This window comes from Capsicum annuum, chromosome 9 (assembly GCF_002878395.1).
Source record: "Capsicum annuum cultivar UCD-10X-F1 chromosome 9, UCD10Xv1.1, whole genome shotgun sequence".
Classification (NCBI taxonomy): domain Eukaryota; kingdom Viridiplantae; phylum Streptophyta; class Magnoliopsida; order Solanales; family Solanaceae; genus Capsicum; species Capsicum annuum.
The window spans coordinates 35,570,133-35,642,221 of NC_061119.1; the positions used below are offsets into that span (position 1 = coordinate 35,570,133).

General features: G+C 35.6%; 1 protein-coding gene across 1 annotated transcript; it reads left to right on the forward strand.

Annotated features, from left to right (window-relative positions):
* The first annotated feature begins 6,608 nt into the window (after positions 1-6,608).
* LOC124887053 lies at positions 6,609-54,952 on the forward strand. Its single transcript, XM_047396222.1, has 7 exons — positions 6,609-6,713; positions 7,937-8,081; positions 41,906-41,993; positions 53,132-53,207; positions 53,267-53,348; positions 53,442-53,492; positions 54,510-54,952. Exons 1-7 carry the CDS (start codon positions 6,609-6,611, stop codon positions 54,950-54,952), a joined length of 990 nt encoding a protein of 329 aa, XP_047252178.1.
* The last annotated feature ends 17,137 nt before the right edge of the window (positions 54,953-72,089 follow it).

The following is a 72,089-nucleotide window of genomic DNA, read 5'->3' on the forward strand; positions in this document are numbered from 1 at the left end:
CCAGCCAAGCCCAAGAAACTCCTTATATCTGATGGATATAAGGATTTGGGCTAGTTTCTCACTACTTTGGTATTTTGGTGATCAACTCTAATTCCATCACCAGAAATGATATAGCCAAGGAATGCTACTGACCTTAGCCAAAATTTGCACTTACTAAATTTGGTGAATAACTGGTGGTTTCTAAGAGTCTACAATACTATTCGGAGATGGTCTGCGTGATTATATTAGTTGTGGGATTAATCAAGGATATCATCTATAAAGACTATGATGAACATGTCCAAGTACTGCTTGAACACACGGTTCATCAAGTTTATTAAAGTTGCTGGGGCATTGGTAAGACCAAAGGACATGACTAAGAATTCAAAGTGACCATATTGAGTTCTGAATGTTGTTTTTGGGATGTCACATTCCCCGACTCTGAGTTGATTATAGTCTAATCTGATGTCTATCTTGGAGAAATAACTGGCACCTTGAAGTTTCTCAAATGAGTCATCGATTCTGGGAAGTGGATACTTGTTCTTGATTATGACTTTCTTTAGGTAATGGTAGTCAATGAAGATTCAGAGAGAACCATCTTTCTTACGCATGAATAACACTGGCGCGCCTCATGGAGACACACTTGGTCTGATTAATCCCTTATCTAGGAGATCCTTTAACTGCTCCTTAAGTTCTCTGAGTTTTGTAGGTGCCATTCTGTATGGAGGGATAGATATGGGCTGAGTATCTAAGAGAAGATCGATTCTAAAATCAATTTCCCATTCAGGAGGAACTCTGAGAAGATCTTTAGGAAACACATCTGGGAATTCACATGCTACTAACACTGATTCAAGTGTAGGGTTTTATGAACTAGAGTCCTAGACTCGAATGAGATTGTAGACACATCCCTTAGATATCATTTTTCTAGCCCGAAGGTAAGAAATAAGTTGACGCCTAACTACTAAAGTACTACCCCTCTACTCTAGGATGGGTTTATTCAAAAATTGAAACTGGACAATTTTTTTCTATAGTCAACTGAGGCATAGCAGGAATGAAGCTAATCCATGTCGATAATGACGTCAAAATCAATTATCTCTAATTCGACGAAGTTTACTGAAGTGACTTTCTGAGATATCAAAACTGGACAGTTCCTATAAACTCACATGGATATGATGGATTTACCTATTGGGGTAGAGACTAAAAAGGCTCTACAAGAATTTTGAGACTGACTCCAAAATCAACTGCTATATATCGAGTAATGAAGGACAAAGAAGCTCCTAGATCTAGCAAAGCGTAAACATACAAATAAAAAACTTGTAATGTACCAGTGACCACATCAGGAGAACTTTTCTGATCCAGTCGAGACTGAAGAGCATAGAGTCTGTTTGGGCATTACCCACTGGTGGCACTGAAAGAGGCACCCTGCTAATTTTAGCGAATAGACTGAGCTGGAGGACGGGTATTCTCACTCTGCAAACCCACCTGAGCACACCGACTAACTCTGTGCCCTGGATTTCTACGTCTAAAACACACATTGCTGCCTGCTTTGCATATACCCTGGTGGTTTCTACTGCACTTCTAGCAAAGGGGATTGGTTCAGGCACTGCTAACACTGCCCTGGGGCTTAAGACCTGATGCCCTATCTCTATTGCCCTCTCTGAATTTTAGCTCCAGAGTAGTGGCTGAGAAAGGAGCTGGAACTAAGGATTTTAGGGGTAACTAAGAACGATTCCCACCCTCTGTCTTAGGCTAAGCAAAATTAAAACTACCTATTTTTTATCTTTTGTTCTCCCTCTTCTTCTTTTTATTCTTGGCCTCCTCTATCTGCTGGGCATGGACCATGACCCTGTCTATGTCCATCTCTTTTATCAGCATTGCATTCCTAAACTCTTTGGCCATACTGCTAGACACCCCTAATACAAACTTATATAACTTAGATCTACTATCTGCTACAACATACGGGGCATATCTGGCTAACTGAGTAAACTTGAGAAAATACTTCTATACTTTCATATTGCCCTACTTCAAATTAATAAACTCCAAAACCTTTGCTTCCCTCAACTCTAGTTTAAAGAACCTATTTAGAAAAGCAACTGCGATCTTCTCCTATTCTATAGGCCATGCATCTGTGGCCCTCTCTGCTTTTCACTATTTAAACCATGAGTGAGCCACATCCTATAACTGATATGTGGCCAATTCAGCAATTTTAACAGTAGTTACCCCCATGATATCGATAACTTTCTACACCTGATTAAGAAATTCCTAAGGGTCCTTATCTGACTTAGACCCAATAAATGATGGAGGGTTCATTCGGGTGAAGTCTTAAATCCTGGAAGCAATAATATTAGCAACTAGGTTGTCCAAAACCACAGTTGGACATTTATTCTGAGCTACCACAAAAAGAGCTAGGGTGGTGAAGGCTGCTCTGAACTCCGTGTGGGAGATAGCTCGCCCAAAGGATCTAAATGGATGGGCTGAGGGGCTGACTAGTCTTCTATTCCTCATTCCTGAGTCCTCTTTAGAGTCATATTCTATAAATGGAGCAGAAACTAGGATTAGAAAGAGAGTGTAAATAGAGATCAGGTACCCATGACTGGTACCTGCTGCAATAACTATGTAATAAATACTATAATGATTGTGGATAAAGGCAGAAACATGTTCCATAAGGTTCAAATCTATAAATAAATCTTAATGCGGTATCAAAATACCAAAATTGAATGTAAGTACTAAAAAAATGAACAACTGTTTGAAAATACTTTAGTCTGAAAAGCCTCTAAACTGTCTAAACTGTGAAGTTGATGGGACAAGTCCCCAACTAACTCTGACTACTGAACATAATACTAAAATACTAAAAAATCAAAAGCATGTACTCAAGCTATGAGGACTCACCACTTTTCTGAAAGCTAAAGATTTGAACTGCTAAGGGTGCTCAGGAGCCCATACGTTTAAACCTATGATATAAGACATCATAGCACAAAAGAAAAGCATGTGTCAGTACTTTGAATGTATTGGTATGCTTAGTGAAGTAGGTTGAAATGCATGGGTTCATATGCATGAATAATACAAACTGAACAACATGAGTATGACTAAATAAGAGTACATGCATAAATACATAGATTGTAACTGAGATTATGGTATTACTAAGTATTGAATCTGAATAGTAATAAATGATATATGAGTTTACTGATACTATATTACTGATTATCTGAATAACTGTATCTGACAGTCCTAAATTCTATTGAACTATACTAAGTTTTTTACTGAGCTGAGTGAGTTTATTTGATAGTCATGAATCTATAGAACTAAAATGAGTTCTAATTTGAGACTGTGATATGAAACTGAGACTGTGGGAGGTAATCATCTAACCGACATGCCCCTCTCTAATATGATTAAGGTCTAACCTATAACCCCAGTTGGAAGGGTGTCAATACCATGCCACTGGTAAGGATAAGCTGTGAGTTAGCCCTCTCTAAAAAAAGCTTTTTCATCAACCCTTGCTGGCAGGATAACTCGAATAAGATATAAAAACCTTCATAATATCTAACAGGAAGATATCTCAACCTACGATGGCTATGTAGTTCTATAATGCAAGAATTGCTACTAAGGGTCAAACCCTCTATTAGCAGGAATGTCCTTATACCTGGGTTCACTCGATGTTGAATCCTACTCCCAACTGAATAGACGCTGAACTGATTTCTAGTCTATAATAGGCTGGACTGCACTATTACTAATATTATTATTTAACTGAACTGAACTAGATTCACTGAGTTTCATTGAATGATATAATACTAATGAATTCTGTTAGCTGATTGATTTTACTGAGGTCTGGGCTGAGCAATGAACTACACCGGACTAGTACTGAGTCTACTGAGTTTTTCTTAAGTTCTGTGACTGACTAAGAGTACTACTGATCATGACCTAACTGGTACTATTCTATGACTAACCATGGCTCTAGGTAAACAACTAAATTGGCGGGTATAAATACCCCCAGGACTCGATAGCATAAATTAAGAGACATGGCACAAGTTTGAAACATGTAATCTAAGTACTTGATCAACATTCATTCATTGGGGCTTTTTAATAAACACTTGCATGGCATGAACAGGAATATATGATAAATGATAAAATTTCACCATTCAACTTACATGCTTAATTTATCAATCTCTTGAAAAGCATAAAATAGGCACATAATATTAATCAACATGTAAGCACACAATTTCCAATATCAAATTCACAATTTGAAGGCTTTGGCATGATCTCACAGGGTAACACATATAAATCAATTAACCCCACATGATATTTATCATGAAACATGGATTTGAAACTCAATTAATCATTATCAACATGAATATTATCAAACCCAATATGGAATTCATGAAATTCATATACTTGACATTTAAAAATAGTTTCTTGAACTCCAAGGGTAGATGGGACTCTTGGATGAACACTTCACATACCTTGATTACTACTTTTGAGAAGATCAAAGTGAGTTCTTGAGACTTGAATTCTTAAACTTGATGAGGCTAGGACTTGCTTTTGGGAGAGTTTTATGAGTAAAGAATGAGATTTTTCCCTATAGGCTGATTTATTTCGTGTTAAGGCTATATAAGCGTGGGGAAAATAACCCATTTTCCCCCACAACCCATATTAAAATAGTGTTGAATAGGGATGCCCTCACATTGTGAGCCCTGGTTAGGTAAAATAACCATCGCAATGCAACCCCTACTTGGGTCAAGTATCCATCGCGGCACAACCCTTACTTGGTTTTACTGGCCCTTGCAATGAGGGGCTACCGTGACCCTTCACTATTTTTAGGCATCTAAACTCGCCCTTATGCTAGTCCAAAAAATTTGAAACTCGCCTGAGATCACCTACAAGTGACCCTGATGATGAATCAATTTAAAAATTGACAAACCAAGGCTGAGAAGGCCGGAAATAAAATCCTCCAAATTTGGAAGGCTAAAATGATTATAAATCTTGATACTTAGCTAAAATTTTCTAAGTCTGGGACCCCTTAACAAGCTTAAAGGACAGATTTAAGCTAAAACTTTTGTGAGGTCTTACATCTTGCTCCCATGAGGAGGTTTATTTCTTTTCTTAGAGCTTGGAGGTTAATCTCTAAAGGTTATCTTTATTATTTTGTATATGTTAAGGATTCTAACTCGAAGGGTCTATCTTTTCAGTTAGTCCCGGTGGTAAATAAGTTTCATAAGGTCTTTCTAGATGATCTTCCTGGTGTTCCTCCTAATAGAGAAATAGAGTTTGAATTGACTTGGTTCCGAACACTCATCCAATATCTATTCCTCTTTATAGAATGGATCTTCCTAGGTTAAGGTAACTCAAGGAGCAACTTAAGGATCTTATAGATAAGGGATTTATTTATCTAGTTTATTATCGTGGAATGCCCTGGTGTTGTTCCTGTTTAAGAAGGATGGTTCCCTTTGGATGTCCATTGACTATAGGAAGTTGAATAAGGTGATGGTCAAGAACAAGTATCCTCTCTCCAGGATAGATGATATTTTTGATCTGTTGCAAGGTGCCAAGTTCTTTTCTAAGATAGATCTTTGATCAGGGTATCATCAACTAAAGATTAAGGAGGTGGATACCCGTAAGATGGCTTTTATACTTGGTATGGGCACTTTGAATTCTTTGTTATGTCATTCAGATTGACTAATTCTCTGATTGCATTAATGGACTTTGTGAATAGGGTTTTTAGAAAGTTCTTGGATCTCTTTGTCATTGTATTTATTGATGACATTCTATTTTATTCCAAAAGTGATGTGGATCATTCTAATCACCTTTGTGTGGTATTGTAGACCTTGAAGAAATAACAGTTGTATACCAAGTTCTCTAAGTCTGAGTTTTAGTTAAACATTGTGACTTTTCTTGGTCATGTTATTTTTAGCGAAGGGATTATGGTGGACCTGCAAAAGCTCATTGTAGTTAAGAGGTGGCCTTAACCTATGACTCCAACTGATATTTATAGTTTCTTGGGATTTCTTGGGTATTATAGGTGGTTTGTGGAAGGCTTTTCGTGGATAGCTGCTCCTTTGACTAAGTTGACTCAAAAAAGGTTAAGTTTTCATTGTCGGATGCATGTGGGGGAGTTTTGGCAAATTAAAAGATAAGCTAAATTTGTCCCTAATTTAGACCTTATTGGAAGGAAATGATGGGTTTATGTTCTATTATGATGCATCTCAAGTAGGCCTTGGTTGTCTGTTGATGCAGCATGGGAATGTGGTTGCCTATATTTCTAGGCAGTTGAAGGTACATCAGAGGAACTATCCTACTTATGATTTAGAATTGTTGGTGGTTGTGTTTGCTTTGAAAATATGGCAGCATTATTTTATGGTGTACACGTGGACTTCTTTTCTATTCATAAGAGTCTACAGTATGTGTTCACTCAGAATTAGCTTAATCTCAGGAAGAGGAGATAGCTAAAGCTTTTTAAGAACTATGATACGAGTCTTCACTATCACCCAAGTAAGTCTAACGTGGTAGCTGATGTTCTTAATATGTTATCCATAGGGAGTTTGGTTCATGTGGCGGAAGGAAAAAGGGAATTAGTGAGAGATATTCACTGCTTTGCTAATAATAGAGTTCGCCTCTTGGACTCTAAGAAAAGAGGTATAATGGTACAAGAAGTGGTTTGCTCATCTCTTAGTGTGGATATCAAGGAGAAGCAAGCACTGGATCCTATCTTGATAAAAATCAAGGGTGATATTGGTGAGCAAAAAGTAATGGTGTTTGAGATTAGTGGTGATGGTACTTTATGGTATAATGAGAGGTTGTGTGTTCCTGATGTTGACAATTTGTAGTAAAGAAGTTTTGCTAAGGAGCATGAGTCGTGCTATGTCATTCATCCTAGTTCCACAAAGATATATCATGATCTCAATGAGATGTAGTTGTGGAATGGTCTGAAGAGGGATGTGATTGATTTTGTGGCCAAGTGCTTGGTGTTTCAACAAGTGAAAGTTGAAAACATGCGAGCTGGTGGGTCATATCAAGAGATTATTTGGCCCGAATGGAAATGGGAGGTAATCAATATAAATTTTGTTACCAATCTTCCCCGATCTCAGAATCAATATGATTTGATTTGGGTCATCAAGGGTAGGATGACAAAATCTGCTCACTTTTTGCCAGTGAGGACTACCTTTTTGGTAGAGGATTATGCAAAGTTATATCTTTAGGATATTATGAAGCTGCATGGGGTACTTATTTAGATTATTTTTTATCGTGGCACACAGTTTACATCTCATTTCTGGTAGTCTTTTTAGAAAGGGTTGGGTAATAAGGTCAGTTTAAGTACTACTTTTCATTTACAGATAGATGGACAAGTAGAGAGAACTATTAAGACATTTGAGGATATTCTTTGGGCTTGTTTGATCAATTATGGTGGCAATTTGATTGAGCATCTACCTTTAGTAGAGTTTTCTTTCAACAATAGCTATTATTCAAGTATTAGTATGGCTCTTTTTAAGGCATTGTATGGCAGGATGGATAGATCTCCTATTAGTTTGTTTGAGCTTTAGTAGGCATATATGTTTAGTCCTAACTTGGTTTACCAGGATATGGAATAGGTAAATGTGATTTGGGATAGGCATAAGGCTGCCAAAGTCGCCAAAAGACCTATGCAGATGTTAGGCATAGAGACTTGGAGTTTGAGGTTAGGGATAAGGTTTTCCTCAAGGTATCTCCCATAAAGGGAGTAGTGTAGTTTAGGAATATGGGAAAGCTCAGTCCCCGATATGTTGGTCCTTTTGAGATTCTACGGAGGCTTGGTAATGTTGCTTACGAGTTATAGTTACCTTCTAGCTTAATTTTGGTTTATTCGGTATTTTATGTCTCCATGTTGAGGAAGTGTCTCGGTGATCTCTCTTCGATTGTTCCTTTAGAAGGGTTGGGTATCTCAGACTCTCTGTCTTATGAAAAGGTCCTAGATGAGATCTTGAATATGCAGGTTTGTCGGTTGCAGATAAAGTATTTGGCTTTGGTTAAGGTTTTATGGAAGAACCTTAAGGTAGAAGAAGCTACAGAGGAAGCGGAGGAGGAGATAAAGTCCAAGTATCTACATCAATTTTCTAATCTTGGGATTCGTGTGGAAGGTATGTGTCTTTAACACATCTTTATTTTCTGATCTTGTTAAAGGAAAGAATAATGTCTTTGTCTCTGTGCTTTTAAACTTTGTTTTCGATTGGAAATATATTTGATAATGCAAATGACTAGTGCATGTGGCCATCCCTACCTTGTCCGTCATTTGGGGACGAATGTTTCTAGTGGGGGAGAATAAAACACCCTAGTTTTTGGAACTTAGATAATTTCCTGGAATATAGGTTTCTAGAACCAATATGACTCATGGATACGATATGTATGTTGGGGTGCAGAGGGTATGGTCTAATCGTATGCTTAATAGTATTGTTTGGTAGGATGGATTTTGGACACTGGAATAGGTACGACTTGGTGGTATGAGTTATATAGTTGGATTTGGATTGTTTAGTTCCTTCACTTAACCTTAACCTTAAGTGGCATCTAAGTATGAGTGGCTCACCAGGAGCCATAAGCCAGGTTATGAGTCATACCCAGGACTCGTATGGTGGATAGTGTTCAAACCTTCTATGTTCTATCATTCCAGGGATACCAATGAAGTGTACGGATCATATTCTATCAATAGAACTTGGGTAGGATGATTCATACATTAGATAGTATTGGGTCCAAGGGTTAAGGATTAGGATATGAATGGTAGGTACAACTACTATCCAAGGGTACGACTCGTGAGGGTCAATTGTACCCCAGTGATGAGATTTTGTGTAACTTAAGTCGGGATATTCTGGATATTTCCCCACATATCTGAATAAGGTCCCCGACTTCTAACTCCTTTGGGAGGCTATTCACTATATTATTCTATTCATTAATACTTATAAACTCTTCCTAAATACTCTGTAATCCTCTCAAAAGCTTTTGTCCAAGAAAGAAAGGGTTTCAACTAGAGGACTAATTTGGGGATCTTGTTGGTGATTTATCTCCATCTACTTTGATAATTAAGGCATGTTCTCTTCCCTCATTTTTAGTTCCAACTAAAGGCATAGTTTTATACAATGTTCTTATGAGTTCATTATTGTATGATTTTGGGTTTTGAAATTTGATTTGGGGGTTTTGGTTATAAATGCTTGGTTATGGTTTTCCCATGTTTTAATTATGCTTTTGTATTAATTAATGGTGTTTTTTGATAATTGGCTGCATGGAAATGGTTCTTTAGTAATGGACTTTGGTTTTGGAAATACTATGCCCCTAACGTGTTTGACAGAATGCCTTTAACAATGTTTTCATTATAATATCATTTTTTTCATTAAAACTTATGCATGGTTTTAAACTTGGTAATGGAAGCCTTAATTGTATGAGTAGTTTAAATGGTTTAAAATGGATTGGAAAGTCCTTGGTGGCCATGGTTTTGGTTAACTGGAAATCATGAAGGGTACATGGAATCCCTTAAACCTGCGTATGGTTGGCAAATGGACAATCTTGCAAGATTTTATTAGTATGAAGATACCATTATTAATGGCCTTAGGTAATAAATGGTTAATGGATTCGTTGGATGCTTGTTAATGGTTTTAATTGGGAAATAACGGTTGGGTGTGTAGAAAAGCCTTGGAAGGTATAGGTCTTGGGGGGACCAAAACTGAAAACTCATATTTGTCGATATGATGTTGGTCTTGGTGACTGTGTGCATGATGTCACACTATATTTTGGGGGATGTACTAGTCATCCTAGCTTTTTCCCTGGTCGTGTGGCTTCACGCACTAGAGCCCTTTTAGTAGGGAAAGCTGAACCCATATATCCCGTGGGTCATTTAGGATGGCAAAGCTACACAACCTAGGTAAAGGTTTTAACGACATGCTAATCCCAGTCCCCTTTACCAGCATGGTTATAGATATATATGTACGGTTATGTTTATATGGATGGTTTTACTTGGTTATATAAATGGAATTATTTTATCCTTATCCTGAGTTCATGCTAGCAATCACTTGCTAACCCATCTTCGAGCGGTTGTATACCCATGTTATGTAGGAACTGGCATTCTACTCCTCTTACAGAGTGATTAACTCAGGGATAACTGATAATTAAAGTGGTGAGCTTCCATTTTATTGAAACATTTCATGTTATGGATATTTCTAGAGACTTTGATTTTATCTTGGAAATTGGTTTTTGTTATGGTCTGGGGCATGCCCCAACTATATATTTTTACTCTTTTTGTTAGAGGCTTTGTGGTACTGCTATGGGTAGGAATGGGTGGGATCGGTATTGGTGTCAGCCTAGGAATTGAAATAAGCTGGTGGGTTGACATCATTGGACTTAAGTTCTCACTGTTCCATCGTATTTTATTCTAGGATTAATCATATTATGTTTTGGAACTTATTTGGTTTTATCCTGGTTTATGACCCTTGTTATGGTATCGGTTTGGAATGGTGGTTTGGTATAGTTGGTACGATTTGGTGTGATGGGATGACTTGATAGGGTTGGTCTAGGAATAGACCTATCCCAAAGTCAGTACTTGTGCATTTATACTACCATGCTATTTGATCGGTACTCAGCCAACTCAAGGTATTCTAATACTGGTTGGGTTGGGTAACAGGGAGTGGTCCCCAATCCTGGATAGACTTGGGATGCTCATTACCACAAGGCCCCTAGATGGGTCGGGTCAATTATAAGCCTTGAAGGAACAACAGTTGTATGCCACATTCTCCAAGTGTGAGTTTTTATTGAGCGTTGTAACTTTTCTTGGTCATATTATTTCTAGAAAAGGGATAACTGTGAACCCTCAAAAGGTGATGGTGGTTAAAAAGTGGCCTAGACCCATGCCTCCAACCGACATTAAGATCTTATTGGGTTTGGCTGGGTATCATCGGTAGTTTATGGAAAGCTTTTTTATGATAGCTGCTCCTTTAACTAAGTTGAGTTAGAAAAAGGCAAAGTTGTCTTGGTCGGATGCTTGTGAGGGGAGTTTTGTGAAGTTGAAAGATAATCCAATTTCGGCTCCAATTTTGACATTGCTAGAAGGTAATGAGGGGTTTGTGGATTACTGTGATGCATCTAGGGTGGGGCTTAGTTGTGTCTTGATAAAGCATGGGAAAGTGATTGTGTATGCTTCTAGGCAGTGGAAGGTGCATGATGGAATTACCTATCTCAAGATTTGGAGCTGTTGGCAGTGGTTTTTTGTTTGAAAATATGGCGACATTATTTGTATGAAGTGCATGTAGATATCTTTTCTGATCATAAGAGTCTAGAATATGTGTTCACTCATAAGGAGATAAGTCTCAAAAAGAAGAGATGGTTGGAGTTTCTCAAGGACTATGATATAAGTCTTCACTATCACCTAGTTAAAGCTAACGTGGTAGCTGATGGTCATGTGTTGATTAGTACTTTGTGCATACACAATGCCTTCCAAGCGTTTGATGAGGTATTCATGTGAATTAAATAGTGAGATTATATCATGTTAGCATGTATACTAGTGCATGCCATTCAAGTATTTGATAAAATGCCTCTACAGATGCATTATAAACAAGTGTGCATTCCTATTCTATGCAAGATCATGTGATGCTTTACTTTTCATGCTATCGAGTCCTAGGGGTATTTAATACCCAACAATTTAGTTGTTTACGTAGAGCCAGTGTCAGTTATTGAATAATCTCATATATGTCAAGATCAGTAGTACTCTCAATCAGTTACAAAACTCAGGAAAAACTCAGTAGACTCAGTATCAGTCCAGTCTAGTTCAGTATTCAGTTCAGACCTCAGTAAATTTAGTTAGTTCAAAGAATTCAATAGTATTTCGTCAGTCAACAGAACTCAATGAACTCAGTTCAATTCCATTAGAAAGTATAATCAGTAACCGTTCAGTCAAGCCTAGTATGAACTAGGAATCAATTTAGTGTCTATTCAGTTGGGAGTAGGATTCAGCACCGAGAAAACTCAGGGATGGGGGTATTCCTGCCAGCAGAAGGTTTGACCCTTAGTAGCAATCCCTGTGTTACAAAACTACGTAGCCAGCTTTAGTTGAGATATCTTCTTGCCAAACTAGGGTTTATACATCTCATACAAATTTTCCTGGAAGTGAGGATTGATGAAAGAGCTTTCTGTCAGAGAGGGTTAACTCACAGTTATCTTTACCCATGGAACGGTACTGACACCCTTCCAAGTGGGGTTATAGGTTGGACCTTAATCTATTCACAAAGCGGTATGTCCGTTAAGTGATTACCTCCCACAGTCTCAGTTTGTGTTCCAGTCTCAGTATAGAACTCAGTTCAGTTCTATAGAATTAGGACTATCAAATACAGTCACTAATTTCAGTACAAAACCCAGCACAGTTCCACAGAATCAGGACTGTCAAATACAGTCATTCAGCTATCAGTTATATAGTATCAGTAAACTTAGATATCAGTAAATGAGTAATCCAGAACTCAGCATCTAGTGTTATTATGATCTCAGTTACAGTTTACGTATTCATGCATGTATTCTTATTCAGTTATAATCTTGTTATTTAGTCAGTAGTGTTCATGGATATGAACCCATGCACTTCAGTCTACCTCACTAGCATACCAGTACAATCAAAGTACTAACTCATACCTTTCTTTTACACTATGATGTCTTATATCATAGGTTCAGAAGCATGGGCTCCAGATAAAACGTCGCAACCCGATCCATCAGCAGAAAACTAGTGGTGAGTTCTCATTATTCGAGGACAGACTTATTTTTTTCAGTATTTCAGTACTCAAGTTATTTCAGTAGTCAAATTTAGTTGGGACTTCTCCTGTTAGCTCATTGTTCAGACACTAGATACTTTTCAGACAGATGCATCAGTATTCAATATTTACTTTTAGTTTGAACCTTATGGCAAGTTTCTGCCTAATTTCCGCATAATTATAGTATTATTATTCAATTATTGTAGCAAGTACTGGTCATGGGTTAGATTGTGGTCCCTCGGGATTATGAATCCCGTGTAGCATTCGAGGTACAGAATGAGGGCGTTACAAACTTGGTATCAGAGCCTAAGGTTCAATAGAGTCCTAGGAAGTCTGAAAGCCGCATCTAGTAGAGTCTTATGCATGAGTGTGTAGAGCGCCACACTTATGAACAGAAGGCTAAGAGATGTTTTAGGAAAATTTTTGCTTCTTTCAATAATCATGCCATGTGAGTGAACAAGATCTCAAGTTAAACTCTCAGTCTAATCCGTTCTTTCCTTTTCGTTTACAGAACATGCCTTCCAAAAAGTCTAATAAAAGGAGAACCAAAAATCAGTTAGCACCTCAGCCCATTCAAGCAGATGCCCTGGACGAACATATCTCCCACTGACATCACCCAAGCACACACACACGTGTACGTGGTCTTATCAAGTCGTAAAGTGGCTTTAAGAAAGCCCAAGTATCGATCTCTCAGGGACTTGCGTTCGCCGCCTATCTAATTTTAGTTTAACTAATTGAGGAGAGTAACAAATAAAGTTGTAATTTCTTAAATTAAAACTAATCTAAAATAATGCATAAAAATAAAATACTTGGGACAATCAATGGAAGAAAGCCCAGGGTTGAGGCATTTCGAACAATCATACAAATCTCTATTCCTATCGCAGTTTAGTTGGTTATCGGATTGATGATTCGCAAGGGCTATGCCACGATCTTGGTCTCCCGACCTCAAATATTCTATCTATTGAATATTGTAACTACAACTCCCACAGAGATACAATAATTATTCTAGATTCAATAAGTTATCTTCTTGCAATTGAACCAAACAAGGCTTCTAGGTATATCCCTATCCTAGAGGCTAATTCAAATTCCTTATTTCATAAAAGAATAAAAACCTTGTTCCCTAATTTCTTCATTCTATCTTATGATTCTCCTCCCGGATTCACATAAAAATATAGATTTATTCTAATGGTAGCTAATCATTAAAATAGTAGGCTCAAAAAATTAAGAACAACCCAAATGATAATCCAAAATTAAACTACAATAAAGAATATTAAAAAGTATTCATGTTCTTGGCCTCAACCCCGGAAAGAGGTTTTTAGTCTTTAATGGAAATATTCATCATCAAATCCCTTGGAATGATGATAAAAACCATAAAAAAAAACTAAATTAAAGAACGAAAAAAACCTAAAAATAAGTTGTGGTATCCTCCAATGATGTTCCAAGTTGATCTAGGGTTTCCAAGAGATCCCAACATAATCAAAACGGATTTTGAGACGTTATATTTATAGTATACAAGTCATAAACCGACTTGTATTTGGTTTCCATGCTATTTTACTTCAGCTGGGCAGAATTATACCCATTTTGGGCATCAGCGCGATGCGGAGACATGCAAATTCACAATTATCAAAAAATCTGCCAAATTTCAGTAGCTATTCCAGATTTCAACGCATTGCGGGGCCTTTGGAAACTCCAAATTAAGCTATACGCGCCATATTTCCAAAACCTTGGGCCTATTATGAATCAAGTGATGTTTTGAAATACTCTATTTTCCACCTGTACATTCCATACTCTCCCAATAATTTTCCGGGGTCCAACTTGCATCTTGTGCTTTTGTTGAGCATTCCGAGCCTTATTGAGTTATTTCCACTTGATTTGAAGCTTGTATATCCTTAATATATCAGCATAATACATGTACCAAGCATCCTAAATCGTTAAAAACATCAATTAAGAGATCAAAACAACACAACATCCTCACCGATGAACTAGAAACACGAGCTAAGCATAGGCTAAATTCATATTGAGCTTTAACTCATTGTTTTCACTCTTTTCATGATCCAATTAACCCTTGAACATTATAAATAAGTTGTTTCACATATAAAAACATACTAAAAACCTTAGTAACTCATTAAAATACATTAGAACTCAAAACAAATAGACTAGAAAAACACCTAGCTCAATCTAGTCACACTAGTTTTCTCGGTTGAACTCTAAATGGTCGAATTGAATCAAAACTTGTGGGGAAACACCATTAAACATTGTAAACACATACTTGGACACATAATTGATCATTTATATCATTATTAACATATATAGCATAATAATCATCCTCAAAACAAGGCTAAATAAGCTAGAATAGTAGCGCTAGAATTCACCCAACATCACCACCCCAAACTTAAAGCCTTGTTCGTCCTCGAACAATTATTAACTATAAACACCATGAGCTGAACAGAATCCACACTTATACTACATGCAAGACACTCAAGCTAGAACTACAATGACTACATGGAATGCAAGTTTCTACACTAAGCATGTTATGCACAATTGAAAGCTCAAGAATCCTACTTCCAAAACATCCTATCCTCAAGAATGGACTCCACAAGTACAAAACTCATGCACATAATTCAGTTAAAAACATCTTACAAATCACCCATATTCATCAAACATGTGCCCCTCACAATAAGAGAGTTACCCACAATCACTCAAAATAATGCAATTCATAATGTAATGGGTACAACAATCAAATTACGCTCACTCTCACAAAGAATTCACAAGTTACACATAATGAACCATAGGCTTGACCTTAGTGTAGTGTTCCACTAATAATCGAATGTAAAGCTTAGGATCAATTAGGATTTTTTTGGATTGTAATGTAGGCTAAGGGACAGGTAGGAACTATTTTGGTCAAGAATAGTGACTGACCTCTCTAAGCGCTTTAATACACTACATTATACATTTAAAACCAATCTCCAACAACCAAATTATACCACTTTTGTCTACCCATCTCTATTATTTTTGCCCCATCTCTTTTAAGTATTTTCATAAACACTTGGTGGACACATAGTTTACTACCACATGAATCAATTTTTCTCTTTCTTCACAATCATGGCAATATTTTCAGCATAAATTATATCACAACCATCCACCACACATCAATTATACACCAATAACTATTACCTTAGGGCATCAATTTCACCTTTTTATTCTTTAATTTCTCAAACTCCTTTCTTAAATTCATTTTCTTTTTCAATTAAAGCACTTAGAAGCTTTTTGGATCAAATTATGGTCTATCCAAGAAGGGATTAGGCTACTTATGAGGTTACCAAAGAAAAAGCTAAAGTCTCAATGGGGTTTAACTAGGATAATGCACAAGGGTACGTAAAAAAAAGGTATAAAACATTGTTATCAAAGAAATGCCTATATCATCTCCTAAACCCACATTCTTTATTTTGCTTTACACATATACCGGGCAAGTTCTAGACATCACATGCAACAAGGAATACACAAAAATCTCACACACACATGGCACATGCTCAACTCAATATGATCATCATAGACAACCGACCAAACAGTAGCATGAATTCAAAATTAAGCCAACAAATAGTAGAGTCATAAAACATGAGCCTAAGATTCTCAAAAATAGTAATTCATTCAATTAACATGCTTTTTTCAACAAACCCTCTTGCATTATGCAATCAAAAATAGAACCAACAAGAATATCTCACTTATTTCTAACCTAATTTTTTTTTTAAATTAAGTCAAAATTTGGGAATTTCCCCACCCAACACTTAAAAATCTACTTTTTCCCCAAAGTGAATTTACAAGTAAGAAATAAAAATACTCCTTGAGGCTCCTAGGCCTAGCTAGTAGCATCTTCATAAAGAGGGGATTCCTGGAACCCCACGCTCCATCTTTGCCATGCTTCAAGGTCAAGTTTATGGTACTCAGACTTTCCATTAACCTATGACAAAACCAAAAATAAAAAACTACATAAAATAAACAATAAAAATTGAAAATAAAACCTACTTAACTTGGGTTGCCTCCGAAGAAGTGCCAAATTTAGTGTCGTGGCACGACCCAATCAACTTTTTCCTCCACCTTGAGGATATGAATTTCACCCCCAATATCGCATTCATCTTTTTGCCTTGATCATATGGAGGTGGTACAGAGATCAATGAATCGAGTAATGGATGATGCATGATGAACCACTCGACCTTGAGCTGAGGTGTGTTTTTATATTTCTTATCCGGTGTAAAATCAAGAATATACGATTCTTGTTCCTCATCTTCACACTCTTCTACTATTTTAAATGATTCCACAGACAAGACATCATCTAAACATAATGTAGAAAAATGCTTGGAGTACGGCCCAATAAATCCTACTTCAAAATTTATACTATCCTCAATACTCTTACTCTTATTCACCTTCTCAATTTCAGTCTCAAAAGAAAGATGATAGTCGAGTGGCTGCGATTCTTATGGTAGTGGTAGTATATCCTTAACTCCATAGTTATCTCCATAAACATAACAAAATCAGGAGTAAAAGCACACATATCTGCAGAGTGATATAGACTATAACAAACCACACACCAACATGTGGGTTGCTCCAAAGTTTGGAAACAAACAGGTCCCCTTCAAATGCTTGGATCAAAATTTGGACAAAAAGCCTCATGGTGAGGTCCTCCACAAAAATGACAAGAATCATCATCCCTCAAAAACCATTATCTAAGAATGACATCTCAAGAAGAGTGTGAGAAAAATAGAAATAAAGAAAAAAAAAAGAAACAAAAAAACAAAAAAATATTAACAATTCAATATAGAAAAACTAAAATTAAGATAGTTGCCTAATTACAAGTCCCTGGAAATGGCGCTAAAAACTTGACAGTACACAAGCGTACACGAAAGTGTACCATGTCTTATCAAGTAATATAGTGGCTTCAAGGAAGACCAATTATCGATCTCTCAGGGACCCATCTGTCACGCAAGGTGATCCAAGTTCGATCCCCGGCAATGGCGCCAAAAACTTGACAGCAACCAAGCATACACGCAAGTGTACGTGGTCTTATCAAGTAGTAAATTGGCTTTCACAAAGCCCAAGTATCGATCTCTCAGGGACTTGCGTTCACCGTCTATCTAATTCTAGTTTAACTAATTGAGGAGAGTAACAAATAAAGATTTAATTTTGTAAATTAAAAATAATATAAACTAATGAGTAAAAATAAAATACTTGGGACCATCAATGGAAGAAAGCCCAGGGTTGAGGAATTTCTCACAATCATACAAATCTTTATTCCTATTGCAGTTTAGTTGGTTATCGGATTGATGATTCGCAAGGGTTATGCCACGATCTTGGTCTCCCGACCTCAAATCTTCTATCTATGGAATGTTGCAACTACAAATCCCACAGAGATATAATAATTCTTCTAGATTCAATAAGTTATATTCTTGCAATTGAACCAAACAAGGCTTCTAGGTATATCCCTATCCTAGATGCTAATTCGAATCCCTTTTTTAATAAAAGAATAAGAACCTTGTTCCCTAATTTCTTCTTTCAATCTTATGATTCTCTTCCCTGATTCACATAAAAATATAGATTTATTCTAATGGTAGCTAATCATTAAAATAGTAGGATCAATAAATTAAAAATAAGCCAAATAATAATCCAAAATTAAACTACAATAAAGAATATTAAAAAGTATTCATGTTCTTGGCCTCAACCCGGGAAAGAGGGTTTTAGTCTTTACTGGAAATATTCATCATCCAATCCCTTGGAATGATGATACAAACCATTAAAAAAACTAAATTAAAGTATGAAAAAACCTAAAAATATGATCTAGTATCCTCCAATGATGTTCCAAGTTGATCTAGGGTTTCCAACAGGTCCCAAGATGATCAAAACGGAGTTTGAGAAGTTATATTTATAGTATCCAAGTCCTAAATTGACTTGTATTTGGTTTCCATGATATTTTACTTCAGCTGGGCAGAATTATCCCAATTTTGGGCATCGGCGCGATGCGGAGACATGCAAATTAACAATTGTCAAAAACTCTGTCAAATTCCACTAGCTGTTTGCGATTTCAATCCGTCGCGGGGCCTTCAAAAACTCCAAATTAAGCTACACGTGCCATATTTCCAAAGCCTTGGGCGTCTTATGAATCCAGTGATGTTTTGAACTCCTCTATTGGCCACCTGTATAGTCTACACTCGCCTAATACTTTTCTGGGGTGCAACTTGCATCCAATTTGCGTCTTGGGCTTTTGTTGAGCATTCCGAGCCTTATTGAGTTATTTCCACTTGATTTGAAGCTTCTATATCTTTAATATATCATCATAATCCATGCACCAAGCATCCTAAATCATTAAACACATTAATTAAGATCTCAAAATAACACAACATCCTCACCGATGAATTAGAAACACGAGCTAAGAATAGGCTAAATTCATATTGAGCTTTAACTCATTGTTTTCACTCTTTTCTTGATCCAATTGACCCTTGAACATTAAAACTAAGTTGTTTGACATATAAAAATATACTACCAACCTTATTAACTCATTAAAATACTTTAGAACTCAACAAAAATAGACTAGAAAAACACGTAGCTCAAGTTAGTCACACTAGTTTTCTCGGTTGAACTCTAAATGGTCGAATTGAATCAAAACTTATGAGTAAACACCATTAAACATTATAAACACATACTTGGACACATAATTTCTCATTTATATCATTATTAACATATATAGCATAATAATCATCCTAAAAATAAGGCTAAAAAAGCTAGAATAGTAGCGCTAGAATGCATAAATTCACCCAACATCACCCACGCTGAATTCAGAGCAGCTTTTACCACCATAGCTCATTCTATGGCAGCCCCTTATAAATTACCAGCTATCATTCTATCCAACTCATGGCCAATACTGATGTAGTCAGGATTCGAGACTTCACCCGAATAAACCCTCCATCTTTTATCGGGTCAAAGTCAGATGAGGACCCATAGGAATTTTTTGATTAGGTACAAAAGGTTGCAAAAATTATAGGAGTGACAGCTAGTGAGAGTGCTGAGCTATCTACATATTATTTAGAGGATGTGGCTCACTCATGGTTTAAATAGTAGAGAGCAGAGAGGGTCGTAGATGCAGGGCCTATAGAATGGGAGGAGTTTGCTATTACTTTTTTGGATAGGTTCTTCCCGCTAGAGTTAAGGGAAGCAAAAGTTTTAGAATTTATAAATTTGAAGAAGGGAAACATGACGGTACAAGAGTATTCTCTCAATTTTACTCAATTAGCCAAATACATTCCTCATGTGGTAGCAGATAGCAAATCTAAGATGACTAAGTTTGTGTGTAGTATGTCAAATAGTGTTGTCAATGAGTGTAAGACCGCAATATTGATTAATGAGATGGACATATCCAGGCTCATGGTCTATGCTTAGCAGATAGAGGAGGCTAAAACTAAAAAGAAGGGGAGGGAGAATGAGAGAGCTAGAATAGGTAGCTTCAACTTTACCCAGCCTAAGTTAGAGAGTGGTAATCATTCTCAATTTTTCTTGAAATATTTAGTTCCAGCTCCATCCTCAACCAGTTCTCCAATGCCAAAATTCAAAGACAACAATAGAGATAGGGCGTCAAGTCCTAAACCCCAGGGTAGTGTTGTAGTGCCGAAATAAAATATCTCTGCCAGAAGTATGGAAGAAATCATTAGGATGTCTACATAGCTGACAATGATATGTGTTTTGGATATGGCAAGCCAGGCCACAGAGTTAGACAGTGTCCTCAGGTGGGTTCAAAGAGTCAGCATAACTGCCCATTAGCTCAGTCCAATTATCTGAATTAGCAGGGTGTCGCTTCCATTACCACCAGTGGGCAATACAAAAATAGACTCTATGCACTTTATTTTCGATAGGATTAGGAAAGTTCTCCTGATGTGGTCACTTCTACGTTACAAGTTTTCCATTTGTATGTTAATACTTTGATATATCTAGGAGCTTCTTTGTCTTTTGTAACTTCTTATATAGCTGTTAACTTTGGGGTCAGTCCTGAAATTCTAGCAGAGCCTTTCTCAGTATCTACCCCATTAGGTAAATTACCATAGCCCAGTGGGTATACAGGAACTGTCCGATTATGGTGTCTTAGAAAGTCACTTCAGCAAACTTAGTCGAATTAGAGATCACCGATTTTGATGTCATTATCGACATGGATTGGATTTATTCCTGCTATGCCTCAGTTGACTATAGAAATAGAATTGTCCAATTTTAGTTTCCAAATGAGCCCATCCTAGAGTGGAGGGGTAGTGTAATGATCCTCCTGGTCGTTTTTTAAATTTTCTCATATTCCCTATTTTAGTTCTCCTTATAGTTTGTAACTAGATTTATGACTTATGAAGATGGATAGTATCGATCTTGAGGTGTTTCAAAGTGAGTTATCTCATTAGTTGGGTATTTTTAAAAATAAATTTAATTAGAGACTTAATGGTTCAAAGTTTTAATTTATTAACTTATGTGGTTAATACATCAAGTAAATTAAGTTGTTAGGGTTTACCATATATAATAACAAGAGCATCAGGAAATTTAGAGAAAGAGGGGCACAATACTTTCTACACTTTTTCACATTCACCACTTCAGAATAGAGTATCTACGCCTCTGATTTTGATCATTTGGAGATTTTACAAAAAGGAAAGACCCTTGGAAATTATTTTACTTTCAGATTCTTCAATTGAGATAGGTTATGATTTAATTAGAATTTAGACTTGACTTAATTGTCTGTATGCTTCTAAATTAGATACTTGTTGATTGGTATTCAGACATGCTTGAAATTATTGATGTTTGGATTGTTAATGCATGTATAAATGATTATTGAAAATTTAATTAATGGAATTATCTTGTGACTTTAAGTGTATTTGTAAACTTGGTGCATTGTGTTGTATGTTGTGAGGTTGTGTGAATTGATATTTATAATACTTGTTTATGTTGGATCGGGTACCACGCTGGTATGGATATGTGTGTGTTGGATTAAGTACCACGTTGGTATAGATATATATATGTTAGATCAGGTACTATGCTGATATGGATATGTATATGTTGGATTGGGTAGCATTCTGGTATGGATATGTATATGTCAGATCAGGTACCACACCGATATGGATATATATATGTTGGATCAGATACCAATTCAGTACAGATATGTATATGTTGGATCGGGTACCCTACCAGTACTGATATATATATTAGATCGAGTACCATGCTGGTACGGATATGTATATGTTGGATTGGGTACCACGCTAGCACGAATATATATATATATATATATTGAATTGAGTACCACGCCAGTACGGATATTTATATGTTGGATTAGGTACCACGCTGGTATGGTACATAAACATAGATTGTTCCCTACAGGTCATGACTATTTTGGCAAAAATAAGTCCTATAGCATGTGCGTACATATTTATGTTGATTCTGTGGATGTTTTACAATATGGTTGATACTCTTGATGGCTATGTGACTTGTTTGTAAGCCTTATTTGACCTATTGTTTCTACATTATTAATTTATTGAATATTTGTTCGGTGATGATGCTTGTCTACCTGTTATTTTATTTGTGTTGTGTACATACTATTAAATTGAGTTGGCCTATGATACCTACCAGTACATAGTGGTTTGTACTGATACTACCCTATGCTCTTCTTTTATTAAGTGTAGAAAGTCTTCTAGAGGTTCAGACATGACCTTATCTCTAGAGTTTGATAGAAGATCTTGATCCATGGGTGAGCACTCTGTCTCCAGGCTGTGATGGGTCATGTTATTTGTTCTTTTCCATCTTTTGGGAAATGAAATATTCTTTATTTACTTTATTTTTGGATATTTCTTTAGACATGATCTTTGGTAGTAGTTCTTGTACGATGACTTTTGGGTCTTGGGGGTTTTAGTAAGTAGTTTGTTTGACTTCTAGATTAATAATTATTAGTCCTGGATTATTGTTATTATGTTAATTTATAATAATATTGATGAAATGTTCGGATAATGGTTCGATTTAGATAGTTCTCATAAAGAAAGATTAGTGTGGGTGCCACTCATAGGCTTTTGGGTCGTCAGAAAGTTGGTATCAAAGCCCTATGTTCATCGATCTCATCGTACAAGAACATGTCTAGTAGAGTCTTGTAGAATGGTGCAGAGATGTCCGTACTTTTCTTCGATAGTCTATAGGACACTAGGAAAATTCAAATTCTTCTTTCTTACATGTTATTACTTGAATTCAATTGGTATCTAGTGATTCCAATTGGTATCTATTAATAAGATCAATGTTAAGTAGAGTTCCATAGATTGGTGTGTAGGGCCCCACACCCAATCTTTATAAGGCTATGAGGCATGTAGAAGTCATTTTCCTTTCTTTCCCTCTTTGTGCCATCCTAATCTTGGACTACTATATTGAATCCAATTAGTATCTTGATAATTTCGATTGGTATATTAATAATTTTTAATAAAACTCTAGGAGATTTCAATTGGTATCTATTAATAAGGTCTAAAAGTTATTGTTAATCAGTAGAGACTTGTGAAAGTTGTAAACTTATTAATTGCTTGTGTTTGATATTTTGCTAAACTTGTGTTACTAGATTTTGTCATTGTTGTGAATTGTTTTGTTAAGTGAAGAAAATTGACTAAGTTTATTTTGTTGATAAATATGATGGAATGATTTGATTTCTTGTTATTATGAAACTAGAAATTCTATGGTGCTTATTTATTTTTGGTACTATTATACTGATGAGATTGATGGTATGAGAATTGAGAGGATGATATGAGAATATGATGTAAAGGAAAGACGATGAAAAAGTGACATGACTAAGACACAGAGGTGATATGTGTTTTCTGTAATGAGAGGTTCTTGTAATGATGTTGTGGATAGATCCGTATGTAGTTTGATTATTTGATATTATTTAGGGTTCCTTGTGTGGTCCGGTCATTAGGATCGTATTTAAAAATTTTGTGCCGTTCTATCATTAAAATTATAATGGGTTCCTTGCGAGGACTAGCTAAGTGACATTATCTTTGATTCCTTATGTGAACGAATTCTTAATGCTTCACAAAATAGTGTGTTTTAAATAAAAGCGACAAAAGCTAGTAGAGGTTATTGATACCTATAGAATTTGATTGATGACTTGTCTGGAATGTGATATTGGTGATGAGACTGTCAATGACCTACAATCGATTTATTTTGTTTGGCGTTGCTTATGTGCTAGTGGTATGGGGACCACTCTTGAGGTGATTAAGAGTTAAGTAAATCCCATAATAAAAATATTGTTAGGTAGAAAAAAAAATGACTCTGTATATCCTAAATTGGTGTTAGTGATATAAGAGAGGATTGGCTTGACCATGAAGTGTTTGTCATTGAAAAATATTGAGTTAGTAATTGTTAGGACATAAGTTGTAGTTGTGGATTTATGCATTAGGAAAAATTTTGAGAAGACAAATTATTATTCACTTGACCTTATGTCTGAATTATACATTTATATATCCTACTAAGTTGGCTGATATATGACACTTTTAGAGGATAGTAATTTCCATGATAGTGGTAATACAAAATCAATGGCTCACTTACATTCTTAAAATATTTAAGGATGATCCTGAATGGGATAATAAATAAATTATTAAATGGCATGATTGATCTTTCCTTAAGTGATACTTGGTGGATATTTCTTGTTGAGTGGTTAAGGTATGATGATTAGATTGATATTAACAATGCTGTGGAGGATAGTATGTTGTAGGCTCTAATTCTATGGGACCCATAAAATGGCATGATTATACCTCCTTTTGAATCCTATTACTTTCCCTCTCTTATTTAGATTAGTCATAGCATGGTTATAATGTAAACCTATGTTTGGGATGTTTTTAAGTATTTGAAGCATGATTTGTATATTTAGTCTTATTGGGCTAGTGTGGTAGTCTTGAAATCATAAGTTGGATAGAGTTGACTTAAGTACCTTGTTTCTAGTCGAAGTTGCTATATTTGGCTTGAATATGGATTACTTGGCATCTAGAAGATAAACTAAATACCTTTTTGGGGCATAGTGTGCCTAATTATGAAAATTGAGGATTAGAAGTGGGATCGTCTGGCCCACTTAGTCCTAAGCTTGTGTTAAGTCTGGTGGACTTAGTTGCGAATGTTAGACATAGGTGTGGCTATTAAACCATAAAATAAGATTAATTCATAATTTGGTAACTCGTATTGATTTTATTGGATTATAGGTTGTGAGTTATAGTTATGATAATTTCTGTGGAAGTGATATTGGGCATTTAGAGATGATATTCCTCCTAAATACGTTATGTGGCCTATAAAAATCTCATCTCCTCTTATATATGCAAATTGGCCTAGAGAGGTGACATTCCTCGTAATTATGATGTATGACCTATCGATATAAGATATCTTATAGACAATTACATGTCTATCTATATTATGCCTCTAATGTGTGAGATACCTACTATATGTGAGATGATTAGAGATATGCTATGACTTATAAATATGATTATTGATATGAGTTTTGGGTATGTATAAGGGTTTAAGGTCGTGATTATGATGTTGTGACTATTTCAGATAAATTAATAGGCCAAAGACTATGTATGATAATGATTGAATATCCGAGGAATGTTTATTAGTGTAAAGGATATCGTTACAGTTTATGAATACATATATGTTTTATACACATCTCTCTGGTATGGGACGAAGGAAGATGTGGTATATTACTTACGACTTTATTGATTGGATACGGGTGATGGTATGCATAGATCTGGTACATTCATAAGTATTATATCAGTAATTGATGTGTTGTAGCTAAAATATGATCTTACAATTGTTATGCCTAATTAACGGTTAAGTTATGTGGTAACTAGTTATCTATTAGGGGACTATAGCACTTGATGACTAGGAATCTAATGTATTAGTTAATGAATCTTACTTAGTTGAAGCATGGTAGCTAGCAATGGTTAATGTGTGACTTATAGTGAGGTCGGATCTAGCATAGGTGAAGATTAATGGATATTGATGACTAAGTTTGTGATGTCGATTAGTCAGTAAACGAGGGGTTATGTGTGAATGCGATGAGATAATAAGAGATGTTGGTAATATGAGGTGAGATGTTAATAGTTTTGAATAGTTGCTAAATGGTTAACTAATGAACAGTTAAGCAAGGATTAGTTGGTAAATGATGGTTAGATAATAAATGTTGTCGGTTATTAAAAGATGGTTAGGTGACAAGTAGTAATGCGTTATTTAGTAATGATTAATAGATATAAGATGATTAGTTTATAATAATAAATGGTGGATAAATAACGCTTTTGGTCTGGTGATGAAACTTGACTAGATATTAGATATTGTCTATTAAATAAATAGTGGTTAGTTTCTATCCCGTCAATAAGGATTATGTGAAGGATAATATTTAAGCTAATAACTAGAGGTGATGTGATTACTAGCGAACTAGTGATTCTATTATAGTAAGTGTTGGTTAGCTAATAACGTGTAGTTGGAAAGTATTGAATAAATAGATATTCTAAGGTGATATGACTATTTTTTTATGAGTATTATAGTGTATGTTATTCGGTAATGACAATTATGGTGATATGTTAATACCCAATAAGGCCAGCAGTAAGGTTAGAAAATACTATTGTGATGATATTGATACCCAACAAAGCCAGAGGATACTATTGATAACGTATTGATATATGGTAAGGTCAGAAGCTGATTACGATAATGATGGTCCTGATGAGGACAGTTATGATGAGTTGTGATATTGATTGTGTACTTTGCATTCATTTCTGCATGTGCATTACCTATCACGAGTATGCACCTATATTTATTAGCCAGTATAGGATAGTTTCATATATATATATATGGGTGAAGAATATTCCTTATGTTGTTGTATACTAATTGAACCTTCTGAGTTTAGGGCGGTGGAGGTACGCATAGGATCGACTAGGTATTAAGTTATCCATAAGTTGAGGACTAAAGAGATTATGTCTGTGAGGTCCAGTGGAAGAATCATCTTGAGGAGGCCACTTAGGAGACCAAAGCAGACATGCATAGTAAGTATCTCTGTCTTTTTGTCGATTCAGTAATTCCTTATTTTCCCTTCTTATCTCTTGTTGCCATTCGGGGATGAACGGTTGTTTAATTTGTATCTGATGTAACGACCCTCCCGGTCGTTTTTGAAATTTTCTCATATTCCCTATTTTAGTTCTCATCGTAGTTTGTATACTGATTTATGACTTATCAAAATAGTTTTATCGATTCTTGAGGTGTTTCGAAGTAAGTTATGTCATTGGTTGGGTAGTTTAAATAATGAATATAATTAGAGACTTAATGGGTCAAAGTTTTAATTTATTAACTTATGTGGTTAATACAAGAAGGAAATTAAGTTGTTAGGGTTTACCATATATAATATCAATAGCATCAGGAAATTTAGAGAAAGAGGGGCACAACAGTTTCTACACTGTTTCACATTCACCGCTTCAGAATAAAGTATCTACACCTTAGATTTTGATCATTTGGAGATTTTACGAAAAGGCAAAACCCTTGAAAATTAGCATGCGTTTGGATTCTTTGATTGAGGTGGTTTATGGTTTAATTGGAGTTTAGACTCGACTTAATTGTGTGTATGCTTCTAAATTAGATACTTGTTTATTGGTATTCGGACATGCTTGAAATTGCTGATGTTTGGATTGTTAATGCATGTATAAATGATTATTGAAAATTTACTTAATGGAATTGTCATGTGACTTTAAATGTACTTATAAACTTTGTGCATTGTGTTGTATGCTGTGAGGTTGTATGAATTGATATTGATAATACTTGTTTATGTTGGATCGATTACAACACCGGTACGGACATGTACGTGTTGGATCGGGTACCACACCGGTATGGATATGTATATGTTGGATCGGGTACCACAATTATATGTTGGATTGGGTACCACACCGATACGGATAGGTATATGTTGGATCAGGTACTACGCCATTACGAATATGTATATGTTGGATTTGGTACCAATCCAGTATGGATATGTATATGCTGGATCAGGTACCACGTCGGTACAGATATGTTTATGTTGGATCGGGTACCACGCCGGTACGGATATGTATATATTGGATCGGGTACTACACTGGTACGGATATATATAGTTGGATCAGGTACCACACCGGTAGGGATATGTATATGTTGGATTGTGTACCACGCTGGTACAACTATGTATATGTTGGATCGGGTACCACGCCGGTACGGATATGTATATGTTTGATCGAGTGCCATGCCGGTAAGGATATGTATATGTTGGATCGGGTACCACGTCGGTATGGTACATAAACATAGATTGTAAACATAGATTGTTCCCTGCAAGTCATGACTATTTGGTAAAAAATAAGTCCCATAGCATGTGTGTACATATTTGTGTTGATTCTGTGGATGTTTTACAGTATGGTTGATACTCTTGATGCTTATGTGACTTGCTCATGAGCACTATTTAACCTGCTGTTGTTTTATTGTTGATTTATTGAATATTTGTTCTATGACGATGCTTGTCTACTTGTTATTTTATTTATGTTGTGTACGTATAATTAAATTAAGTTGGCCTATGATACCTACTAGTACATAGGGGTTTGTACTGATACTACCCTATGCTCTTCTTTTGTTAAGTGTAGAAAGAGTTCTAGAGGTTCAGACATGACGTCACCTCTAGAGTTTAATAGCAGATCCTGATCCAAGGGTAAGCACTCCGTCTCCTGGTTTCCATGGGTCATCTTTCGAGCAATGAAATATTCTTTATTTACTTTTTTTTTGGATATTTCTTTAGACATGATCTTTGTTAGCAGTTCTTGTATGATGACTTTCGGGTCTTGGGGGTTAGTAAGTAGTTTTTTTGACTTCTTCATTAATAATGATTAGTCTTGAATTATTGTTATTATGCTAATTTATAATGATATCATCGTAATATTGATGAAATGTTTGGATAATGGTTTGATTTAGATGGTTCTCCCACAGGAAGATTAGTGTGGGTGCCACTCATGGCCTTTTAGGTCGTGACAAGTAGTACTTCAGTACTTAAGAGTTAGCTTAGTTCCTACCTTAAGGCAAGGAAAATGATATCTAAGGGATGTGTCTACCATCTCATTCAAGTCCAAGAATCTAACTCAGAAACCTCTAATATTGAATCAGTGTTAACAACATATGAATTCCCAGATGTATTTCCCAAAGATCTTCTCGAAGTCCCTCCCAAGAGGGAAATCGACTTTCGAATAGAACTTCTTCTAGACACTCAACCCATATCTATTTTGCCATACAGAATGGCACCTGTAGAACTCAGAGAATTAAAAGACCAGTTGAAAGATATCCTAGACAAAGGATTCATCAGACCCAGTGTGTCCCCGTGGGGTACACCAGTTCTATTCGTGCATAAGAAAGATAGTTCCCTCTGAATGTATCTAGACTACCATCAACTAAATAAAGTCATGGTCAAGAACAAGTATCCACTTCCCAGAATCGATGACTTGTTTGACCAACTTTAGGGTGCCAGTTACTTTTCTAAGATAGACCTCAGATCAAGTTATCATTAGCTCAGAGTCAGAGAATGTGACATTTCAAAAATAGCTTTCAGAATATGGTATGGTTATTTCGAATTCTTAGTCATGTCATTTGGTCTTACCAATGCCCCAGCAGCTTTCATGGACTTGATGAACCGTGTGTTCAAGTAGTACTTGGACATGTTCGTCATATTCTTCATAGATGATATCCTTGTTTATTACCATAGTGAGCATGATCATGCATACCATCTCAGAATAGTGTTGCAGACTCTCGGAAACCATCAGCTATTCGCCAAATTCAGTAAGTGCAAATTTTGGCAAAGGTTAGTAGCTTTCCTCGACCATATTATTTCTGATAATGGCATTAGATTTGATCCCTAAAAGACCAAAGCAGTGAGAAACTGGCCCAGACCCATCTCTCTATCAGATACCAGGAGTTTCTTGGGCTTGGCTGGCTATTACCGATGATTTACTGAGGTATTTTTGTCTATTACATCCCCTATGTCCATTTTGACTCACAAGAAGGTCAAATTTCAGTGGTTAGATTCTTATGAGAAGAGTTTTCTGGAGTTTAAGACTCGACTCACTACAGCCCCAGTTTTGACTCTACCAGATGGTTCATACAGATTTGTGGTATATTGTAATGGTTCTAGGGTTGGTTTGAGGTGTGTTTTGATGCAGAGAGGTAAGGTCATAGCCTATGCCTTTAGATAGCTCAAACCCCATGAAAAGAATTATCCTACATATGATCTTGAGTTAGCAGTAGTAGTATTTACCTTAAATATTTAGAGGCACTATGTGTATAGTGTGCACGTTGATGTGTTCACTAACCATAAGAGCCTACAACATGTGTTCTCTCAGAAAAAGCTAAACCTCCATCAGAGAAGGTGGTTGGAGTTTTTGAAATATTATGACATGAGCATCCTGTATCATTCGAGTATAGCCAATGTAGTGGTTGATGCTCTTTGTAGGATGTCTATGGGTAGTGTTGCTCATGTGGAAAATTGTAAGAAGAAGTTAGCTCAAGAAGTTCATCCGCTTGCCTTACTAGGTGTCATCTTGGTCGATTTAGTAGAAGGTAGTGTATAGGCGCAGAATAGTTCAAAATCATCTTTGGTTTCTGAGGTGAAGGAAAAGAAGAATAGTGATCCCAGTCTAGTTAAGTTGAAAGAATCTATCAGAGATTAGAAGATAGAGGTTTTATCCTAAGGGGGAGATGGAGTATTGTGTTTTTAGGGTCAGCTATGTGTGACAGGTGTAGATGACCTGAGACAATGAATTCTTGCAGAAGCGTATGGTGCGCGTTACTCAATTCATCCAGGGGCCACTAAGTGCTCTACATGTCAGCAGGTTAAGATTGAGCATGAGAAACCCAGTGAGGCTATACAAGAGTTCAGTATTTATACTTGGAAGTGGAAAGAGGTAAACATGGATTTTATGATGGGTTTGCCTCGTACTCGTCATTGCATGATTTATTTTAGGTCATTGTTGATAGAATGATCAAATCAGCTCATTTACTACCAGTCCATACCTCTTATTCGGCTGAGGACTATGCTAAAATCTATGTCAGAGAGTTGGTCAGATTACACGGAGTTCTATTATTTATAATCTCAGATGAATATTCTTCTCAACCTCCTAGTAGAAATTCTAGTGAACTGACACGGACTCGACGTGGCGCGTTGGATATCGCATCGATGCCAACAACGCAGCCCTTCGGTCTGCGCGTTGCTAGTCCTATTTTTAGGAATTAAAACCCGCATCCTGAAGGGTAAATGGCTTTTTTTCCATCTTATATCAGCCCCTAAAACATGTAATTAAGTCATCTAAAAGGCAAAATTTACTCATTCTCTGTAGAATTTTTCAAGAGCAAACCCTAGTTCATCACATTCAAGAATACAACATCTAAGGAAATCCATCAATCTTTCAGAATTCAAGCTTCAAGGTATGTCATGTGTTCATCCAAGGATTCCTTCTACTCTTAGAATCCAAGAATCTCTTTTAAACTTTAAGTAAATTGATTTCATGATTTTCATGATTTGGATTCAAGTGTATTCTTGGTTATAATGTTGATTGTGTTTCTGTTCCATGATTATACGCAAGATTTACGTACAAATAATTATTATGTATGTAGCATCATGTGAATTCGTGTTAAAGCCTTGAAATTGTGATGCTCATGTGTGGATAAGTACTAAGTGCATATAAAATGACTTCCAAGCATTTGATGAGTGGTTCATGTGAATTAAATAGTGAGATTATATCATGTCAGAATGCATACTAGTGCATGCCATTCAAGTGTTTGATAAAATGCGTCTATAGATGCATTTTGAACAAGTGTGCATTTCTATGCCATGCAAGGTCATGTAATGCTTTACTTTCCATGCTATCGAGTCCTGGGGGTATTTAATACCCAACAATTTAGCTGTTTATTAGAGCCAGTGTCAGTAACAGAATAAACTCAGTTATGTCACAATCAGTAGTACTCTCAGTCAGTTATAGAACTCAGGAAAAACTCAGTAGACTAAGTATCAGTCCAGTCCAGTTCAGTATTCAGTTCAGACCTCAGTAAATTCAGTCAGTTAAAAGAATTCAATAGTATTTTATCTGTCAACAAAACTTAGTAAACTCAGTTTATTTTAGTTAGACTGTATAATTAGTAATAGTTCAGTCAAGCCTAGTATGAACTAGGAATCAATTCAGTGTCTATTAAGTTGGGAGTAGGATTCAGCACCGAGCGAACCAAGGGATTGGGGCATCCTTACAAACAGAGGGTTTGACCCTTAGTAGCAATCCCTACATTACATAACTACATAGTCAACGTAGGTTGAGATATCTTCCTGCCAGACTTAGGTTGATACATCTCATATGAGTTTGTATGTTAGCGAGGGTTGATGAAAGAGCTTTCTGTCAGAGAGGCTTAACTCATAGTTATCTTTTCCCATGGCATGGTACTGATATCCTTCCTACTGGGGTTATAGGTTGGAACCCAATCTATTCAGAAAGGTATATGTCAATTAGATAATTACCTCCCACAGTCTTATTTTGAGTTCCAGTCTCAATATAGAACTCAGTTCAGTTCTATAGAATCAAGATTGTCAGATACAGTCACTCAGTTTCGAACAGAACTCAGTACAGTTCCACAAAATCAGGAATGTCAGATATAGTCATTCAGCTATCAGTGATACAGTATCAGTAAACTCAGATATCAGTAAATTAATAATTCAAAACTCAGTATCTAGTGTTATCATGATCTCAGTTACAGTTACGTATTCACGCATGTATTTTCATTCAGTTATACTCATGTTATTCAGTCAGTAGTGTTCATGGATATGAACCCATGCACTTTAGTCTATCTCACTAGCATACCAGTACATTCAAAGTACTGACGCATACCTTTCTTTTGTGCTATGATGTCTTATATCATAGGTTTAGATGCACGAACTCCTCATCATACTTAGCAGCCCGATCTATCAGTAGAAAAATAGTGGTGAGTCGTCATTGTTTGAGGATAGACTTATTTTTTTAGTATTTCAATACTCAATTTATTTCAGTAGTCGAAGTTAGTTGGGGACTTGGCCTATCTATTCCTTATTCAAAAAGTAGAGGCTTTTATGACTAGAGTATTTTAGACAGATGTATCAGTATTCAATTTTTAGTATTCAATATTTACTTTTAGTTTGAACTTTATGGAAAGTTTGTTCCTAATTTGCACATAATTATAGTATTATTATTCTATTATTGCAGTAGGTACCAGTCATGGGTTAGCTTGTGGTCGCTCGGTATTATGAGCACCGTGTGGCATCCGGGGTACAGAATAGGGGCTTTACAAACTTGGTATCATAGCCTAAAGTTCAATAGAGTCCTAGGAAGTCAGAATACCGCATCAAGTAGATTCTTGTGCATGGGTGTTTGGCGCGCCACACTTATGGACAGGAGCCTATGAGATGTTTTAGGAAAAGTTTCCCTTATTTCAGTAATCATATCGCGCAAGTGACCTGAGCTCAAGTTAAACTCTAAGTCTAATCCGTTCTCTCCTTTTTATTTCCAGAACATGCCTTCCAAAAAGTCTAACGAAAGAAGAACCAAAAATCAGCCAGCACCTCAGCCCGTTCAGGCAAGCCCCTTGACGAACATTTCTCCTACCTGAATTCAGAGTAGCTTTCACCCCCTAGCTGATTCTATGGTAGCCCAAAATGAATGCCCAGCTGTCATTTCAGCCAGCCCAGTGGCTAATACTACTGCATCCAGGATTTGGGACTTTACCTGAATGAACCCTGCATCTTTTACCACGTTAATGTCAAATAAAGACCCACCGAAATTTCTAGATCAGGTGCAGAAGGTTACAAACATTATAGGGGTGACAGCTAGTGAGAGTACTGAGCTAGCTACATATCAGTTGTAGTATGTGGCTCACTTATAGTTTAAATAGTGAAAAGTAGAGAGGTTCGTAAATGCAGGGCCCATAGAATGGGAGAAGTTTGCTATTGCTTTTCTTGATAGGTTCTTCCTGCTAAAGTTGAGGGAAGTAAAAGTTTTAGAATTTATAAATTTAAAGTAGGGAAACATGACGGTACAAGAGTATTGTCTCAAGTTTACTCAATTAACCTGATACGCTCCTCATGTCATAGCAGATAACAGATCTAAGATGAGTAAGTTTGTATATGGTGTGTCTAATAGTGTGGTTAAGGTGTGTAGGATCGTAATGTTGATTAAGGAGATGGACATATCCAGGATCATTATCTATGCTCAGTAGATAGAGGAGGCTAAGAATAAAGAGAAGGAGAGGGAGAACAAGAAAGCTAGAACAGGTAGCTTTAACTTCACCCAGCCTAACTTAGAGAGTGGTAATCATTCTCAGTTCTGCACTAAATCTTCAGTTCTAGCTTCGTCCACAGTTAGAGCTCCAGTTCTAAAATTTAGAGACGTCAATAGAGATAGGGTGTCAGGCCCTAAACTCCAGGGTTGTGTTAGTAGTGCCCAAATAAATCCTCTCTGCCAGAAGTATGGCAGAAATAATTAGGATATCTGCAGAGCTGGTAGTGATGTATGTTTTGGATGTGGTAAGCCAGGCTATAGAGTCAGACAGTGTCCTCAGGTGGGTTTGAGAGCCACCATAACCGTCCCTCAGTTAAGTCTGGTTGCCCAAATCAGCAGGGTGCCACTTCCAATGCCACCAGTGGGCAATGCCCAAATAGACTCTATGTACTTCAATCCCAACAGGATCAGGAAAGTTCTTTTGATATGGTCACTGGTACATTACAAGTTTTCCATTTGCATGTTTATGCTTAGCTAGATCCAGGAGATTCTTTGTCCTTTGTAACTCCTTATATAGCTGTTGACTTCGAAGTCAATCCTAAAATTCTAGCAGAGCCTTTCTCAGTATCTACCCTAGTGGTTAAATCTATCATAGCCAATGGGTATACAGGAACTATCTGATTATGGTGTCTTAGAAAGCCACTTCAGCAGACTTAGTCGAATTAGAGATGACCGATTTTGATGTCATTCTCGGCATAGATTGGCTTCATTCCTACTATGTCTTAGTTGACTATAGAAATAGAATTTTCCATTTTTAATTTCCGAATGACCCCATCCTAGAGTGGAGGGGTAGTACTTTAGCACTTAGGAGTTAGCTTTTTTCCTACCTTAGGGCAAGGAAAATGATATCTAAGGTATGTGTCTACCATCTCGTTCAAGTCCAAGACTCTAACTCAGAAACCTTTAATCTTGAATCAGTGTCAGTAGCATATGAATTCCCATATATGTTTCCTGAAGATCTTCCCGAAGTCCCTCCCAAAAGGGAAATCAATTTTGAAAAAGACTTTCTTCTAGACACTCAGGCCATACCTATTAAGCCATACAGAATAGCACCTTTAGAACTCAAAGAATGAAAAGAATAGTTGAAGGATCTCCTGGATAAGGAATACATCACACCCAGTATGTCCTAGTGGGGTGCATTAGTTCTATTCATGCGTAACAAAAATGGTTCTCTCAAAATGTTTATAGACTACCGTCAGCTAAATAAAGTCACGATCAAGAACAAGTATCCACTTTCCAGAATCACTGACTTGTTTGACCAACTTCAGGGTGCCAGTTACTTTTCTAAGATAGACCTCAGATCAGGCTATTATCAGCTTAGAGTCATAGAATATTAGATTGCAAAAATAGCTTTTAGAACTCGGTATGGTCACTTCGACTTCTTATTTATGTCATTTGGTCTTACCAATGCCCAAAAACTTTCATGGACTTAATGAACCATGTGTTCAAGTAGTACTTGGACATATTCATCATAGTATTCATAGATGATATATTTGTTTACTCCCGCAGTAAGCATGATCATGGAGACCATTTCAGAATAGTATTATAGACTCTCAGAAACCATCAGCTATTCACCAAATTCAGTAAGTGTAAATTTTGGCTAAGGTCAGTTGTTTCTTTGGCTTGGCTAGCTATTACCGATGGTTTGTTGAGGGATTTTTGTCTATTGCATCCCCTATGCCCATATTGACTTAGAAGAAGGTCAAATTTCAGTGGTCAAATTCTTGTGAGAAGAGTTTTCAAGAGTTAAAGACTCGACTTACTACAACCCCAGTTTTGACTCTACCAGATGATTCAGATGGATTATGGTATATTGTGATGCTTCTAGGGTTGGTTTGTTGTGTGTTTTGATGTAGAGAGGTAAGTTCATAGCCTACGCCTCTAGACAACTCAAATCCCACGAAAAGAACTATCTTACTCATGATCTTGAGTTAGCAGCAGTATTATTTGCCTTAAAGATTTGGAGGCACTATTTTTATGGTGTGCATGTTGATGTGTTCACTGACCATAAGAGCCTACAGCTTGTGTTCTCTCAGAAATTCCTAAACCTCTATCAAATAAAGCGGTTGGAGTTGTTAAAAAATTATGACATGAGCGTCCTGCATCATCTGGGTAAAGCCAATGTAGTGGTTGATACTCTTAGTAGGATGTATATAGGTAGTGTTGCTCTTGTCGAAAATGGTAAGAAGAAGTTAGCTTAAGAAGTTTATTAGCTTACCCGACTAGGTGTCTAATTTTTCAATTCAGCAAAAGGTAGTGTATGGTTGCAGAGTAGTTCAGAATTATCTTAGGTTTCCGACGTGAAAGAAAAGAAGGACAGGGATCCCAGCCTAGTTATGTTGAAATAATCAGCCAGAGATTATAAGATAGAGGTTTTCTCCCAAGGGGGAGATGGTGTATTGCGTTGTCAGGGTCGGCTATATGTTCCAGGTGTAGATGACCTGAGACAACAGATTCTTACAGAAATGCATGGTGCATATACTCTATTCATCCAATATCCACTAAGATGTATCGTGATTTGTAGGAGATCTATTGGTTGAGGGGGATGAAGAGAGATATTAGAGAGTTTTTAGCTACGTTCTCTGCATGTCAGAAGGTTAAGTTGAGCATCAGAAACCAGTAGGTCTATATAGGAGTTCAGTAATCCCACTTAGAAGTGGGAAAAGGTGAACATGGATTTTGTGATGGGTTTGCCTCATACACGGCGTCAGCACGATTCAGTTTGGGTTATTGTAGACAGGATGACCAAATCAAGTCATTTCCTACCAGTCCATACTACTTATTTAGCCAAGGACTATGCTAAACTCTATGTTAGAGAGTTGGTCAGATTAAATAGAGTTTCGTTATCTATAATCTCATGTAGAGGTACCCTGTTTACCTCTTATTTTTGGAAACCCTTCCAAAAGGTCTTGGTACCCAAGTCCACCTTAGTACAACCTTTCACCCTCAGATAGATGGTCAAGCAGCAAAGACCATTTAGACTTTAGAGGGTTTGCTGCGAGCATGTGCGATAGACTTTAAAGGTAGTTGGGATACCCCCTTACCTTTGATTGAGTTTGCATATAACAACATCTATCATTCTAGCATTCAGATGGCTCCATTTGAGGAGCTCTATAAGAGATGATATAGATATCCCATTGGTTTGTTTGAAGTGGGTGAGGCCACAGTGATAGGGCCTGACTTGGTGTTTGACACCTTAGAGAAGGTTCAGCTGATTAGGGAAAGGCTTAAGACAGCTCAGAGCCGATAGAAATCATATGCAGATGTGGGCAGAAAGGATCTCAAGTTCTAGATTGGTGATTACATGTATTTGAAAATCTCTCCTATCAATGGAGTAAAGAGGTTTGGCAAGAAGGGGAAGCTCAGTCCCCGATATGTCACTCCTTACCAAATTCTCAGTCAGTTTAGAAAGGTAGCTTACGAGCTCGAGATACCTTTAGACTTAGCTTTAATGCATCCAGTGTTTCATGTCTCCTTGCTTAAGAAGTGCATAGGTGACCCAGTAGTTGTAGTCCCTATTGAGGGCCTAGATATTCAGAACGGTCTCTCTTATGAAGAGGTCCCAATAGAAATCCTTGACTATCAGATTCGCAGACTGAGGATCAAAAAAGTTTCTCTAGTCAAAGTTCTTTGGTGAAATCAGTCCATTGAGGGAGCTACTTTGGAAGTTAAAGCATATATGTGAACCAAGTATCCTCACCTCTTCTTTGCAAACTCAGACTTAGCACAAGGTAATGATTCTCTTTGAATTTACTTAGTTTCATGCTCAGATTTTATTTATAAACATGGTGCCAGTTACCATTGCATATCCATTCAAACATTCATGAGTCCGTTTAGTCAGATATTCATGCATTAGATATGCATGTTCAGTTAAGGTTGTGCAAAAATCGAACCGACCGACAAACCGAACCGATAAAAATATTATTGGGTTATTGGTATTGGATTATTGGTTTGTTATTGGTTTTATAAAGAAATTTATTGGATTATTGATTCGGTATCGATTTAGGCCTATTGGGTTATCGGTTTAACCAATAACCTAAAAAGAATACACTAAAATTACTATTTTACCCCTATTTATATTTTTTATATAAATATTTATATTATTTATATATTAATATTATATATATATATATATATTGGTTTAATACTTAATTTTATTAACCAAGGGTCAACTGACCCGACCCAACTTGACCCATCATATCCAAATATATCAACTAAATATCTAGTAGGGTTTCCAAAATGAGAACTAAGAAAATCCCTTTCATCTTCTTCCCTTTCCGCTGCATCTCCATGGATTTCTTTGTCAATGAACAACTTGACCTGCTGCTTCTTCGGATCATCAATACTATCCCACTGGTGTTGTTGATAACCTCGTCTTCTAGCTTGCAAAAGTAAGTTTCCTTATTGTTTTTCCTTTCTCCTTCCTGTCTCTGTGTACTAATTAACCATTTCTTTGTTCCAGCTGAAATCTCCAGTATGTAGGTGATATCTATTGTTTTTATTCTACAAAAGACGAATTCAGTCCATTGAGAAAAGATACGTCCACCTAGTAAGAAACCCTCTTTGAATTTGTTGAATCCACCTCCTAATCTTGCATATAACTTGCTCCTCCATTGATAGTTGACGAAGGAACGAAGATTATACGGTGCTCAGACCCCCTGACAATTGGTAGATATTAATTTCCTCAGCTGTAAATCTTGAGAATCAAACCTCCAAACCCCCTGATCTACTGAGAAACTAAGATTGATGGTTGTACTCACTAAGATTGAGGAAGATATAGATGTCCTTGAAAAGCTTGAACAAGGTAAAAATATTCTAATTGTATTAGTTTTGTATTATTATTATTATTATAAACAATTGTTAACAGTTTTGTGACTGATTAATATAATTTCTCTATAGAATTGGCTAATACTAGCATTCTTGATGATTGACGTGGAGTTGAAGTTCTTCTTTTTTTGCACTTGAATCTAGGCATCTGGTAAGCCACATATCCTAGCTATAATTTTTTATAAGTCATATATTTTCTTAAAATTAGTCACTGAATACAGTGAATAGTCTAACACTTATGTAAGTGCAATATTGCTTAAACGAGAAAACATTCTTGATGCAAGGGAGTCCCTAGCTATATTCACCAAGTAAATCATTTGTTTTATGCAATTTCTGAAGCATTCTTATCATAAAAAAGTTCGGTTAAAAGATTATACGGAGATGGAGTTCTTGAACTATGAATTCCCACTGAAGCCTTTACTTTCACTGAATCCTCTGTTGTCTTTCTTTATCCGACCCATTTCCGTTTCTATTTCCCTCGTCTGACCGACTTTGCTACTTGATCCAGACGGGTTCTATCTTATAAGTATTTTTTCTTGGTTAAACCAAAAACCAAACCGTTAAGAATCAATAACCGATAAATCAAAAACCGATAAAAAATATCTTATTGGTTGGTTATTAGTTTGCATATTTAAAAACTGAAAATTGATAAACTGAACCGAACCGACCGATGCCCACCCCTATTTCAGTATACGAGACTCAACTTATCAGCAATCCCATCCATGTACTCATTCATTAGATATGTAAGTTCAGTATGAAATTTTAGAATATCAGTAATTTCAGCCATAAAATCATATTACAGTTGTGCATATCCTGTATCTAAATTTAGTCTATCAGTATTCTCAGCTCAGTCAGCCTCATTCGAGGATGAATAGTCCCAAGGGGAGATATTGTAAGACCCCAAAAAATAATAAGCTTGATTCATTCTTCTAAAAGCTATTAAGGGGTCCCAAAATTAGAAAAAATTACTCTAAGTGTTCATTCTTTGATTTATTTTACCCTTCATAAGTTGGCGATCCTTTTTCATGACCCTTATATCCTTTAAATATCAATTTTTTGGGTTAATTCATGATTAGGAATGTATTAGGAGTTCTCAGACAAGTTTTGGAATTTTTGGACTTTGTTTGAAGCACATTTGAAGGCTCAAACCAGTGGATCGATGCTATCTTGATGCACCGCATCACCCATCGTGTCGATGAATATTTTCCTCCAGCTCCCAGTGCAAATTCTAATGAATTGACATGGACTCGACGTGGTGCATTGGCTATCACATTGATTCCAATGACGCGGCGGGTCGATCTGTGCATTGCTAGTCCAATTTTTAGTAATTAATACCCATATCCAGAGGGGTTAATGGTTCTTGTTCCATTTTATATCATCCCCCAAAACATGTAATTAAGTCATCCAAAAGGTAAAATTTACTCATTCTCTTTAGAATTTTTCAAGAACAAACACTAGTTCATCACATTCAAGAATCCAAGTTTCAAGGAAATCCATCAACTTTAAGAATTCAAGCTTTACGATATGTCATGTGAACATCAAAGGGTTTCTTCCACCCTTGGAGTCCAAGAAACTCATTTAAACTTTAAGTTAATTGATTTCATGATTTCTATGATTTGGATTCAAGTGTATTCATGATTATAATTTTGATTGGGTTTATATTCCATGAATAAGTGTAAGATTTATGTAAAAACAATTATTATGTATGTAGTATCATGTGAATTCGTGTTAAAGCCTTGAAATTGTGATGCTCATATGTTGATTAGTACTAATTTTTTTAAGTATTTCAGTAGTCAGAGTTAGTTGGAGACTTATTCCATCAACTCTTTGTACAGACAGTAGAGGCATTTCAGACTAGAGTATTCTATATAGATGTATCGGTATTGAGTTTTCAGTATCCAGTACTTACTTTCAGTTTGAACCTTATGGCAAGTTTTTGCCTAATTTTTGCATTACAATATTATTATTCAGTTATTGCAGCAGGTACCAGTCATAGGTTAGCTTGTGGTTCCTCAAGATTAGGAGCTTCGTGTAAATCTAGGGTACAGACTCGAGTGTTACAGTCATCCATTTATGTTGTTCTAGGCTTAGCTTCAAGTCTAGATTTAGAGGTTTAGCAAATAGATGTTAAAACTATTTTTTCCATGGTAACTTAGATGAAGAAATTTATATGAAGAAACACAAAGATTTTGAAGTCAAGGAAAAAGAGAATTATGTTTGAAATTGAAGAAGAGCTTGTATGCAAGCTCCCAGGTAGTGGTATAGGAAGTTTGGTTTCTTTATGAGCCAGCACGACTTCAAGAAGACTACTTCAGACCATTGTGTTTTTGTGCAAAAATTCTTTGATGGTGACTTTATTATTGTGTTGCTTTATGTTGATGACATGCTTGTTGTTTGTCGTAATTCTTGCAGGATTCAAAAATTGAAGCAAGAGTTGAGTAAGTCTTTTTCTATGAAAGACTTAGGATCAGCAAGGCAGATTCCTAGCATACAGATTATGCGTAAAAAAATGCTAAAAAGTTGTGGTTATCACAAGTACATTGGAAAGTACTTTGAAGGTTCAACAAAGAAAAAAATAAGGTTCTCAGTACACCTCTAGCTGTGCAGTTCAAATTGAGCATGAAGCAGTGTCCTTCCAGTGATGATGAGAAAGAAGATATGAAAAATGTTCCTTATGCTTAAGCCGTTGGTAGTTTTATGTATGTAATGGTTTGTACAAGACCAGACATTTCTCATGTTGTTGGTATTATTAGTTGTTTTCTTTCTAATCTAGGAAGAGAAATTGGAACGCTGTGAAGTGGATTATGAGATATCTTTGTGGCACTTCTAGTCTGAGTTTATGTTTTCGTATAGGGAAGCCTATTCTTTGTGGTTATACTAATTAAGACATAGTTGGTGATGTTGATACTCAAAAGTCTACTTCAGGGTATTTGGTTACTTTTGTAGGGGGAGCTGTGTCTTAGCAATTCAGGTTGCAAAAATGTATTTCTCTACCTACTTCAGAAACTGAGCTTATTGCTACCGTTGAAGCTCGTAAAGAATTATTTTGGATGAAGAGATTCTTGGGGGAACTTGATGTTTCTCAAGAGAGGTATGTTCTTTATTGCGACAGTCAAAGTTCTATACATTTTGGCAAGAATTCTACGTTTCATGGTCAGTCTAAACACATTGATGTGAGATACTATTGGGATTCAGGATGTGTTGGATTCTAAGTTGCTTGAACTTGAGAAGATTTATACAGATAATAATGGTTCAGACATAATGTGTAAAGCTTTTCCAAAAGGGAATTTTAAAGATTGTTGCATGATCGCTGAGATGGCGGTCTCCTTCACATAGTCGGAAAGGGAGAATTATTGCGATATGGGTCTTTGTCCCTTCCTATGAGGATAAATAAAATCCAATTTGAACCAACCAACTTTTTCCGATAGGCCCATTAATATGGTAAATATATATAGATCATTTTAGGTCTTGTTTCACCTTCCACAAAAAAATTTTTTTAGAAGCCAAAAGAGAAAAAGATAGCTGCTTTTCACACCTAAAATTCCAGCCACAGTAGTCAACTTCAAATTGCGATTCCCACTTTTTTTCTTATCTGATTGAGCTGATTTTTGGACAGCTTATTCCTCTCATCTCAATATTTTATTAGTAACTAATAAAGGTGGATGTAGTGGCTTGTAGATCATGTTCTTCATTTCCAAACAGCAGCTGCATTTTTGGTGTTTTTCTCCTTTTTATTCTCTAGTTTTTGTGCTATCTTGTTGTGTTGTTTCTAGTTGTTTAGAACTTGTTTGGTGAAAATTTTGATGAATAATATTGTAAACCTTGCTGATTATAGTGGTAATTTTGGTCATGTGGTTTTTTACTCTTCACACCGAAGGGTTTTCCACGTAAATTTAGTGTCTCGTATGATTGCCTTTATTCTTATCTAACCGTATTTGTGCGGTTCATATATTTTTTGGCTATTATTATTATTATTCTTGAGTTTGTTTGTTTCCTCTTGGTTTAAGTTTAAAGGGAATATTTAGACTTAGGTATTTTTTCACTGCTACCTTGTCGGGCATTTTAATAGTGCCCTAGCCTTTCCCAACAAAATATAATAGTTTGTTATATGCTTGGAGGTCACCCTCCTTTTAATGTCATAAATGGTCATATTCATAGAATTTTGGGGAAATATGACATTAATAAAGTAGTGATGCTTAAGAACGGTGTCATCCTTGTAATACCTGGGGTGTTTAGGAGTTAAAATCAAGCTTAGAACGAGCTTACATAGTCCCTACATTGATCATAGAATACCTCGAGATGGGTTTTAATGTATTGGAGGAATTTTAGTCATGGAAAATAGGTTATGCGTTGCGAGGGAGCCATCATATGATGGCCCCGCACTTCAAGGGACCCTAGAAGGGGTCACTAACTTGCCCCCGTGCTAGGCTTCACACCGCGATGAGAGGCCTAGTGTTGGGTTGTGTACTGTAATATTGGGTCTATGCGTTGTGTTCCACACTGTGATCCCCTCCTTTTTCGTTAGTGGGACATTATTCTAAAACATTTTAAGGGTATTTAGGTCCTTTCACGCACTATAGACCATCCCTTCATCACTCAATTCATTTATAAGCATTAAAAATATCTGTAATCACTCAAAAAGGGGGTTATTCTTCCCTTCAAAACAACACTTGAAAACTTTAAGTCTAGGGTTCAACCTTAGGGCTTCTCTTCTTGTGATCTTCGGCAAAATTCTCCACCAAAAGGCATGTTGACTACATCTTATCTTAATTAGTATTCTATTGGATCAATTTACTTGATTTTATGTGTTCTGTATGAGTTGTTTGAAACTAGGGTTGAGGTGGTTTTGTACGGAAAGTTTGAAGTTGATTTTCTCTTATTTTGATGGGTTTTTTTGTGTATGAATGAGGAGTTTTGAACTGAAGTGTTTCACATAAAAGTGGTGGGTTTGGTAATATGGTTTCTCAAAGTTTATGGATTTTTGCGTTAAAAAGGTGTGAGCCTCAAACCTTTTCTAAGTTTGGTGTTCAAATAAGAATTTCATAATATTTATGGTTTCGATTAAATATTGTATAAAATAAAATAGTAAAAGGTTTAAATGTCTCTTGATATACCCTTGGGGGCTTTGGTTATGGATTTTAAAATGGAAATTGGAGTTTAAATGGCTTAATGCAAATGATATGGAATAATAAGAATGGCTTGCGAGTCTTTGTATGATGATACCAATGTGGAAACGCCGTAATAAAAGACTCTATGGATTAATGATTCTGAAAATATTTTAATTAGGCTTTAATGGCAATTGCATAGCTTCACCGAGAAGGTTTTAACCTTATGACCAACATCCAAAACCACGTTGGCAATGTTGAGAGGTCTTATCCTAATAAATAGATGATCGTTGTATGCTTGATTAGCATTAGTTTATAGTTATTTTATGGAGGCTCTTGTCTATTGGTGAATTTATCCTAAACCTTGATCTATGTGGCTAACATAGATTGGAGCCCCACCAATTGGGAGTACCAGACCCATATAGCCTGTGGGTTATTGAAGGTCAGTGAAAAGCTACATAGTTCAGGGTAAAATTTTAAATGGTTGTGTCTTTATGCTTATTGTTCGCCATCCCTTATTTTATTGTTATTTTGGTGGATTATTATGTGTTCTAAGACTGATTTTCATAAACATATATATTTAATCCCTTTCCTTGGGTTGCATGTTAGTACTCGTCGTAGTGACTATCCCCCAATGCTACATTATATCATGATGTAGGTTAGGAGGATTTTTTTATGACCCAATGTAGCGTTAGGTTATTTGTTATACTCTTGGACAACTGGTGTGAAGTGATGAGCCCTCTATCCTCCAAAAGGAATTGTTACTTTTCAATAACTTTATTATTTCTATTCTTTTGATTTCTTTTTGCATAGTCGGGGTCATGTCTCGACTAAACGGATGTTTAAGGACAGAGGCTTTGTAGGTGGTATTGGGTTATTGTTCTTTGGATTTGGTTTTGAATTATGAATTCCATTCTAATGGTCTTTAGTCTTTCATATTACTGGTTTGTTTTTGCAACTTTTTTATATTCTATACTTATGATATAAGTCTAAAGGGGTTATCTCAAGCTTGGTTATCTTTGGGTGCCCATCACGGCCAGGGCCCTAATTTGGATCATGACAAGCTTGGTATTAGAGTACAGTTTAGGTTCAATAGGTTTCTACAAAGCCATGTCGAGTAGAGTCCCATTTATTGGTATGTAGCGCACCACACTTATAAGGGAAGGCTATGAGACATTGAAGAATGTTTCTCTTCTTCGTAAACTATTTTTTGCTAGAGAGTATAGCTACTATGAATTTCCTATAACTCCTAGCTTATTCACATTTTAGATCACGCCTCCACGAAGATCTGGTGGTCATAGAAATTTAGCTGGAGCCTTCATCTCGATTAGGGCAAACACTGAAGAGGTTTGCCCTACCCATTAAATGCAGACTCAGTATAGGGACTGTACTCCTTAATTTACAACTCATATTAGGGTTCCACCAGTCCTAACTAGTCCCTCTCTAGTTTTTTGGGCAAACAATAATCATACACAGTCTCCATCAAGAGATGTCTCAAATGCGAAGTTCCACCAGTCCATTCACCTACTTGATCATATTGTGGAATCGAAGTCTTATCAGTCTAATCATGTTAGTATTGTCACTAGCTCATCCGAGGTCACTTGAGTTGGTCAACTTATGAGGTTGAATCCCCTAACTTCATGAGTTCTAAGGTTGATGAGAATCCTCAACGGTTTGTAGATAAGATGGAAAAGATCTTCAGAGTTATGCATTCTAGTAATACAAAGGTCATAGAGTTTTTAGCTTACCATTAAAAGAGGTGTCTTACCAATGGTATGAGAAGTGGGAAGAAGCCTGGGGTAAAAATGTTGAGCGAATAGTGTGGGAAGAGTTCTTTGACTCTTTCCTTGACCACTTCTTTTCTCAGTAGTTGGGGGAAGCTAAGGTTGAAGACTTTGTGAATCTGAAGTAAGGAAAAATGAGTTTCAAGGAGTATTGCACTGAAGTTCACCCAATTGTCCCAAGATGCTCCTAAGCTTGTGTCTAATATGAGGTCCAAAATTAGAAAGTTTTCTTTATGTTTTTCTCTTGACGTGGTGCTAGAGTGTAAGGGTGCTATGCTAAGCAGTGACATGGATATATCAAGATTTGTTGTTTATATGAAACACATGAAGGATGATAAAAAGAAGTAGGCTAAAATAGAGGAAATGCAAAGTAATAAGACCAAGTATGCAGACAAGGATTCAAGTCATCAGAACAATTGAAAAGAGGGCAAACAATGGTTCAAAAAGACTTTGGGAAATTTTCATTCTCCGGATAGTGCTCCAGACCCCAAGCATTTTGGTATTTGATGTTTCCATCCTAGTAATGGTCCTAGGGCTCAGGGTGCCCTGTATCAGGCTAGTATAATGCAGTTGGCTCCACCTTGCCCTCCTTGTTATTTTTGTGGGAAGCTCTACTGTGGATATTATCATATGGGGAAGAACTTGTGCTTTAATTATGGTAAGCTAGGTCATATGCACTGAGATTCCCCTGAGCTAGGGGTATACATGGGGCTAATAAAACTTCGACTGCCACTTTTTAGTTCCTTCTGCTAAGGTTGATACTTCAGGGACTCTAAATTATCATAATTACATATATGCTCTTTCTATTCATCAGGAATTCGAGGCATCCCCCAATGTCATCGCTAGTATGTTACAACTTTTCTTTCATGATGTTTATATTTTACTTTATTGTTGTTCATCCATGTCCTATGTGACTCCCTATGTAGCTATATACTTCAATTTTGGTCTCAAAAGTATTTTTACACTTTCTTAGTTTGTACCCCAGTTGGTGAGTCTATTATTGCCAGAAAAATCTATAGGAGTTGTGTTATGTCCATCTTTCATAAGGAGGTAGTGGTAGATTTGATAGAGCTTGATATGGTGGACTTTGATGTAATCTTGGGTATGGACTATCTCACTCAAGCTATGCTATTCTAGACTATAGAACTCTATGGGTCACTTTTCATTTTCCTAACGAATTGATTATAGAGTGGGAGGGAAGTTCCCTAGTACCTAAGGGGAATTTTATTTCTTATCATAGAGTTAAAAAATTGATATCCAAGGTGTATTTGTATCATTTAGTTCGGGTCAAGGATTCTAACTCCGAAAGTCCCATGTTACAGTCTATTATTATAGTTAATGAGTTTCTTAAAGTTTTTTACAATAATATTCATAGGATTCCTCTTGATAGGGAATAGACTTTGGGATTGATATTCAATTTGGTACTCGTCCCATCTCCATTACATCGTATACGATGGTTGTAAAAGAGATGGAAAAGTTAAAGGACCTTCTTAAAAAGACTTTCTCTATCCTAATGTTTCTCTTACTCTTGTGCTTTTCGTGCAAAAGAATGATGGATCTCTCCGAATGTGTATAGAATATCGTTAGTTGCATAAGGTTATTGTGAAAAATAAGTGCCCTCTTCCTAGGATGGAAGATCTCTTTGATCAGCTTTAGTGTGCTAAATGTTTCTCTAAAATAAACCTCCATGCAAGTTACCATCAATTAAATATCAAGAAATCTGTTATTTCCAAGACTATTTTCCTAACCTCGTTATGGATATTATGAGTTCTTGGTCATGTTATTTGAGTTGACCAATGCTCCGTATGCTTTCACGAACCTTATGAATCCGGTGTTTAGATAACTCTAGATTTGTTCATCGTAGTTTTAATTGATAACATCTTGGTGTACTCCAAAAGTTAGAAGTATTATGCCAATCACCTCCAAATTATGTTGTATACCCTTAAGAGTTAGGAGTTGTATGCGAAGTTTTCTAAATGTGAATTTTGGCTAATTTTTGTGACTTTTCTTGGGCATATTGTCTCGAGTGAAAGGATCAAAATAGATCCATAGAAGATTGAGGTGGTAAGGAAATGGCCTAGGCCCACGACTCCAACCGACATTAGGAGCTTCTTGGGTTTGACTGGTTATTATAGGAGCTTTATTGAGTGTTTATCGTCTATTTCTCTCCACGTACGCTATTGACACAAATGAAGGTAAATTTTTATGGCCAGATGCTTTTGAGGGCATTTTTATATAATTGAAGAATTAATTGACATATGCTCCTATTTTGGCCCTATCCAGAGGTACTAAGGGATTTGTGTATATTATGATACATCACATATGGGACTTGGGTGGGTGTTTATGCAGTATGGTTTGAGGAAGAGGATTTTGACCAAAGCTCATGTGCCTAGATATACGGTTCATCTGGGTTTGACAAAGATATATCATAACTTGAAAGAGATATATTAGTGAAATAATATGAAGAGAGATGTAGCAAATTTTGTTGCAAAATGTATGAATTGTTAGCTGGTAAAACTTGAGCATTTGAGCCTGGGTGGCACCTCCCAAAAGATAGCTCTACCCATGTGGAAGTGGGACATAATTAACATGGATTTTGTTACTGGTCTTCTGCGGTCTCAAAATCAGTACGATTCCATTTGGGTCATTGTTAATAGAATGACTAGGATTGTCACTTTCTGTATGTGAGGACTAATTACTCAGGAGAGGATAATGTGAAGTTGTTCCTTCAGGAGATAGTTCGGTTGCATGGGACCCTGGTGTCTATTATTTCTGATCTAGGTAGAAATTTTTTTTCACATTTTTGGGAGTCTTTTCAGAAGGGGTTGGGTACCTATATGAACCTTAGTACCAATATCCATATGACTTTAGAAGATATACTAAGGTACACAGTCCTTAAAGGGAGTTAGGCTGATCATTTTCCTCTTGTTGAGTTTGCTAATAATAACAATTATCATTCCAGCATTCAAATGGCTATGTTTGAGGACCTCTATAGTAGGTGATGCAGATCATAGATTGGCTGGTATGGAGTGGGTGAGACAAGATTATTTGGACCCGATTTGGTACATCAAGCTATGGAGAAAGTTAAGGTGATTTCAGAGAGGCTTAAAATCACTCAAAGTCGCCAAAAGTCTTATACGGATATAAGGCGAAGAGACCTAGAGTTTGAGGTTGATGATTGGGTGTTTTGAAAGCCACTCCCATGAAAGACGTTATGACGTTTGAGCAAATGGGGAAGCCTAGTACCCATTACATTGGTCTGTATCATATTTTAAGAGGGGTCGGACACATTGCTTATGAATTAGATTTATCGCTGAGCTTGGCATAGGTTCATCCAATTTCCATATATCCATGCTCAAGAAATGTGTGGATGATCCTTCTTTGGTAGTGACCATTAAAGATATTACTGTGAAAGACTATTTATCTTATGAGGAGATTTCTATCGAGATTTTAGATCGACAAGTTCAAAAATTGAGAACTAAAGAGATATCTTCCGTAAAGGTGTTATAGAGAAATCTAAAAGTGGAGGATTTTACTTGGAAATCGAAGGAGGACATGAAAGCTAAATATCCCTTCTTTTTTATCATCATTGGATGAAAATGTTTAAGGTACAAAAATTACGTTTTCTCTTAGTTCATTTATTTTTATTCTTAGAGTCCCTCTATGTTTTTATTTATATCGTGCTAAGGGTATCCTAAGATCTCATTCGAGGACAAATAATCCTTAGGGGATAATGTAACACCATTGGTGTATGGAAGCTAAAATCAAGATTAAAACAATTCTACATGGTTCCTAGATCCAGTGTAGAAGACCCAGGGATTGATTTGAATGCGTTGGGTAAAGTGTAGGCATGGAAAATTGGTCTTGCATCCTGAGGGATCCATCACGCGATGGAACTGTACCTTGAGGGACCCTGCGAGGGGTCACTACCTTAGCCCTGCACCGCAAGGAAGAGCCCTCACATTGGGCCCCGCACTACAAGGCTAGGCCTCTGTGTTGGGGTCTGCGTTGTGATGTGTGAGCAGATGCTAACACATTTGAGGTTTTTAACTGAGACTAATTGCAAAGTCTTAAGCAACTTTTGTCGTTTTTGATTATTTTCTCTTTGATATTGCAGTAAAAGTCAAGATGCAAGAGAACCAGCAATAATAGAAGTAAAAAAGTTGATTTCTGAGCAAGTAGAGAGGGAAGTATCGCTGACGATTTATCTGATAAGTTGTCAGCCTTGTGATAAGCTATCAGAGTTGCCATCATTCTTAGGCATACAATGAGATTTAATTGGAACAAGTGACGATAACCTGTTATAGGCCGTCAGAGTTGGGATAAGCCGTCAGGCTCGTCGTCAGGCTTAGGCAGTGCTTGAGAACTTGAAGTAAAGAAGCGACGACAATTCTGATAAGTGGCCAGATATCTGATAAGACATCAGGCTTCATCTTCAGTTGTAGACACTGTAAGGTAGTGGGAGCAGAAGTGTGACGACATTTCTTGATAAGCCGTCAAGTGTCTGATAAACCGTCAAGAATGCCACATCCCAAGGCAGAAATCATCAAACTTAGAGAAAAAGCTGATGACATTTCTGATAAGTCGTCAGACTCCTGATGAGGCATCACACTTCGTCGTCACCTGTGCGCGAAAAGATTTGTAATCTGTGATTTGTTTCCATAATTAGGCTGAAGTAGCTAAAGCATATGTTAGGGTTTTCTAATAAGAGGGGGCGAAACATCTTGAACTTATTTCAAAAGAAAAACACACCTCTTTTTGGGGCTCAGAAACTTAGAATTCAATTTTCAATTCTTTGATTTTGTTGTGGGATATTCTTCTTGAATTTGGGAAGAGAATCAATTTCTGACTACATCTTTTGTAAGTTTAATCACTTTGAATTATGAATTCAGTTATTGTTATCGCTTTCTCTTTCGTATGGAACTAAAACCCACAAGTAGGGTTGTGGGATCTATGATTGCTCCAGTATTGTCTTAATAGTTGGTTAGGGTTCGAGTGAATATGGGAACATTTTGATAATTCCTTTGTTATGATTGTTATTTATTGGTTGCAAACAATAAATCCCATCTTATGTTGATTTGCTCGAACTGAGAAATAAACTAAAGGTAGCGAATTATCAATAAGGATTTGGGAAGGTTAAGCTCCCATCTAATGATTAATGTTGTAACAAGATTGATCAACTTGAGATAAAATCAGTATGAATAGAATGATTTCCTAAGTTTGAGAGAATTAGGGAGTTCCACATCTAAGAAGGTTGAGAAACACTTAGATGGATAGTTGAAATTGATAGTTTGGTGTTTCCCACAAGTCACGAGAACGTAACACTATAACTATTATTTAATGGGGATTAATAATCATAGTGATCACAACCCTAGTTTCTCTTTATCATTGATTTGAACCATTTAAATTTTAGCTTTGCGTTCTGAAGCAAGTCGAATCTTTAATTATTGTTTGATTAATAAAACCCCCCATTTTATTTTTTGTATCATTTGTTTTAATTTAACTTGTAGCTATAGTTTCAAATTAGTTTAATCGCCACTCACATTGCTCCACGTGGATTCGACCCTGACTCCAAAGTTAGGTAAATATATTGACGACGACCGTCTTACAGTAAATTGACATGTAAGTTGAGCGTTATCAAGTTGCGACCTACTTCCCTTTTTTCTTCAATAGGAAGTTATTTTTAAATACTTTTAAGGGTATTTAGGTCCTTTTACACCCTATAAACCATACCTCCTTCACTTAATACATTTCTAAGCATTTTAAATATCTGTAATCACTTAAAAAGGGCTTATTCTTATCTTCAAAACAAAACTTGAAAGCTTTAAGGCTAGGGTTCAAGCTTAGGGCTTCTCTTCTTCTAATCTTTGGGAAAATTCTCTTCAAAAATTCATGTTGAACACTCCTTATCTAAATTGGTATTATATTGCATCGACTTTCTTGATTTTACATGTTATTTATGAGTGGTTTGAAACTAGGATTGAGGTGGTTTTGTGGTGAAAGCTTGAAGTTAATTTTCTCTTATTATAATGGTTTTTTTTTTTGTGTATGAATGGTGATTTTTAAATTGAAGCGTGTCACTTTAAAGTGGTGGGTTTGGTAATACGGTTTCTCAAAATTTATGGAATTTTGCATGAAAAATTTGTGAGCCTCAGCCCTTTTCTAAGTTCACTTTTCAAATAACAATTTCATAATATTTATGGCGTCGGATAAATATTGTATTATATAAAATAGGAAATGTTTAAACAACTCTTGAAACACCCATGGGGGCTTCGGTTATGGATTTTATAATGGAGTTGGAGTTTAAATAATATAATGGAAATGGTAAGGCATAATATGAATGGATTGCGAGTCTTTATATGATGATACCAATGTGGTAGTGCCTTAATGAAAAACTCCATGTATTAATGATTGTGAAAATATTTTAATTAGGCTTTATTGGGAATTGTGTAGCTTCACCGAAAAGGTGTAGTCCTTGTGACCAGCACTTGAAATCATGTTTGCCGATGTTTGGAGGTCTTGTCATGAAATATGGATGACCTTTGTGTGCTTTCTTTGCGCAGTAGTGTACAGTTTTTTAGGGATGCTATTATCTATTGATGACCTTAGCCTAAACCTTGATCCATACGGCTTACATGAATTTGAACCCCGGCGGTTGGGGGTACCAAACCCATATAGCTTGTGGGTTACTGAAGGTCGGTGTAACGCTACATAGTTCAGGGTAAAATTTTAAATGGTTTTGAATTATGAATTCTATTCTAATGGAATTTTAAATGGTTTTGAATTATGAATTCTATTCTAATGGTCTATTTAATCTTTCATATCTTGGGTTGGTTTCCGCAACTTCTTTATGTCCTATGCTTATGATCTAAGGATAAAGAGGTCATCTCGGGCCTTGGTTGGCTTGGGGTGCCCATTATTGTTAGGGCCCCAACTCGGATCATGACAATCCTGATTCGATTCGATTATGCGATTGGGAGAAATAATGTGATAGAAGAAGGAATTTATCACTCCAATAATAAAGCCGTTATAGTTAAGGCTTGGTCACCTGACATGGAGTTTACAAGAGGTGAAATTAATACAATCCCTATATGAATCAAATTTCCTAGCCTAGACTTAAAAGTACTGAACTCCAAAAGGACTTAGTAAGATTGGTAGTTTCTTTGGAAAACTAATAATGGTGGACAAGAATACAGAGAGGCGGACGGGTTGAAGTTTGCTCGACTTCTTATAGAGGTGAAGATAGGTGCAACACTACCAGACATTGTAGTTTTCAGGAGTTAGAAAGGCATTTTGGTGGAATAAAAAGTTATGTATGACCGGAAACCATCTCTTTATAGTTACTGTAAAATGTATGGCCATGATGCACAAGTTTACAAAAAGAAGTCACCTATTGTGATTCAACAACAAGCAGAGGTACTGCAGGAATAGTCTATTACAGAAAGGATATTCCAATTGATGTAATTGGAAAATAGGATTTGAAGAAGCCGCATCTGAATAAACAGGCAATAATCAAGGCAGTAGGTCAACAAAATGGCGAAGAGAAGAGTATACAAGGTGAATGGATTACTCTAATGAAAGGTACTAAAGTTCAGCAATAAAAGATTAAGTAGATGGAAAGCACTAATGGTTTTCAGGCTTTGTTGTCAGGGGACAGTGCTGGAAATATGGGTAGTAGAACCATGACTCATCCTGAGGATGGTTAGTCTACTAAGCTGGAATGCAAGGGGCTTAAATTATTATAATAACCAAAAGGAGGCTAAGCTCCTTTACAATATAGAACAAGTTGGATTAGTTGGTTTTTTGGAAACAAAAATAAAGATATGATTGATAAGGTTCCTGCTAACATATTTGGAGGTTGGTCTTATCTTACTAACCTAGGATGTCATTATAATGGAAGAATCTGGCTTACATAGTGGCCTGATATAAGTCTCTAGTTTCTATGTCTGCTTAAGTTATAAATGTGATGCGTTCTACATCCTATTACAAGTTTCTTACAAAGTATCCTTTGCGTATGATTATAACACAAAAGAGGAGAGAAAGAAACTATGGAAGAACTTAGTAGCACATCATGCAGTGTGTACCAATCCCTGACTAGTACTAGGTGATTTCAACTTAGTGATAAATGATATAGACAGAATGGGCGGTAACTCTATAGCATAGACAGAGGTCATGGAATTTTATCAGTGTATAGAAATATATGAGCTGATTGAAGTGCCACAGAGAGAAAAATCATTTACCTAGAATGATAAAGGTGCCACTTACGAAGGGTTTTCCAAAATTGATTGGTTGTTTATCAAAGAAGAGTGGTTGAATAATATGCCTGACACCAAATCCATGTTCCTACTAGAGCGCATTAGTGATCATTGCCCAGCTAAGGCGACTATGGGAGATATCAAGCCATAAATTAAGAGGCAATTTCAGTATTGTAGTATCTGGGTTTAACATTCTTTTTTCATGAAATTGGTGGAAATTGGATGAAAGTATAAGGTTTTTGGATGCACCATGTTTAAAGTAGTTAAGAAATTTTAAGGCATTGAAGAACCAACTAAAGATTTTAAATGCTAAATGCTTTCATACTATTATTGTGGAGGAACAAAATTATAGACTAGATCTTCGAAAGGCACTCACTAAAGTCAAACCAATCCCATGAGTATTGCATATCAAAAGATGAGCATAGTGTATATCAAAGGTTTAGAAGGTCTTCACTCTTGGCAGAGATGCATTTGCAACAAAAGATTATGGTAACCTGGCTTAAGCTATGTGATGATAACATAAGATACTTCTACTCTGTTATAAAACATAAAAGATCACAACAAGCAACCACTCAAATAAGCGATGACATGAATATATGGCAATATGATGCTGGAAAGATAGCTCAGGTACTTGTTGACTACTATAAGAATTTTTTGGAGAAAAAGAACCATGTACAAGAGGTCATCAAAAATGGTTCTACACTTGTAGTAGATCAGCAACTGGCATTGCTACAACCTTTTGAGACTGAGGACATTAAGAGGGCAATTTTCAGCATTTATAACACTAGAAGTCCAAGTCCTGATAGGTTTAGTAGCGGCTTTTATAAGTCTTCTTGGAAAATTATTAGTGATGATATTAGTGCAATTTTCCATGAGTTTTTTCACAATGGGAAGATCCCCAGCTAGATTAGTTCCACTTTTATAGCTCTTATTCCTAAGGATTATAATACAGAAGATGCTAGAATGTTGTGACCTATTTCCTACTGTAATGTAATCTACAGTGTATCTCCAAGATGATTTGCACTAGATTAATGCCTGTTGTCAACTATTTGGTGGATGAGAATCAAGTTGCACTAGTGCAAGGTAGGCCCATGATTCATAATTTGTTGGTATGTAATGAGTTCCTAAGGCATTACAAAAGAAGAACTTCTGATAGATGTCTCATGAAGATATACGTAAAGAAGGAATATGATATGGTTAGTTGAGAGTTCCTAAAGAAAGCTATGTTGGGATTTGGGTTTCTTGAGAAATTTGTTAAGTTGGTAATGACATTTGTTACCTCGCCAGTTTTTCAACTAAAGTAAATGGTGAAAGTAATTGATTCTTTGAAGGTAGGAGAGGACTCAGCAAGGTGATCCTGCTTCTCCACTCTTATTTTTGCTTGTAATGGAGTATTTATCAAGAACAATAAGGACTATAAATAGTTTAGCTAATTTTAAATTCCGCCCTATGTGTAAAAGTACAAGACTGACTTATTTGATTTTTGTTGATGATCTCATCGTACTCTGCAAGGATGTATCTAGTTCAGTTAATAGGGTGATGGAGGATTTACAACATTTCAGTGAGGCGATAGGATTGGAGGCAAATATGTACAAATCTAGCATTTTCTTGGCATGGGTGACTAATGAAGTCAAAGTACAACTTTTGGCAAGAATTTTTTCTCTTAGGCAATTTCCTATTAGATACTTAGGTATACCGCTTCCTTCAAAAAAGTGGAGTAAACGTGAGTGCAAACAACTGGTAGATAAGATTACCAAGAAAATGATAGTGTACTCAAAGCAACTATCATATGTTGGAAGGCTTTAGGTGATCAATGCAATATTCTTCTCCATGTATAATTTTCGGGGCCCAGTATTTATACTACCTTAGAGTATTCTAAAGAAAGTAGACAAAAGATGCAGGGAGTACTTGTGGGGGTGTCACTGAAGAAAAGAAGAAGATTTCACTAGTGTCATGGCATACCATCTATCATCCCAAGAAAGAAGGTGGACTAAACATCAAAGGTATAGGATATGGAACATAACATCGGTTGGTAAGTTGTTGTGGCAACCTATACTGCATAAAGATTCCTTATGGGTGAAGTTGTAACACCCTAAAAATTAGAGCCAATATTTGAATCATACTTTAAATTCATGCAAAAATCAAACCTCATGCTTTGGTAGCTTTAATACTGATTTAGACATCCATTAATACGTCAAGTAACTCCTAGCTTACACACAAGTCAAAACATCTCGAAATTCTTGTAAAGAATATAATCATAGTCAGCTTCAAACAAATATAAATTTTAGGTTACTAAGAATTTTTTTTCTCAACACCCACTAACAGATAGATAATTGAATTATATTTCAAACCATACAAATTTCACCTTAATTCAATATTGGGATAAAAAGTTATGGCCAACTTACTGAAGCACTGTTAAAGCTGCCAGTGACTACGACTTAGACCCTACGAGCCGTCAGGAGGACTTGGCTTCACGACAGTAGGGGCCAAAAATTGGGTTCCTGACCACGACTCAAACCACAACTCGTTGCCAGACTCTACAAGTTGTGGCCTAAATCGTTGGGACTTCTTCCATGTGACATCCAGATAATTTCTAAGGGGTTTTTTGTTCTTTTTTCAAAACACCAAAACTATGGCGTTTAAGCTATTTTAAGGCTGAATATAAATTCAAAATAATCTCAAAATCCTCATTGTCAACACAACACACGAAATTCTCTAAGAACTTGTGATTTTCTCTTCTTCAAAGCAAGAAATTAGGGTTTTCCATCTCCAAGACCAAATCCTCAAAATTTCAATTCAAAAATTAAAAGCAATCAGGTATGTGGGTATTCAATGAGGATCTCCTTTCATCCTCATGCCCAAATTATGATTTGTTCATGAAATTTATAATTTTCACAAACTGGGGCTTTTACCCAATTGTCATTCTAAGCTTAAATTCAATTTCCCATGATATAAATTTCACTCTTAAGCATGTTTTAGTGCTACTAAAAAAGTTGAAAAAGAGACTTAAAAAAGAGACCTCATGAGGTCTCTTTCCTTAGAAAAGATACTTCAAAATCGACCTCAATAGATGGTCTCTAAAGCATAGGTTGCTTTTAATAAGCGACCTCATAAGGTTGCTTAAAAGCAACCTCACGAGGTCACTAAGGTTTTTTCATGGATTTTCTAAAAGAGACCTCATGAGGTCTCTAAATTATTTTTCATAATTATTATTCCTTTATTAAAAGAGACCTCATAAGGTATCTATTTGATTTTATCTTTTATTTTTTTTAATAAAAAGAGACCGCATTAGGTCGCTCTTGATCTTTTCTAGAAAATGAAAATATGAAATAGCAACCTCATGAGGTCTTTTTTCTACAAAATAAAAGGTGACAATAACTGTTTTTACAAATACTGCCACTTTAATTCAATTCAATAATATATACAATATAATCAATTAAATTGAGCTCCAAGATCTCCCACCAATCAATCAAACTACAAAAAACACCTGTAAATACAATCTAATGAACACTAAAAGAAAATCAAATTTAAATACCTTATGAACGAACAAAGCATAGAAGTAAGTTATTTATAGAATACTATTGTTCAGACTACTTGAAAGTATTATTGCATTCAAAAACACTTAATAATTCAAATAAACCATCATAAAGTACATAGTTTAGATTATCTAACACAACACTAAACTTTAACAACGCGGCGATGTATTGTCCACATAATAATCCTCATTATTTTCATCAATGTTGGGCTCCTCAATCACATCTCTGTATTGACCATATACTTTATGTGAAATAGGTAGAGACAGGGGCAGTCGAGGAGGGCGAACTACATCACCAAGACAAGGAAAAATCCCCTCTCCGAAGCAAATAATGCATCGAACTGGTCCTTCATTCCCGCATATCACTACAACATTTAGGCCACACTAAATCTGAGCCACATTTTATAAGTATGGCCTATACCATTAAAGATCACGTTTTTAAAGCGTCACCTTAGTTTTTAAGTTTTGGCCACATTACCTTTGGCAACACTTGTAAAGTGTGGTCTTTAATTGTATAGGTCACACTTGTAAAATGTTGCCAAATCATGATATAATTTTCAACACTTATTCATATATATGGCTACATTTTTAAGTGTAACATTATTATAATTTAAAAGACAACATTTAAAAAATGCAGTCTAAATTATCATTAAAATTTTTTCTCCCCTCCAAAATATTTTCATTTCCCTCCAAATTATTATTAACCAAAAATAGGAGAGGATATTAAAAATTTAAAAAAAAACTTAAACTATCAGAAACTACTTGAATAGTGAACTAGGAGCTCTCCGCCGTTGAATAACACCGACACACCATCGAAGGCGCCACCAATAAGGGACCACCGACGAGGGGGAGGAAGGGCAACCACCGGTGGGTCAATCTCTCCTTTTGGTTTGTTTTTCTCAATCAGTGAAATTGAACACCCTTTACTTTGTTTTGTCAATTTTTGAGATGGATTTTGGGAATTTGTTAGTTCTTTTGAGTTTCTTGGATTTTGAGAATGCCAATTTGGGGTGTGTTGTGATTCCACTTTATACGATTGAGAATGTGACGAGTTTTGTTATAACTTTCGGTGATTATTTTAGATGTTCTAGTATGTAGTAAATTCGAAAACCCTTTATGTTGATTTATGATTCTTGAATTTGAGTTTTGATCGATTCATGAATTTGGATTTTTATCATTCATGAATTTGTGTTTATGTGATCACTGTAAATATGCTGAATTCGGACATCCTTTTCGTTGTTTTATTGATTTTTGATTGGTTTTGAAAATTTATTGGTTCTTTTGAGTTTTGTAATTTTGGGGGTTTATGGGGTTTATGTGTAGAAGGACCTTCAATTTGGTGGTCATTTTTGATTCATAAGAAGAAATATGTTGTAGTTCCTAAACGATTGAAGAGAATGTGAAGATCTCTGTTAGAACTTTCTGTGATCACTGCAGATGTGTTGTTATATGTTGAATTTAAACACCTGATGTTGGTGTATTAATGTTATTGCCATCGGTAGAACTAGTACTATGATTCATATTCATAATACTTCTTTTGCTATTTTTTGTGTAGTAAGATCGAGAGTATCAAAAAGGATTGAGAGTTGTAGAGCAAGGTACTGAAGTAGTAGTATCCGCGATTGTTGTCACATTGAGCCGACTGCCCATAATTTTATTTTAATGATTTCGTCTGGAGAGTGTGAAAGGAAAAAAGGGAACTTGCCAGACATACTTGTTCTGATGCTTGATGCTTATGCCAACTTAATTTGATATTCATAATTGCATAGTGATGTAGCATGAACACTTTTCACTGATTTATTTGATAGTGAAGTAACATACCTCTCCAAAAAAAATGTTGGATATTAGGCCTGAAATAAAGAGAACACACTTAATGTTATTTTACTTCCAAAGCTTATGTAAAAATAAATGAGATTTCATTGTTTAGTTTGTTTACCTTTGAATATTGTTAGCATAGAGGTTCCAAAGTAAACTATCCTTCTCGGGAGATTTCATAGCCATCTTTTTGGGACGTTAATTGGATTGAGGCATGGATTCATGGTCCACAAACACCTGAGAAATAGTAAAAGTATTGCTATTCAAACGTTATCAAATGCAAAAAATGCTTATGTAGGGCATGCTTGAGTTGAGAAAATGTTGATTGTATTTACTTGTTAACCTGAAATCATTGCCTTATTTTACAACTATGAAACTGTCTCTTGCTGGGATCATTTGTAAATAGTTATTTATGTTGCTTCTGTGAATGACTGCTGAAACATTTTTGGTGTTATTCACAGGTTGTGAAACAGCAACTGGCTTTGGGGCAGGCTCATTACTTAGAGCCTTTTCCATATTGCGAGTAGTCTGAGAATTATTAGCAGGCTCTCTACTTCCAAACAGGTATCCCAATATAATGCTGGTTAGAAATGTTAGTTTATTCATCACCATAATATTAGAAATGTTGGGTTTTTTTTGTCGAATAACCACCATCATTTGAATTTTGGTCAGTAGAACAAAAGGTTTAACTTCTCCCTTCCATAATGAAACTTAACTACTATTCTAAAAGCAGATACTGGTCTTCAGGACTCGACTCTTGGAAAACAGTTACACGGGGCTGTTGTTAAATTATGGTCTTCATCTTAAATTGAGTTAAGATATTAAATTGCTGAACTGATCAAACTGCTCTTTCTTTTCTCTGCTGGATGCTATTTCATGTTTCCTAGTGTCACTCTCTAAGAAAAAAGGTAGAACAAAAGCCTGGTCAAGACTAAATGATTCTATTGAACTATGGATGTTTTGTTTGGTATCAGTGTTTCTTTTTTTGTGCCTTGATAGGTATAATATCTTCAGCTTACCCTGTGAAATGCTGAAACCTTTTACAGAACCTGCCCTTCTGCAAGTCATCCATTTTCTTGTATTCACTTGTTTATCGGGGCTTTCCCTTGACTCTAATAAAATCATTGCCTTGTTTTAAAATTGTGAAACTGCCTCTCGATGGTATAATTTGTAAATAGTTGTTTATGTTGCTACATCCTTAAAACTTATTGTGGTCCTTCACTCGTTATTATGTGTACTTATGTTGGTAAGGCTAAGTTTATTTGATTTGAGTAAAACTAATATTTTTTGCATCTATTTACAGTTAGTAAGAATGAAGAAGACATCAACTCTGTCATGCCTAGTATTGTATCGATGCAACTCTGTCATGCCGAGTTTGCTTGCTGCAACCTGCTAATACCTACGTAATCCATGAGTTAAATGATAAGTAGTCTTTTACTACTGCAGTTTTCCATCTTCTTTCATTAGCTTCATCCATTTCTATTTGTCGGTGTTGGTAAATCTTACTTTTTAAGGAAACTTCAGTATTTGTTTGAAGGGCAGAGCAGCTTCTATGGTGCCTTCTAAAAGCTAATATGTCTCCATCCTTTCATTTTATGCTAATATGTTGTGCTAAATTATGTTTGTTCCTCTGAAAATCAGTAGGCTTGTCTAATTACATGTCAAATGTTAAGTAACCATTTATTTTTTGGACCAGTTTATCTCGATTGGTTATAGTATTGAGTGTTTTTTCTGATAAGGGGCTCAGTTGTCTTGTCCGGGAATATTAGCAGTGGTTACTTAAATGAGTTATAAGCTAATAACTTAGAAGGTTCTGAGGGGTGCCATAGGACATCTTGGGGTATGGATTGCTGAGATGATCTACTTCCATTATTAGTATGCACACTGAATCTCTTAACAAATGAAAAACTATGTATGATTTAATGATACATCAAGATTTGGATATATCTATATGATTACCGTGATCAATCTCTGCCGAGTGCTTAAATTATTTTACCTCTCCTAGTATCTAGTGCTAAAATAGGTACAAGACTGCATTATTTGTGTCCTCAGCTTTTCCAGCTCCTGGTCTTCCTCCTTCTGTTAGGGTACTTTGTGATTATTATCATTTGAGGCTATGTTGCTCAGACTCCTTAAAAATTTCATTGGTGCGTTCCAAATCCTTCAAAATTAGTGTATTTTTGGAGGATCTGATAGGGTGTGATAATTTATTCAATATTTCTTGCAAGAAATAAATATTTTAGTTGTTCCATCGTTACTTCTCTTCTACTATTTTGACTAGCTCTTTTTTCTTTTCAGACTAACCTTCTGCATTGATTCAATTTGGATGGAGTGTAATGAGAGCTTCTCCAACAGGGGAAAAAGGCATTGAAGTTGATCTAAGATATTAATAATTCAAAACTGTGTACAGAGCATGTTTTCCTCCCAGATTACCTAATAGAGTAGAAGAGCTGAACTCTCTATCTTTAGCCTTAGCTTCTTGATGTATGAGTAGTTTTTTTGTTTGATCACTAAACTTGGAATTATGTCTAGGTTTCAATTTTAGTTTTAAGTTTTGAGTATGTAACCTATTGATAAATAATACATGTTTAGTTACAAAAAAAATCTATTACAAATCTACATGTTTGAATTTTTATTAAGTTCTTTATTAGATGGTTCAATGCTTTTTTGAATAAGATAATAATATACAAAATAAATACAAAATAAAATTATAATTTTCTATAATATAACTATGGCTATATTTAACATATGTTGTTTAGAGGGAGTAACAACAGCCACCCTTTTTAAGTGTTGTAGAAAAGGTATGAACGACTGCATTTTTAAAGTGTTGCCAATGACAAGCTACAAAACGTGATCTTTATACCTTATGGCCACGTTTTTTAAATGTAGCCGATCTGGCAACACTTGAAAAGCTTGGCCTTTGAGCAAAGGTTACGCCTCTTTTGTCCACGCCCCCAAAAGTGTTGCCTAAAGTCCAAAAGTGTAGCCTTTGATCAAAGGCCACACTTTCTGCTATTTTAGGCCACGCTTTACTAGAGTGGCCTTAGGACAAAAATGTTGTAGTGTATTATCCCTTTGAACTATATAAATATTCATTTTCTATCTTATCATCACTACCATCAGCTTTCTTTTTTTTTGTTGAATAATCCATAAAAAAAAGCTATAACAACTAAAATAGGCTGAACCAGTTCCCAATTTCCTGTATTCAAAGCTTGGTTAATAATTTCAGGAGCTTCCAAAGGAAAAAGTGGAAGTGCAACTCAAAATATCATAACTATAATAGCTTTAAGGGACAAAATGTTATAAAACTTACAAGAGTCTACATGGTTTGTTAGAACTAATTCACAGTTTGGTTTCTTGTTTTTGGAGATATAAGGTGGTGAATCTTGATCCATTTGAAAGATAGAAACTTGGGTTGTGTTGCATATTGGATATTGTTTTATATGTAGTAGATTGTGAAATGAATATTAGAAAATGAGAGGTCTTAGGAACTCTTGAATACCATTGTTCAAGTCATATAAAGAGTCTATCCATCACTTTAAAGAATTGATGTAAGACTCTTCACAACAAGACAACTCCATAACAAAATGTGGACTGATCGTGAAACGATAGTTCACCTAGAAAAGGTAAAGATTGAAAAATATGAAATAGGACTCAAAACGAAATATGTTTGTAAACTTATGGTAACCGAAGATAGTCCACTCCACGGCCTTTACCTTAACAACAACAACAAAAAACTTCTTTTGTCATTGAGTAGATACAATATGGACAGTAGAAATGTCATCGTTTGCAACAACGTCGCTATGGTATTATTATTTGAATTTTATTAGAATCCATTATTTAACACAATTGCTTTTAATCTACTAGAAATTCATCTCAACACTCCACAACTATAAAATAAAAATAATCTTTAATAACTAAAAAAATTACTTAATAGATTAGATAATATGGGAATAAAGTTGGTGACTTTGAATGTGCCAAAGTTTTATGAGCATTTCTGAAATATTAAGTTTACAGCAAAGAAAGCATTTGAAGATTGATAAGGTATTATACATCAGATAACTTTTTGCTCAAACAACTGCACCTGCAAAGTTTTATCATACAAATTTTCCTATTTCTTTTAAGCTCGTGCGCATTTTTTCTTCAATTATTATAACTTCTGAGGATGTGGCAACAAAATAAAAGTTTCCTAAGGCACCTAGATAACCTAATCAAACCTACAACATGACCACAACACTCACCAATCGGCCAAGTACTTCCAAATTGGTAATATAGCATGACAATACGGAGGTGCTATAAACATAATACAATAATTTTAAATCACAAATTAGGTGTGTGTGTCTGGGGGGGGGGGGGGGGGTTGTCTAATTAGTCATACAACACCTTCACCTCCAACTGTTAGGCTTAGGTTTATGTTAGCAAGATGAAATGTAAACTACTTTTGATTCCTTAAGGAGTGAAGGAGGGACAGGGTGGGTTCTTTAAGTTACTCTTTTATATTGGGGTGCTCGAGCCAGCTTGCGCCAACTTCGCCTATTCTAGAGAATACCTGTTACTACCTACCAACCCAAGTACCTCTTGAATAATGGGCTCCCACAATTTTTATTTGCTTCATTAACTACTAAGCTACACGCTAAAGCGAGGTGAGTTGGTGAGCGTTAGGTTCAAGAAGTATCAAGAATGCGATAAACGACAATAAGACAAAAGACATGAACAAGTACCACAGAAACTTGTAAACACTGAAAGTGAGGGGGGACCTCAGCAACAGGATTTGACTAAATTTATGAGATTTATTCAATAGCTCACACACCAAAAAAAGGCCATATTTCTTCAACAGATAACTCCACAGTAATCATTTATGACCAATATTGTACAATAACAAGTCTTTAAGCATCCCTTACTACAACATGTGATAAACCACTCCTTACACAAAAAGAAAGTTTTTCAATCCCAAAGCATTGAGATTATTCCAGTACTATAATTTTCTAATTCAACTAGCAATCAAGTTTGAAGATTTGAATTCTTAAAAGGAATAAACACCATTCTGAAAGATCTTGCTAGTTAATTGTTCGATTGTCTAGATTTCAGATACACAATTCCAAAAATCGCATGAAACCCTAAATAATCGAAAAACAATTTGAAAAGTCACATAAAATCCTCAACTATTCGATCAAAAAGCATAAATTTGAAATGCAGTTCTGAAATAAAATTAAGAAAGACGAAAAACATAGAAACACAATTCAAGACAACAAAACCCCCAATTATTCATAACAATCTTCACATTTTGGAAAAATTAAAGGAGACCCAAGATATTCATATATTCACATTCTAGTCTATACATAAATAAGAAAATATCAAAGCTTGCACCCTTACTTAGAATGAAAGAGCCGACAGATGTCAGATTTGAGAGAGGCTCGAATTTAAGAGAGGGAGCTAACCCTCTTTTGCGTTTAGTTTTCTTTTAAGTGTTTTGTTTTCCTTTTTAATTATAACAATATATATTTAAAAAGTAAGTAAATATTTTTTTCACTTCATCAAATAGCGATAGATAATTATTTTTAATAATAAATATTAATTTATTAAATAATAGCGACCTCATGAGGTCGCAATGTTTAAAATTTTAGTGACGAATTTTAATTATTTTGGCACTAACTTTTTTCGCATTTTATTTTCAACCTCTTGAAGTCCCTATTATTATGTCGCAGAATATTTTTAGAATTTACTAACTTCATGAGGTGTCTTTATTTTAAAACAAATTAGAAAAATAAATTGAGGGGATAAGCGACCTCATGAGGTCTTTTATTTTTGACCTACTTTTGAGGTTTCTTATTTTAGGTCACTTCTTACAAATTCTTTAGTAGTGAGTGATTATTCAAGATTTTTTAGTCCCATATCATATCATTCACGCTATTCTCAAATTCAAGCATGTTTTACATGATATTAGTTAAGATTTGAAGAATCTGATCAAGCTAAATAAGTTTTCCCTATTATTTTTAGTTTATTTTGCAATTAAACCATGAATACATATTTTTTCATGAGAGTAACATCCTTCCATACTCAAAATCATGAATTCTCTCTTTTGTTGATAAATTATTTAGTTTTTGGATTAAAGTATAAAATTTTCTATTATGTTTAGCTTTTAATACTATCATGTTCAGTTGAATTAATTAGTGTTGGTGGGTTATGAACACACTATACCTAGGATTTCATGCATGAACTAGTTGAAATATTCTTGAGCATTCCGGATTATGGATGTAGTGTTATTATAAGAATACAATGACATGAGCATATCAATTATCAGTTCATGTTTCAGTTATACTCCAGTGTCATTTAGTTGGGGGTAATACTTAGCACCGAGTGAATGTAGGGATGACGACTCCCCCGATAGTTAGGCATGAGACGTTAGTAGTAGTCCCTAAGTTTCAAAACTATGTTTCCATCATAGGTTGTAAGGGGTCCCCCATCAGTAGAGGTATGACACCCTAGTCTTATGAGATATTGATTTAATGGATCCATGCTAGCCAGTGTTGGTACCCTTGGTAAGGGACTACCACCCTTCTAACTTGGATTATAGGTTAGACCCCAATTTTACTCAGATTGGGGTATGTTTGTTATAGTTAGCTCCCACAATCCTCAGTTTATGTTTCAACTTCAGATTATGTGCAGTTTTTAGACTATGCATAATCTTATACTCAGTAATTCAGTTTTTTTTAATACATGTTTATACTTGATCGTTGCATCAGTTCATATCTCACAGTTTCAGACTTAGTATTCATAATGACCCTAAGTATAGCTTTACATCATATTCAACATTATCTTGAGATTAAATATAATTTTCATATTTCTACAACTTCTCAGTTTATAGAAATGTTGTAGCTCTTGATTTAGAAATTTCACTATGCTATACAGCTTTTACGTAGATGTTTTATTCCTTTTGGATTTCTTTTGGCGAGAGAATGATTTTGACCTTTTTAAAACTATTTCAAAAGATTCAAGTAAATTTTGAAATAATTTTGAGAAAATTACAGAGTCGCCATTTGATTTTTATAGAAAAAATCAAGAAAAAATTTGAAAGAGTTTCAAAGGTTCAAACAATAAACCTTTAAAACTAGAGAAACTGGGTAAGGGTTCAATTAACGTCCTACGAAAGTTTTTAAGACACTTAGGAGCGTTCGTTTAAAATAGTTTACGAAATAGAACTACCTTGACTAACTAAAAGTGGTCAATTTTTGCAACGACTTGATTTATAGAAAATATAACAATTATTTATTTAAACATTTAAAAGGACATTTATTAATTCTAAGGAGAAACATTCTACATGAATTAAACTAAGTTTTCATCTTTTCTTTGGATTTAAGAAAATAAATTTTGCTTTTGTAAAAGATCAAGATTATGGAATTACTTTTTTATTAATTGTTATAGAAAAGTCGATTATATTGTAGATAATACCTTTGAAAAATATTAAGAGAGTATTAAATTAAAAGTTCTTTGCTAATTTTTTTGAAACAAATTGATTTTCAAAACAAATTAGTTCGTAGGTTTGGAGAAAATCACTTTAATCCAAAGTAAACTATTAGTTACATGAACAAAATAGATATCATAAATAAAATATTTAGTTTTTAGAAGATTTGTTTTACGGAGAAAATCGAAGGAATCTATTTAATACATTTTAGACAATATAAATTAGGTGAAAAATTATTAATTTAGTAGAAGAAAACTACGATAAAATAAAATGAACACTTTAGGGAATTTGCCTAGGTTAATTAATTAAGATGTTAGTTAATACAAATAAGCAAAGATAAATTTATGCTACAAAAAATAAACACAAGAATTGAAGTTGGGCCCTTAATTAGCCCATCAATAAAGCTTCTCAGTTTTAGGCTTTGAATTATGAACTTTAAGTGCACATCAACAACAAGTATACCAACTGTATATCATAGTTGTATCCCTCTCATTTCCTGTATATGCAATGTATATACGACCATATTCTAGTCGTATACACACTCTTTTAGTCCTCCACCTGCATTACTAGCTTCCCTTTCTCATTTCCCGCCATATACCCTTAGTATATTGTTGTATATTTGCGTATACAGCTTTGTCCCCCAACGGTTTTAGTCCATCTTTTGGATTTGGAGAAGGCTCGGACTCGACGGCAGACTGGGCCTCCATGGTCCATTGGAGAAATTCAAGAGAGACGGAGCCCATTTGGGCTCTGATTTAATTACACATGCATAAAGTGATCTAAAAACTACATAAATATACAACTTATGTTTTCAATATTACAAAAAATCCCAACTCTCTAAACATATTACAAAAATTCTACATATACATAAAATGCTATGTATATGTCGGCTATGTTATGTATATTAATAAGGAGAGAGAGTAAAGTAATTAAAAAAGTGCAAGAGAGTGTAATTACTTTTAAAAGATTGGTATTTATGTTATTTATATTAAAATGATAATAAAGATTAGCATGTGTTTAAGTAGGCATAGGCAAATGATAATCATACTCATTTTAACGGGGCTTAGAGCTTAAAATTATTCAATCAGCGATTTAAAATTTTAGTTATATCGTACAAGAATAAACGCATTTGATTTAATATATCAAACATAACATACAAAAATAAACGCATACATGACAATTGGAGAGATTCGAACAAGTTTTAAAGCTTCATGCTTAATTTTCATCTAAAGCAGATAGGACAGGCGATTTAGTACATCACAAATATAAAAATAACAACAAGAAGGTTAATAACAACTCAATCATAATAGAATGGGTTTTCCTGAATACTCTTTTAGAAGCAAACAGGTTAACACCTAGAGATTGGAAACACTTGCATTAGAAAACCAATTCATAACTTAAAATCTAAAGATCGTTTTAGAACACTTAATGAAGGACAAGATGCATAATGCGGTTTATAAAGAAGACTAAAAAAGCAGATAGTACCCAAATACATTCAAAACAATCACTAGGAGAATATTTTTTACTAGCACGTTAACAGAATCAGAGGTTAACAGCTTATGCGTAAAACAAAAAATTAACAAAGAAACTATAGATTTAGCCTAAATCTTATAGAGCAGAAGTGAACAACTTTTGAACATAGCATGCTTTGGAAATCAAACCAAATGGATAGAGAATATATTAACATTTTTTTGCCAACATAAACTAAGATTAGAAAAGCAAAATTGGAATGCAAACTTTCACATATTGAAGAGTATTCCCGGGAATGTAGAGAAGAGTAAAGAATGCATGATTATAGGGATTCAGATAAAAGACTAATTCATGTTTTTATGTTGAACAAAATAAGTTTGAAATGAGAAGGATATTAAGTGTTGGTCATTAAAAAACAAACTCCACTACAAAATTATAAACAGATTGACATACTTCAAAAATCTCGCTTTAGAGTCATCTCTTTTGTTTGAATATAAGCAAGCGTAAACAGACCGACAAAAACAGAGAAGCTATGACGTCCATTCTAGAACTTTCACAGTTTTGAGAGGAATAGAATGATAGCACAAGAAGGTAAGAGCTCGTATAGGAATAGATATATTCGAATGAAAAACGACACAAACATTTATCACATATTAGCTATCACAAAAATGCTTTAACTATTCCACTCAGTATCTTTCCAAACTAATCAAAATAGACCGATTCTCAAGACGGAAGGAAGAGAATTCTAATTAATGATCTACTAGACACATAATCTAAGGAATTGTATCTAGACAGTGATAATCCTAATGAACATAAAGAAAGGACGCAAAGACATGAAAACTATTATGCGACCCTCACTCAATACTTTAAACCAAGAAGCACTCAAATAACAAGGCATATCAACACCATTACTACTCAATTTACACCATTGAATAGAGGGGGAAATTGAACTACTAGCTACACACCAAAACTCAATCACAACTACGAAACAAAAGCAAAACCCATCTCGAACGCAAACTGTTTTAACTTTCAATTTTGAAATTCTCTCAACATTAAAGAACAGTGTTTAACAACACTAGATTACATCAATAAAATTCATGAATCAATTCATCCATATCATTTCCATCACAACATAAACCTATGAACTTTGAGGCCTCTACAATACATAATCCCACTGTTACTACATAAAATTGCTACTAGTACAAAGAAAGGGAAGAAATAAAGAAAAAATTAAAAAGAGAAAAATGCGTTTACCTTCTTTCGGGAAGCGAACCAGGACTAATAGCCTTGAATTTCCACCACTAGAGTTAAAAATTAAATTTCAGTGAAATTCCACAATTTTGCCAGAATCTGATTGTTGGAGTGTATTCATTGAGAATTTTGGTTGTATGAGGTTAGAAGCATGCACCTCCAAAACCCCAAAAAATCCTCCTCTTCACCCATATCCCTCACTACCTATTTATAGGGGAATTTAGGGTTTCAAATTTTAAAATAGTGGACTTCAAACCCAAAATTGGTGCAAACCAATTTGAACGAATGATTTGTTGTAAATGTAGCATTACACAAACGTAAATTGGTGCAAACATATTTGAACATGTTATACTGAGCTAGTTGAACTAATCTACACAACCACTTCGAATGGAGTAACGGTCCAACACATCTCATTGAAAAGCGGACGACCTATTTTCAATGCAATATGCCACTTTGAACAGAGTGACGGTCCAACGTGTCTCATTGAAAGTCGGACGACCTATCTTGAATGTAACATACCACTTTGAACGAGGAGACGGTCCAACATGTCTCATTGAAATTTAACATGCCACTTGAATGAGGGTGACGACCCAATGTGTCTCATTGAAAGGCGAACGACCAATATTGAATATAACATATAACTTTGAATGGGGTAACGGCCCAATGTGTTCCATTGAAAGGCGGAAGACCTATCTTGAATATCACATGTCACTTTGATCGGGGTGATGGCCCAACATGTCTCATTGAAAGTAGGACGACCTTTCTTAAATGTCATGTGTTACTTTAAACAAGGGGGATGGCCCAACATGTCTTATTGAAAGGCGGACAACCTATGTTGAATGTAACATGTCACTTCGATCGGGGTGACGGCCTAACGTGTCTCATTGAAAGGCGGATGACCTATCTTTAATGTATTAGTCCATTTTGAATGGAGTGATGATCCAAAGTGTCTAATTAAAAGGCGGACAACTGATATTAAATGCAACATGTCATTTTTAATGGGGTGATGGCCCAACGTGTCTCATTGAAAGGCGGACAACCTATCTTGAATGCAATATGTCACTTTGAACGGGGTGATGACCTAAATATAATAAGATATGTCCTTTAGAAAGGTTAGTTGAACTTGGGTTTGGTTGGCTACTATAGGAGGTTTGTGAAGAGTTTTTGGACATAGTTGCCCCGTTTACTAAGTTAACTCAGGAGAAGGTAAAGTTCTTATGACCTGGTACTTGTGTGGGGAGTTTTGAGAATTTAAGGGATAAGAAAACTTTGGCTCCAATTTTGACTTTGCCTGAAGGCAGTAATGGGATTGTGGTCTACTATAACGTGTACTGTGTAGGACTTGGTTGTGTTATAATGCAACAAAGAAAGGTGATATCTTACTCTTCCAAATAGTTAAAGATGTATGAGAGGAATTATCCAACTCAAGACTTGGAATTATTTGCTATGGCTTTTATGTTAAAAATTTGGCATCATTATTTTTGTAGAGTAAATATGGATATTTTTTCTGATCATAAGAGCCTGCCGTATACGTTTTCTTAGAAAGAGCTTAACCTTAGGCAGTGGAGATGACTTGACCTTCTCAAGGACTATAATATGAGTCTTCACTACCACCCAGGTAAAGCTAACATGGTTGTTAATGCTCTTGGTAGGTTGTCTATCTCATGATGATAAAGAGAAGCGGGAGATGGTGAAGGACATTCACCATCTGGATAACCTTATGGTTCATTTCTTAAACTCTAAGCATAGTGGTGTTTTAATAAAGGAGGTGGCGCGATCTTCCCTGGCATTAAAATCAAGGAGAAGCAGATGTTAGATCCTATCTTGATGAAGATCAAGGGTAATATAGGTGGGAAAAAAGTAATGATCTTTGAGATTAGTGGTGAAGGTACTTTGTGGTACCAAGAGAGGTTATGTTTTCCTGTCATTGATGGTTCATGAGAGAGGATATTGGTTGAGGCACATGAGTCACGCTATGTGGTTTATTCAGTTTTGAAAAAAAATGTATTATGACCTCAAGGAGATATATTAGTGTAATAATATGAAGTGAGATTTGGCTAATTTTGTTGCCAAATGCATGGTGTGTCAATAAGTGAAAGTTGAGCACATAAGGCCCAGAGGATTATATTACGAAATCAAGCTACCTGAATAGAAGTGGGAAGTGATTAATATTGATTTCGGTACCAATATTCCTTGGTCTTAAAAATTAATTTGATTCGTATGGCTCATCATGGATAGGACGAAAAAGTCAGCTCACTTTTTACCAATGAGGAATTTTATCGACTGAGGATTATGCAAGGTTTTATCTTTATGATATTGTGAATTTGTGTGGGGTTTAAGTTTCTATTTTATCTGATGATGGTATCCAGTTTACATCTCACTTTTGGTGGTCGTTCCAGAAAGGTTTGGGGACTGAGGTTAGTCTTAGTACTACTTTTCACCTACAGTCGAATGAACAAGTGGAAAGGACTATTCAAACATTGAAGGACATGCTTAGAGCTTACATGATT

Bases quoted from the DNA above. Each gene is read 5' to 3' on its own strand.
- LOC124887053 (XM_047396222.1), top strand. From the start codon at position 6,609: ATGGTACAAGAAGTGGTTTGCTCATCTCTTAGTGTGGATATCAAGGAG. The intron at 41,994-53,131 runs GTATGTTCTTTA...ATCTCTTTATAG, and splicing joins CTTGATGTTTCTCAAGAGAG to TTACTGTAAAATGTATGGCC. The intron at 53,208-53,266 runs GTACTGCAGGAA...ATTGGAAAATAG, and splicing joins TGATTCAACAACAAGCAGAG to GATTTGAAGAAGCCGCATCT.